This window comes from Haemaphysalis longicornis, unplaced genomic scaffold (assembly GCF_048455015.1).
Source record: "Haemaphysalis longicornis isolate Haplotype H1 unplaced genomic scaffold, Haemaphysalis longicornis Haplotype H1 scaffold_2, whole genome shotgun sequence".
Classification (NCBI taxonomy): domain Eukaryota; kingdom Metazoa; phylum Arthropoda; class Arachnida; order Ixodida; family Ixodidae; genus Haemaphysalis; species Haemaphysalis longicornis.
The window spans coordinates 265,271,243-265,331,689 of NW_027526295.1; the positions used below are offsets into that span (position 1 = coordinate 265,271,243).

At 48.6% G+C, this 60,447-nt stretch overlaps 2 protein-coding genes across 3 annotated transcripts; both read right to left on the reverse strand.

The window, feature by feature from the left end:
* Positions 1-1,003: 1,003 nt before the first annotated feature.
* Positions 1,004-14,828, reverse strand: LOC144170636 (transmembrane protein 164). The gene is made up of 5 exons (XM_077700558.1): positions 14,446-14,828; positions 8,602-8,760; positions 7,907-8,206; positions 7,252-7,474; positions 1,004-4,431 (listed from the first exon to the last, which is right to left on the reverse strand). Exons 1-4 carry the CDS (start codon positions 14,665-14,667, stop codon positions 7,253-7,255), a joined length of 903 nt encoding a protein of 300 aa, XP_077556684.1. The 5' UTR covers positions 14,668-14,828; the 3' UTR covers positions 1,004-4,431; position 7,252.
* Positions 14,829-15,638: 810 nt separating this feature from the next.
* Reck (Reversion-inducing-cysteine-rich protein with kazal motifs) lies at positions 15,639-56,095 on the reverse strand. 2 transcript variants are annotated; one of them, XM_077700556.1, is made up of 15 exons: positions 55,790-56,095; positions 38,804-38,886; positions 36,342-36,420; positions 35,756-35,953; positions 34,021-34,181; positions 32,197-32,343; positions 31,609-31,705; positions 29,885-30,188; positions 28,356-28,474; positions 26,041-26,175; positions 24,443-24,637; positions 23,345-23,440; positions 22,510-22,693; positions 21,124-21,533; positions 15,640-18,419 (listed from the first exon to the last, which is right to left on the reverse strand). In XM_077700556.1, exons 1-15 carry the CDS (start codon positions 55,839-55,841, stop codon positions 17,890-17,892), a joined length of 2,790 nt encoding a protein of 929 aa, XP_077556682.1. In that variant the 5' UTR covers positions 55,842-56,095; the 3' UTR covers positions 15,640-17,889. The 2 variants fall into 2 exon arrangements, with proteins under 2 accessions (XP_077556683.1, XP_077556682.1); XM_077700557.1 differs by lacking the exons at positions 34,021-34,181; positions 35,756-35,953; positions 36,342-36,420; positions 38,804-38,886; positions 55,790-56,095 and adding an exon at positions 33,602-33,997 and having other exon boundaries at positions 15,639-18,419.
* Positions 56,096-60,447: the final 4,352 nt, after the last annotated feature.

Consider the following 60,447-nt stretch of genomic DNA (forward strand, 5'->3'; position numbering starts at 1 on the left):
TCGTGTTATGGCCGTGCTGCATTTAATACAAACGGTTAAACGTTTGTTTACACTTGTTTCGTTTGTCGTAAAATGTCCAAGCACTCCGGCACTCCGCTGGCAGATCAGCCGGCGAGCCGACGCTGAGCAGACGACTCATCTCTTTGCCGGAAGTGCGTGAAAAAGTCGCCCAATAGCAGGATGTCTAGCTCATGACGAACATCTGGGAATCGACGATGTAGACATGTGAAGATGGCGGCGTCCAAAAACACGAAGGAAAGGGTGAGAAAAAAGCGACAAACTTTGCAACAAAAGTGTGAGCTTTCCGCTGCGCGTAAAAGAGTAATACTTGGCACAGATGACGTTGACGACCCAATCTAACGATTGCGCTAGTTCATTTAGTGTGCTCAAAACGCCTTTCAGGGCCCCTTTAAGGGAAAGGTAAAGTGGCTAGGTTGAAACGTGGAAGCATCAGTGCTGAAGGAAGTGGTCTGGAGCTTGGTGAGGCAGGACTCAGTGAATGGCAGATGCAAGACAGCGGCAAGAAGTAAAAGTGAGGCAAACAGTCTGGCGGTTTTGAGCGCACAGAATAAGACGACCACACACACTGCTCCTAATTTCAGTGTCTCCTGAAACTATAATTTGCTGATTGAAATTGACTGACTGATTGAAATTCATTTTATTGGCCCTGTTATTGAGCCTTGGCAATCTTGCTGCGTGGTTATGTCCGAGGTGCCGCGAATTTATGTCCAAACAGGTGCTGCGAATTTAACTTAGGTTACTGACTGAACTTATGACTTGACTAAAACTGGCTGGTTGTAATTGGATGATATAGACTCTTCTGAAAATGCAATAATGTATTACGAGCACAGTAGCACCAATAAAGCATTTGCCAGTATTTAGGGCAAACATGCTCTCCCTGCTTCGATGAAAATCGATTACTTTTAAGCTGAAAGAAAGCCGACCTCAGATACTTCAGCATCACTGCCAATCTGAGCACACAAGCAGAATCACGGAAACAATGTCACTTTTTACAATGTATTTATTGACTAGAAGGCCCTATCATGCAACAGGCGAATGTAACACGCAACACTTGCAGTGGCATCCCATTGTGATTCCTTGTAAAGAGGTCCGTACAAGTTTCCCAAGCTAAAAGAATTCCCACTGTGCATCTTGACCAGCAAGTACGGTGGTGTACACACTTAAGGTGGATGTGGGGATGCGTGCCAAACGGTACTACCAGAGATGCTTGCCGACACTGCCATGAAGCTCTCACAGATTGGCAGTGCACCTGCAGCAAGGCTATCTTGCTATCCCATGCACCATGTCATCAGAGTGCGCCTTCATCACGTACCATGTTGCGCATTGATTGCTGGCGTTTGGTTGATTGCTGTATCAGCAAGTGGCACTCAATTCAGTGCAAGCTCTGTCCATAAACAGCCGTGTCAATCTTGATGCAGTTTCTGCATCAAGATGAATGAAGCTAGCCTACCGGCAGTGACAAATCAACACCACCCTTTCCCCACATTATGCCTAAGCTCCTGTATATTTCACACGCACTCGATAATGCTTTGTACTGTCTGCGTACAACCTTCAACAAACATGGGCATGGCAATGTTAATAAAAGCATATGCTCACACTTAGAATATGGCTGTAGGTGCTGGAACGAGAGCATAAGGGTTCACATGACTGGCACTTAGGACAAAAACACACAAAAAAATCGAGGTTTCATCAAAATGCAACCTCCCCTATTAGTTCTGAGATTGAAGCCAACTTCAGTGTTCAAAATGTGGCACTGCAAAATAATTCAATTCCAAATTTTGTGGTTTTACACGCCGGAGCTACACCTGGTCTATAAAGTGCGCTGCAGTGGAGGTCTCCATGTTAATTTTGACCATGTCTGGATTGCAAACATGTGCCTCAATCTCGACACACAGGCATCTTCAAATTGAATGTGAATTGAATGTGAGAATTGAATGTGGGTCGTTGGGTTTCCCAGCCCAACACCTCAGCCACTCAGCCACTACGGCAGACTCGATTGTCAGGTGTGCAATAGTGGAAACCGTCACTGCAGCGAAAACACGAGTAACAGACGATGCGGAACATTGCAGATAACAAAAACGCTTCGGTGATACGGTGCACACGATCGCAAAACAGCCTCACAACACATGTAGTGCACATGATCAATAGCCTAGCGGCAATGCCGGGAAGTGTTGCGATGAATACAAACTGGTATGTGCTCCCACGTTCACCTTGAGCGTGGTCACCCCTATGCTGTCCCACATGCAGGCACACAGAAAAAAATAATAAAATGGCCATTTGCTCAAGTTTAACGTGACAATACCACCTCCATCTCTAACAGTGCTGGAATGTGTTTCACTGCAAACGATGCATTTTCAGTCAGTTAATTTGTGGTCATTCCCCAAAACAACCTACGTATACAGCACAAATTTTATGGATTATTTACTGTGGCATTTCCCATTCATTAGTGTGTGGGGGAATGTTTTGAATCACAGGGCACTAATAACTTAGCAAATTCAATATACAGTCTACGCTCGTTACAGCGGATCCGGCAACAGTGGACTTCCGGTTACAACAGACCATTTCTGTTGGTTTGTTTGGTCCCCATGCATTTTAAATGGAGTCCACTCCAATCATAACACACCCGGCTAGAGCAGACTATCGGCTACAACAGACTAAATTTCAGGCGCAAAATGTTTCGACTAAATGTTTATAGCGGACGTCTGCGGGGCCGGCACCCGATATGCTTTTTTTTTTGTTTAGTTTGGCAAGAAAACTTTTGTCTGGCAATATTGTTGGCAACTGGGTTGTTGGTGCAGCCAAGCCAAGCCAGTGCCAGTGGCCTTCGTTATTTTTTGTGTGACCAGCGGCATGAGCGGCAAGGTAGTAATTAAGCATAATTAACGCTGTCGAACGTGGGGAAAAACGGGCCGACATCAGCAGAAGTACATACATGCCTGTCTAGGCACACGGTCCACTCGACCGTAAAAAACAAGGCCGCTGCCGATAAATGCGACTCCGGTGAGATAGAACAACAGTACTATCGATCGAATACGCAAAGTGGTCCACTTGGAGTTGAGTCTGCCCTCGTCAGTTCTTTTTTTTATGTAATAAAGGACTTGGGTTCAGTGAAGTTCGGTCTTTATTATTCCCGCGCATGCATCGTTCCTGTTTTGTTCGGTGAAAAAGGTAACAAATGCTTCAAGTAGGGGGTGGTTCCCGTACATTGTGTAATATCTGCCGGTGGCCATGTGCAGTCCAACTGGTCAAACTTTCGATTTCACAGCTGCCAATCAGGTTATTTCATATCAGCTGTTTTAAAGACCAGACTAAAATCATAAAAAATGTGGAAGCTGCCTTGCGGGAATGTCGGGCAGCGATCCACGAATGGTTTCGGGGAATTCTGCCACCTCACAAAGAGATTTAAAAGAGCTTAGCTAATTCTGATTTTTGTAGCTCGTTAATAAATGCTCCTAGTTATATTCCTGCATTATTTTCTCAGCTTATCACGTGTTTTTACATACTTGACCACATGCGCTAGGCCTTTTCCAAGTGCTAGTGCTAAGCTTCAGAAACAGTCTTTAGGCGATCCTTTGCCCTTGTGCGAACACTGTGTAGAGGTGCTGCAGGTGTGCAGAAAGAACAAAGTGTCCATGTATATGCAATACCAGCCAAAGTACCCACTTTTGTGCCCCGGTCGGATACTGCTTGCTTTAACTGCAGCGGAAGTTCTTTTCTGGATTAAGAGGGTCCATTGTAACGGGCGTAGACTGTACTACTAAACATACCACAACAAGTGAATAAAAGTAAAAATAATATCGATCAACTTATTCAGCAACTTCGGTGGACTAAAACTACCACCACTGTAATAGACTAGCACAGCCAGCATTCAATTCTATTCAAGAATTTGCCATGAGCAAACTTTTATATCTACCTAAGAAACAACACAACGAGTATGCACTATGCGCCTTGCTTCCGACCGTGCCACCTGGGCCTACACGTCTCGTTTCGACCAGAACGCAGAGTCCCTTTGACTAACATGCCCCCGTGGCAACTTCTATATATGCGTACGCTGCACTGGCAATAGCTGCATACTTGCCCAAGCTGCCACTATCGTGCTAAGGGCTGCTGTGAGCGAGTGCCTTTCTTCAACAGATGGCACATAATAGCGGTGGTGCAGTAGTTGAGTATGACAGGCCGCCTATAAGGAAGTTTATCGTCTGAGTAGTCGATGCGTCATCTTGAGTAAGTGGCCTGACTAAGGGAGTACCCTCCTTTCTTGCTCTATTTTTCCCCTTCAGCGGGAAAGCAGACGGACAGTGCCAGGTCAGCTCAAGCCGAACCTTGCTGCCGCCAGCGCCAGGGGAGGGCTTGCCGCTGGCCACACTCCCAAGACTAGCTAGTGATCGCAGACTCGCTGACAGCATGCTCCTGCGAAACAGCCACAAGGTTGGCAGGCACGAGGTTAGTAGGCACTTGGCAGGAGGCCGCCGTGTCACTAGGAAAATGTCATTTCTGATAGCGTGGAATCCTGTTTGACAAAGCATGCTGGAGTGACCTGCTTGGCGGTAACCAGGAAAACATCATGCAACTTTACTTCAATCAAAAGGTTGCCGTGGCGAAATGGCATACGCCAAGCTAAGCGAAAACTGCATTTAGTTGAGCCAGATAATTAGGGGAGACACATACTAAATTATGCATGTTTAACAATATTTGGGAAATCTTGGCAAGTTGGTTCATGGTTCACAAAGAGGGGAACAGAATGACCGCTTGGGTTATCGGTAGCAATCACATTAGTCCTGTTTTTCTTTTTTAACTGTCAACAAATATATGTGACACGCCGAAAAATAAAATTTCAGTCGTAAGTCAGGGCTTATAGTTGTCCTTTTTCTTTGTCTTGTGCATCGTCCATTTGCGCTGCTCCCTTGTTTGTTATACCCCTGTCACACGGGCACCTTCAATGGCGATCGAGTCGATCAGGATAGAGCTCAATCCAGATCGGGTGCTGCTACACGGCGGTTTGAATCGCGATCAAGCTTGATTCCGCTCGAACTTAATCCTGGTTTCTCAAGCGCGATCGAGGCTTCTAAGCGCAATCGAACAAAAGCGGCAATACTCTCGTCCGCACTCAGTAATGGCACAGAAGGTGACAACTTCAACTAACGCCACAAATTGTGTCAAATAACTTGAAGCAAAAAGCGCGCGGTAACGTTTACACAGTTACGTATGCCTATGACCACGCGAAGTTACCAGACGCCGGCCGCAAGTACATCGTTAGCGCCACCTGACGTACACGAGTGCCACCGGTGCATCTTCTCAATCGTGATTGAAACGTGCTGAGTAGCAGCAGCAGTGCATCGAGCGCGCTTGAAAACTCGATAGCGATTCACTTCAATCACGACTAAAAGTGCCCGTGTGACAGAGGTATTAAAGGCCAACTGCACTCAAAATTTCGACCGCGCGAAATCACTGTTCCTACATAGTATGACTAAAAAGACCGCGATATACGAAGTATGACGCCTAAAATGTGCGTAATTACGCCGCAAGCGACCAGCAAAAATCGACGATTTTGAAACCGAAACTGGGCAAAACGCGGCCATTGCCTAGCCTGACGGCGGGAGCTGTGCGGACCGGCCGACGCGGCCGGATCGGCCAGCCAGAAGGAGAGTGTGAGCGTGCGCGTGCGGGGGTGTGGGAGGCGCGCGGAAAAGCGAGCGCTTGTCCCGCAAGCACGACACTACTCGTGCACTCCGACAGCAGCACACCGCGCAGGCATGATGTCGCGACAACATTCGAAAAGGAGAGAACCGCACGGTTAGCGAAGCCTCTTCACAGCCATGAAACCCAGGCGCACCGGCGCGAAATACGAGTTTCCTGGATTCTCCCGCTGCGAGGCAGGCCGATCGGCCTGGACGGCTGGCATGTCACTTCCGCTCAATGGCTGTTTGCGCGACACGCCGGCAGGTGCTTTGTCGTCTGCAAGGGCGTTATTTTGAGTGCCTGAAACTGAATAACCACGCATTGCACAGAGCTACCGGTCGCGCCGCAGTAGTTCTCATGGTACCTACTACACATTCTGAAGGCATTTAGCCAGGGTGAAATTTGAGTGCAGTTGGCCTTTAATCTGGGAAACCTGCTGCTTGAAATTTCAACACCTCACAGGTTGAGTGATTGCCCAGTAAATTTTTTAATGTTGCACACACCTGACATTAATTGGCACCTTAGCCAACAGGTGGTGCCTTGGGCCCCGATATTGTACTGGAATCGACAAATGACCCTACGCTGGCACTTTTAATTATTCCCGAAAGAATTTCCACAGCCCAAGTCATTCAAACAATTTTTTTTTGTAATTTATTGTAGGGTTCAAAACCCGCTGACGCAACACAGGCAATGAGGTGTGCCGCAGTGGAGGGCTCCGGAATAATTTTGACCACCTGGGGATCTTTCACATGTGGAGAAATCTTGTACACACGAGCGTTTTTACTTTTCCCCTCCATCAGAATAGCGGCCGCCGCGGCCGGGAATCAAACCCGCGTCCTCATGCTCAGCAGCACAACGCCTCAGCCACTGAGCCACCGCAGCGGGTAAACAAGTTACTATTAATGCGCCATGTTAAATGCCACATACTGCCAAGGAGCTCATTGTACCAGAATTTGCATCGGTCAGTGACAATTGGCACTAGTGTCTTTGATGTCACCCACTTTGGCAGCCCCTAAGTGTTAGCTAGAGAAGGATTGTTGATCCAGGGGGCCACGACTGCTGCAACAATTTTTAACTCCGGGGTTGTACAAATGCAAGCAGCGGAAAACCATTCCGCTGGATCCAGCCAGAAGTGGCATTCCATTCCGTGATAGGTACAAGACAGGCACTCCTGGTGCGATGCAGAAAGTTAATTAAACCGGTTGATATGCCATGCCCCACACCTAAGCTGACTTAAACGACACTAAACCACCCTTGTTTGAGCCAAGGGAACATTTAACTGTCAAGAAAAAAATCACGTGGCTTCCAAAAATTTTTGCACTGCTGGGGTTCAATCCCACACCGTTTGCGCCTAACCTGCGATTCTACCTCTAGGCGGCTACTCAGGATGAACAGCATAGTTCTTTTAGCAGTTGCTCAAAACAACAGCAGGAGTGTTGGATGTGAATCAGTAGGTGGTGCTGGGTGCTTACAGAAAGTGGCGGGCTCGTACCCTCAGGGGAACGGATTCTTGCCAGCCAGAGGCCACCACAGTGGCTCCTCGTCACTCACCCTAGGAGGCGTGCTTGTGGTTGAGGGGCTGCTGCTGCGCTGTGGCATAGCAGATGCGCAGGCGGGTGGCCTGCAGCAGCCACGAGCACAGCAGCGTGTGCGCCTTGCCAGCGACTAGGACCAGCAGGAACTGGTGTGCCAGTGCCCAGAGCCGGTAGTTGGGGCCATAGAATGGGTCGGAGACGGCGGGGCACAGCATGCTGTTCAGGTTCACCTGAGTCACCTGCAGCACGTGGGTACGACAGGGGATTGTTAACACGAGTGACGAGCGAGAACACGGCACGGCCACTGCGGCCCCCCAGTGTGCGCACTAATCCCCAAAGAAATTACGCAAGCTGGTTAAACCAATCCTGGTCAAGTAATAGCACATGACAAACCACAGGCACAGAGCACAGATAAGAGGCACTGCTACGGCACGTGGTGTCTTTCCACAGCAAAATGTCTGAGAAGAGGCTCCCCCCAATTGAGATTTACGACGACCTCTATGTATGTTGCCCAAAGCGAGACAGGCCTGAAGGCACGATTAGAATGGCACCAGTTCCTGCCTGAAGTGCCCAGCGTTTTGCCCCCAAGAGGCAACACTACGACAACTACTGCTGATCCCCCCACCCACCAGCAAAGAAGAGAGGAGAGAGGCCCAAGCACCAGCGCTTACCAGTCCCAGGCCCTGCAGGATGAGGAAGTGGTAGAGGTACTGGAGGGCCAGGCTCAGCACAGCCCAGCTGGGATCGAAGAGGGCCTCGGCGCTGAACACCCCGCCCAGGCGCAGCAGGTAGCACGGCACAGCCAGCATGAGGCCATGCTGTAGCCAGTATACCTCCCGCTCCAGAGGCAGCAGTCGCGTATTCAGCACGGGGAACAGCAACGCCAGCAGTGGGCCGTTCATCCAGTGCACGTGTACCCGGAACAGCGCCGTCAGCAGCCGTGACGTCGGGGGAGCCGCCAGCAGCACAATCTGCCATGTGGCCACCAGCACTTCACTCCACAGCAGCGCCAGGATCTCTTCCAACAAACTCTACAGCCCTTAATTAACTTCCCAGCAAATTCCCTCCACCCTCTGCCGACGTCAAATTTCCGCTCTCAACTCACTTTAAAAAATCAAAATCAAATCAATGTTCACTTACAGCATCTCATACAATGTTGACCACTGCAGAAAAGCTGCTGAACGCAGCTTGACAGTGCCAGGAAGACCAAAAATGACAGTCGCATTGCACACCAAATCATATACAATGCAGCTGTACAATGCTATTGAGCCCATCATGGAATGTCGCACACATGCCAAGCAACGGCGCACAGCACAGGAATGTCTCAAGTGTGTGCAAAGCTGAACCACGCACACTTACAACGTACCTGCAGCATGGTGATGACGTGACAGGGGTTGAGGATGTAGATGACGGTTCGTGTTGAGAACTTGAAGCCCACCTCGATGCCGAATACCATGCACAGCAACACCAGCATGCAGCGCTTTCCCCCCCGGTCCTCCCGCACAACCCGCGGCGCCGGAGGCACCTGCAAGGGAAAGGGATGGGTCGGCAGTGTAAGCAAGGAGTGCACTGAGGGCAACACCAGGGCTTCGAACAAGCTTTACAAACGCCCATGTTGTGACCAGCGCTGCGTTACAGTTACCCTTAAACAAAGCAACACCATATTTTGCTGCCTGTAACATGCTCACCGAGTAAAGAAGATTCAATTTTTTTCACAGTTTGGGGGTTTAATGTGGCAAAGCTACACCTGTTTATTAAGGCATGCCACAGTGGAGGGCTCAAGATTAATTTCTAATTTCAACCACCTGGGATTCTTTAACTCGCACTGAAACCTTGACACACTGGCATTTTTGCTTTTCGCCTCCATCTAAAAAGCGGCCACTGCAGCCAGGATGGAACCCATGTCCTTGGGCTCAGCAGCAACTGTGCTACTGCAGTGGGTGGTGGTGAGGTGATGTGGCCCAGCGTTAGGCATTATGGTGGAACTTTCACTGCACGGCCACAAGCAGGCAAATCCCTGCAGTTGCTAGGGATGAAAAAGAAAAAAAAAATCCTTTTGGAAATCTTTTCTCATTTTTTAAAATGGCGAGGGAGAATTTTTGAGTGGCAACTGCTCCGAAACCTTGAAAACCACAACACTGGTGCTTAGTGGCGAATGAAAGGCAGCTGTCCCAGCACCTTCAACAGCGTTTAGAAAAGTGTACAATATGAGCTCCACAACACACCCTTTAAACAAAGGTAAAAAAAAAATGGTACGTTCGAATTTTGTTTCGATAAAAAAAAAAGGGTGTAAATCAGGCAAACAAGCTTAGAACAGAAACTACGCATTCTGAACTTCAATAGAGCAATGGGGAACTGCTTATTATTACCTTTGAAGTATTTTCGACTGCAAGGGCACTCCATGCTGCACTGCAAATCCAAAGTACCACATTTTTCTCTCCCAACTCACAGCGTGCGTTTACTGAGATGGAGCATGTGGTGGTGTCATCTAACTTGTGCGATGGGCCTAGTGGCTGTTGAACTTGTTCAATCAAAATTGCTGACCATGACTCTACGGTACAAATCATAAAGTGCAACACAATGGGTGATGTCTCTTTCTGCTTCAGATATTCTGCAGTCTGCCAAATAAAACAAAACATGCAAAGAAAAAAAAAAGACAGTTGAAGTCATTTTTGCCTCGCTATTGCCCTCAGCTTTTTTTGCATCATAGGTTGCAACATCAAATGCTGGGCTTTGCAATGATAAAGTTCCCCGACCAATGCACATCTGCAAAAAACGAAGCATGACAAAACAAACAGCCGGCCACAACCGTGGCCTTTATTTTTCTTAGTGTGCTCTAATGACGAGCTTGCGATGGAAGGATGAAGAGTAAGGTGAATGCTTAATTACCATTCAGATGTTTTCAGGGCACATCCTAAAGTGTGCTCTCCAGCACTGAAGGTTGCAGGGAATGTTTTCATGTTGTTGCAAGTTTGTCAGCATCAATAAATCCTCAACAAACTTGATCAACAAGAAAAGCCCCACCTCCTGTTTCTGTTTTTTTCTTACCCTTGAGAAGTGTCTGTTAGGTACTTGTTAATGCAGCAGCAGAAAGCAAGTGCCACATATTCTTGCGTCAAACATTAAACTGCGCAACAAATATATTCTCAAAAAACATTTGCTTGCTGAGGACCTGGGACTGAGGCCTTGATTTCAGAGGGAAAAAAAAAAAATCCTATTAATGAATGTTTTCTCGTTCTCTCTTCTGTCGTAATTTAATATCATTAAAATATGCGTTGCAGTAAAACCAACTTTACAGCAAAAGCCAGCTTTAAAAAGAAGCCAACTTCACTGCTCTGCTAGTGTTCGCGTGGCAACAACATTCCCCTGTTCTCCTACCAATCATATACATACACTTGTTCGCTTTTGGGTAAAACTTGAGTTTACCCGATTCTTACACCCCAAACATGTTCCAGGAGAATCGGTTTAAACCCGATTTCTCCTCGAATGGATGTTTTCAAAGTAGCGACCTTCCCAGTCGTGCACTGATGATCGTTTGTTCTCAACCAGAATTTGTTGGCAGCAAGCCTGACAAACACACCCTCCGAACTCATTGTCATTTGAGTATTGGCATGACTCTACCCCATATTGGCATGACTACCTCAGAGAACAAACTAGAACAGAGGATATCATAGTTGAAATGAAGAAAAAGAAATGGACTTGGGCTGGTCATGTAGTGAGGCGAACTGACAACCGGTGGACAATCAGGGTAACAGGGCGGGTACTAAGAGATGAGGGGTCTAGAAGAAGGGGAAGGTCATGAATCCGATGGAGGGATGAAATAAGGAAATTTGGGGGTGAACTGTGGACCCGAGCAGCGCAGGACAGGAGCAGTTGGAGGTCAATGGGAGAGGCCTTCGTCCTGCAGTGGACCTGAGTAGGCTGATGCTGCTGCTGATGATGATGACTCCTCCACTCGCTACCTAAGGAGGCTGGCAAATGCTGCACTCATTGTTGTGCATCGCTAATGGAAGCTCCGTTGTCGAGGGAACTTTCTCCCAGTTGAGATATGTTCAGCGATCAGACAGGTCTCGAAGACCGACATCTTGAGCATCCAGACGATCATGTATGTGCACAAGGATGAGCGAGAAATCGATGACCATCTTTTTGTGAATACAATGTTCCATTCCTTAGAAGATATCGATGCTCTTTACTTTAATCATTTCTGATTCATTTCCAAAACAAATGCCAAATTTGGAACAGCATTTTCTAGAAAACCCTGAGGTCACACCGAATACCAGCTTGAAATGAACTCCAGTTTTAACGCATTAGAATTAAGAAGCCCATGACAACATCTAAAATAAATTTGGTGTATTAATTGGATATCTGTAGATAAAACCCGGAAAAACCCGAATTTCAGAATGGCCTTACTATAAAACCCGAAAATGAACAACCCTATGTAAACATCGCCTCATTCGTGCGTCCACAACAGACGTTCCTGATCGCTAGTCTGTACATAGGACATAGCATCCCCCCCCCCCTTCCCCTGTACCTGTGTGTGTGCATAACAAACCTCCCTCTGGCTTTTGCTATCATCTTTTGTAATAGCGTATATGGCCAACTGTTTTGTTTATTTTTTACTGTTTGCCATGCAATGATTCAAGCAATCAAATTTTTCACTGTATCCATCTGAAAGCTCTGCAAACCGGCGTGTAATTAGCAATTAGCACTGCCAATGTCATGACGGTCCTGTTCAGCATTATTCCTGTTTTTTTTTTAATGAACACTGATAAACGCACCCTAATCAGGATAAAAGCGCATCGCGAGGTTCATAAGTACAGTAAACAACTGCGCCGACGAGAGAGGCCCACATGTGATGTTGCACCGTGGCCTTGTCTCCACACCGTGGCCTTGTCTCCACATAGTGAACAAAAGGGAGAGAGATAAATTGAGGAATGTATGTGATGGAGGAGGGCCCTATTGGGAAGGGATTCGGTCAGTGAGAGCCTCCATAGTTGTTCTTCTGTGTAAGTCAGTGAGGTGTGGTCCTGTGGGTATTTGAGGCGTGAGAGGCGGTAATGAGTAGTAATTTCATTGTAGCTCAATAGGCTATCTCGGGCTGATCTGGCTCCTTGAGAGGCTACAGAGGTGGGTCACGCCCGGGAGGGGAGCGCTTGAGCTGTCGTGTGTGCCACCTTGTTACCCCCAAGCCCAGTGTGGGCAGGAGTCCAAATCAGCTCAACTTTGGTAGTAGGTGGGTTTTAAAGGAGAAGTTTTAGGGCCCGGGGTGAGATGGTACCCGTAGCATAATTTCTAATGGTTTTCGAATCAGAAAATATGATTGAGGGCGGTGGCCAACTTGCAAAGGCTACTGCGATTGTCGCCCTTTCCACTGTGACTGGTTCTGGCGTGCGGATCGTGAGAGAAGTGAGTGGTGGATTGTTTGGAGCATTAATGACTGCTGTTGCGGATGCATTGCAGCGTCAGTATTCAGCTGCATCGACATACACTGTGTCTGAATGTATCAGGTGCTTTTCTGCAAGCACTTGGGCCTCTGCATCCTGCAGCCCCAGTGTGCATCAGGGTGCATATTTCAAGGGAGGGGGCGGATTTTGATGTTAGCGTGAATTTCCAGTGGGATAGAAGTTTTGGAAGCTGTGATGATGGGTGCTTTAAGTTGGAGGCGTTGAAGCAGATGCTGTCCGGGAAGTGTTTTGGTTAGTCGATTAAGTTGGCCAATATGGTGGGCTTCTATGAGCTCCTGTGCCATGTTGTAGGTATTGGTCGCCTCAAGCCTGGCAGTGGAAGTGCTGGGTGGGAGTTGTAAGGCGACCTTATAGATTTTCCGTATTTCCGTAGCAGAGAATTAATTTTTGCCAGGCCCCCGTAAGTTGGGAGGAGGTGCAGGAGGGTGTAAGTAATGCGGCTGATGATATAAATTCTTGGATTAAACTTAGTCCATCAGCTTCTTTACCGCCGTTATTTTGGGTAGCAACGCATTTAATTAACCCGATGGTTTGAGTGACGTGAGAAGAAAGTTGTTTTATAAAAGTTCTGGAGCGATTTATAGGGAGTCCGTGAATTTTGATTTTTGAGACAATCAGTATGGGGGTTGAATCAGTGTAAATATGGATATTTGGACTACAATGTTGTATTTTCCTTAGGGGTAGAAGCAATAGCTCTGATTTTGCCGGGGAGCATTGGAGGCCAATGAGGGCAGCGTTCTCCCCTACAGCTGTCGCATGGAGGATTTCTTCAATTTCGGCATCACTGCCCCCCTTGGTCCAGAGTGTAATATCATCCGCATAGAGACTATGGTGATGATCAGGTATTCTGTTTATTGCTTGCGGAATTTGAAGTAGGGCTAAGTTAAAGAGTAGTGGTGAAAGCACTGCTCCTTGCGATGTTCCCATTGATGGTAGGCTAAATTCTTTTGTTTCTAGAGGGCCAAGGCGGAGTGTCGCAGTTCGTGAGGTGAGGAAGGCTTTAATGTAGTTGCATGTTGTTATGCTGGGGGAGATGGTAGAAAGGCCCTGTAAAATTGCCTGATGCGTGAATCTATCAAAGGCCTTTGCAAGGTCTAAGGCTACAATTGCAGCTGTGTCGGCCTGTGGTGGTGTGGGTAGGATGTCATGATGAAGTTGAAGATCAATGCCATTAGTTGAGAGCCCAGCACAAAAACCAAACATTGTGGATGGGAGAGAGTTCTTTGAATTACGAGTTTGAAGAGGCGAGAATGTACGATATGCTCTAGAAGTTTCCCTATGCAAGATGTGAGTGATATTGGTCTAAGGTGTTCAATGCTCAAGGGTTTGCCAGGCTTAGGAATTAAAGGGATGTTTGCGTGAGTCCACGTTTGAGGAAGGCAGGGTACCTGCATTCCAATGGTGGTTAAAGAAGTAAGTTAATGTAGCAACAGAGTTGTCCGACGACTGAAGCGCGGTTTAATACGGTACGGCTGTACCTCGCTGAAGCATCGTCTTTTGTTAAATAATTTATTACCCTACTTGGATCTTCTGGGTGTAACCTTTTGCGATGTGATCTGCATTTGATAGTTCCGAGGAGAGCGATCGAGCGCTAACAGAACTTGTCACGTGCTCAATTCAGCAAGCCGGCAATGTGCCTTTCCTGCTAGATTAGTTTTTAGCAATCACCAAGACGCATTGGCGGTGTACGGTATCCCAAGATAAATGCGGAAACCCCGCAGTGCACTACACCCCGTTTTACTCACCTGCACACGCCGGTAGCTCCACACTACCATCGTAGAGGCCCAAAGCACGGCGAGTACAGTCTCCCAAATTCGCCTCACGCCGGGCACGAATTGAGCGCACTCGGGTCCACCGTTGCCGGCTATGCTGTGGTTGACGCCGGCGTAGGCCCACTCGGCCACCGAGAACAGGGACACGGGCGTGCTTGGAGCCCAGGAACACGGCTCTGCTCGGGCGCTCGCCATGCTCCCTGCCCTTTTTACCGCTTCCCGCTTCCTTATTGTGCAGCTCCTACCTCAGTGATCGCTGCTGCTAGCGAGGCCAGGAGAGGCCACCGCGCCACCGGCTGGGCGTTAATCCTGGAATCGCTGCTTCCCATGCATGCAGCCAAGTAGCATAATGTATGGACATATGAGTAGCTAGTGCGCGTTATCAAAAAACTTTAGATTTTGATGATGATGATATTGGCATAGCACCTTTTTGTTGATTTTGGAAATCCCCCTCACACAAAAAGATCAAGCTTTAAAAATGGCTTCAAACAAACAAAAAAGACTTAATTTTGGTTTTTAAAAAAATTATGGTACCGGGGGTTTTCTCAATATCTCTTTTCATCTGACTCCACCTTAGAGATGCCACTTGTAGACAAACCATACATGTTTATTCGCTTGCTACTAATATGAAACAATATGTTTTATTACATAATCTCTAATAGGTGAACAGCTGGTGAACAGCTAGGGTTGTATTCACCATGGAAAAATCCCAACACATATGCCTTCCAAGTTCCACGTAAGCTGAGGGGTTCGTAAGAGCATTATGAGGGTCCTTGATTGTTTGAGGGACTCGGCATTATCAGTCCTCAATGCTTTTGCATAATTGCATTATCTATCCGTCCTGGGCTTTTATAGATAATGAGCTTGCGTATCTGAGCACGTGTATTGACAATGTTTAATATCTCAGTGCATGAATAAATATTGGACGATGATGTACGTACGTAATCTCGCTTTGAAAATGCGAGATCTTTCTCCCTACAGTGTGTTGCGACGATAATTGGAACGCTTTAAAAAAATTTCCTGAGCGATCCGCCGCTCAGTTCACGCTCAAACTTCACACAAAGGTCGCATTTTGTGGTCTATTTTGTTTGACACCGGGAACAACAACGGTACTTACCTGTTTATTCTGAAAATAAATAAAAATGATTTTCGCCTATGGGAAAATGGCGGTGATTTGGACGTGCGAGCCCGAAAACCGGGTTTTCTGATCGTCTGTTAGCTCATTTCTAGGTACATTTTCTGATAGTCTGCTGCACCATTTGGCTCCGTACGTGAATCCCAAACATGCGTTTCACTCTGCAGGTGGTTCCGTCGTTCCAACATCAACTTGCGCTAGCTCGCACGTCCAAATCAGCGGCCATTTTCCCATAGGCGAAAATCGTTTTTATTTATTTTCAGAATAAACATGTAAGTACCGTTGTTGTTCCCGGTGTCAAACAAAATAGACCACAAAATGCGACCTTTCTGTGAAGTTTGAGCGCGAACAGAGCGGCGGATCGCTCAGGAAAAATTTTAAAGTGTTCCAATTATCGTCCCAACACCCTGTACAGTGTCGGTGAGTGGAATAACTGTGTCTGTCTAATGAAGTGCAACTTGACAGTCAGCGGTGGTTTGCGTTCGTACATCATGTGTTTTGCGCTGTTTATGCAAGGTAACGTTCACGAACTCGCCCAACTGTTCATATTACGAGAATTTATAAGCGAAAGCGCCAAGATGCATGCAAGGGCGTGTGCGTAATAGACATTTGAAATGAACGTCAGTGTAATCATTTTGGACTGGCTGCTTCGCGCAAACAGGCGAAATGACGGTGGGTAACATCCCGGAGCCACATTCTGCCATGTGCTGGATGAACCCGACAAGGCTGGTCTGCCCGTGTCTCACGTATCGTTCATGGTGGCAACATCACAGCAGGACACTAATGGCGAACACCAATGGTTGCCTTAGAGTAGCTTTTCGTTCTCCGAAAAGGAAACCTCAAGACTTTCTTGTTTCCGGAGCAAGAAACCTTGCTCCAAGGCGATTGGTGAAGTTGGCCTTGGGTAGTAGGAAAGTGTATAAACTCAGCGATGTATCTCTGTCTTTCGTTTTACTCAGTGTTCCGTTTTCTGTAGCACTTTTACCACCGTGAACGTTTAACTTGCCTAGGTTTCTGCATCGCGACGTGATTGGCTTCGCGATCAAGTAACCCTGCAGCTTGCATCCATGCCATTTTTTGCTCAAAGTCAATCACCTGAGGCCCCACCGGGCGGCAACCTCATGGATCCCGAGTCCCGACCGGCGCTTGCCAGAATTTGCCCCCTGAACTCACGTTCGTTGCGTGCATGATGTGCGTTTGTGCCTCAGTGCATACCAGAATCATTTACTCCTTTGAAATATGTGGCTCAAATCGCGAGTCACGCGCTGCTATATTGCTGTCTTGAATTTGCCCAGTATTGGGCTTATCAACGCACCTATAGGTGGCCGCTACAGCAAAAGGAAGACGTAAACTTTATTTCATGACCAAGTTCAACTGCCTTCTCATATCTAAGTAAGGGGCTTCCTTATTCCAGAAATCTATGGTACTCCGCTTCTTGTCTTTCCGAGGTTACCAGAATAAGTTGGACGTTGGTGTCCCGACTCATCAGCAGGGCCTCCTATTTGTCTTTGGTTGGTGGTGCGTTGAGGCGTCGTGGGTGGGCTCCTCTTGTTAGCCTGTTATGGCAGTGCAGAACGCCTCTTTACACTGGGTGACTGCTATGATTATCGCCGTTTCCACTTCTCTGTCACGCCATGCATGGACATGGTTTCTTCAACGTCATCGACTCGTCAAAACGCGCGAAAATCTTCGTTGAAATGTAAGCCGCCACAAGGACCCGAACAGCACACACACACAACCTGCTCGACACCAGCTGTCCACAGGCATATGCGCCATCAGTCGGTACAGGGCGAAGACGCTGAGCCACGGTCATAGAAGCCGTTACGGCATGGGTCCAATGCCAAAATCCCCCAAAATACCTGTGCCACCAACATATAGTTGAGTCCCTCCAACATGAGGTAATATCTAATACGTTGCTGCACAGCCGTATTTGTTAGCACTGCGAAATGCCCATTGAAATAAAAAGAGCCAAAAATGGCCTTATGTAAAATGTACAAGAAATAATAAACTCCCTTCATTTGTAACCCAGCGCTTGCTTGTGTCATAGGCGAGGGGCACGGGGGGACAACACTGGCATCCTTTGAGCAATTGGCAAGGCTGAATTTGCACCGTGGCAATGCCAGCGTTAGCAGCCATGGTGATTTTCTTTGTATACCCCGGTGTTTCCAGCCTAGACTCACTGAGGTGAGTCAGGTACGGGGGCTTGTTTCTCTCTTCGCCACCTATAAAGCTACGGAAGTATTGTCCTATGAGTGTGTGGCTCGCCTAGCCGCTTTGTGGGGTCAACTGACTTCTCCGCACGCCGAGCTCGTCTGTTCACAGTCAGTCCGACGAGAAGGAGCCAAGCGATGAAGTGGATTCGGCGAGGACCAAGACGCTCCTCCTGCTGCCACACATTGTGTCCCAACTAAGGATCCCGCGAATATGATGAGCGCGAGCAACAGCTGAAGGAGGCAGGCGGAGCACAGGCTGGCAGATCGTTGCGCGGAAGAGGACGCAGAGTCCTCCTCCAGGAGCCCCGCCGAGCCCGTGACCGCCGCCATCGAGAGAAGGCTGAAAAGTGCCGCGCTGCGCCCCCGAACCAGGGCGTCAATGCGCTGGGCTTCGGCGCGGCACAGCGTCCACGATGTCGGTCGTGAGGTCGGCACCACGAGCACCACCAGGAAGCTGGGCAGCGCGGGGTCCAGGTGGCCGAACAGGTCGCACTCGGGGCTGGACAACTCCGCGCGCAGCCACCACAGCAGCTCGGACAGGGGGTACTCTTCGTCGCCTTCCGACCAGGGCCGGCCCAGGGCGAGCCGCAGTCCAGAACCTGCGCGGATTGCGATTCCGCTGAGTTCGCTGGCTCACTGACTGCTTACGAAACAATAAGGCCGATAGAAGTATAACAGTGTACGTATGATTCATTTAGAAGCATTGCATAGGGACATCCTTGAACGTCCCCAACACCTGGTGACCTTAGCCCAGTTTGGCGTTGCCAGTGGCCTGGCGAGCGTGATTTAGTGGGCGTCTACCTCCCTCTCTTCGGTCTTCCCCTTCCTAATAAAAGAATTTATCATCATCATTATGTCCCGCTATGAGATTTTCCGGCTTTCATTGGACTACAGTCAAACCCGATTATAACGAACCCGGATAGAACGAATTACGCTATATATCGAACAAAAGCAAATCTGTTACGAAAATGCATGCAAAGCATATTCCTTAAAACGAAGTTCACATCCGATATATCGAACTCGAGGCGCCTACACCTGCCGCCGAAATGCGTGGTCTCGAAGCGCCGATTGAGGTGCTGATTGGCCATGATTGAGATGTTGAGCCTCGCATAGACCGACGTGACGCCCGACACCTTCCGTAACTATTTCTGAGGCACGGGATTCACGACGAAGCCCATCCAGCCAGCGAGTCCGGACTAAGATGGCATCATCGGTGAACTGCGCGAAGAGCTCGCCAACGTTCCAGATGCTGTGCCGAAAGGAGTGTCCTCAGAGGATTTCCTGAGTGTTGACGACGTTGGCGTCACTGTGAGCCCCTCGAGCGCACACACCGTCGCCGATGTCATGGCAGCTGGTGCTGCTGAAAGCACTGAAGAGACTCAGGATGTAATAACGTAAAGCCGTCCGACGCTTTATGAAGCACTTTTGCAAGCCGATGTTCTCCTCCAATATTGCTTCGATATTGAAGGACACGGACTTCTACTGGTGCAAACGATGTCTCGTGTAGAAAATGCCGCCAAAACGAAAGTGAAAACAGAAATCACCCTTTTCTTGCGAAGTAGGCAGTTAAAGCTTTATTTCATGCAATAAATGGATTGTTTTGTGTAAGGTAATGGCAAACTTTGTGTGTTCGTTTCGCTATTTGGGGATGGCAGGGGGGGGGGGGGGGGGTACCGCGTATTGCGAACTCGTAACGAAAAAGTCGTTATAGACGGGTTCGGCTATCTAGAAATAATGGATATATCGAACTAATCGCGGCGCATATTACACTTCGCTATAACCGGAACTGACTGTAGTAACAGTGCCTTACGGTAGTTGTTTTATTAGGAATGAAGTGTTTGACGCAGTCGATAAGTGACTTATTCTAGAAGAACACTTTAAGTAATGCCTGAACGGTGAATTAAGGCGGTGTGATGGAGAAGCAAGAGAAAACAGATAGCCACAGCGCATTAGATGTGGTCCGAGGGTCTTGTTTCGGTAAGGGATTTCAGAAGCGCCCAGCAACTAGCGCGTCCCATAGGTCGATACAAAAGCCAACGCTACGGTACACCCACAAAATGCGTCGCAACGGCCAATGCAACCGCTCTCAACAAAGTATCCATAGGATACGAATAGGTTGTCAAGGGTAGCGCTACAGCTGCCGCCTCGCTTGAATGTTCCGGTATTCTGCGCAGATTTCTTTACATTTTTTGGAACTACCATATGACAATTACACAAACTACGGCAAGTAGGGCAAATCCGCTATTGACTGAAGCTCGAACTGCGTCGACGGAGCCCGCTATACGAAAACAGACATGAGGGCGGCAGGGGAAACTATCGGTGGGTGGGCATCACTTAGCAAACATATGCCCCCTACCGCTCCAGGGAAAGCGGGGATTAGAGCCGTAGCCGTTATCTCGACAGCAAAATAAGGAGCGAGGAAAAATGGCGGGAACAGTTTTTAATGTTTTAGTGCGCAGGACTTACGCGCCCGTTCACGGCGCCGCGATGCCTCGTAACCGAGCGAACGAATGGGCCAAAGACAGAAGGAAAACGCAGGAGGAAAGTGTGGCGAAAGGGTGAGTGGGAGAGCGGTATGCCCAAGGAGGTTGTATACAACCTCCTTGGGTATGCCGAGGCGGCGCGAGGCGCTCCCCGGCGGTGACGCGCTATGAGATAACCGAGAGAACGAATAGGCCACCGCCGCAGGAAATCGGAGGATGGAAGCTTGCCGAAAGTGTGAGGGGTAGGGCAGTATAACGAGGCCGCGTTACAGAATCCCAGTACGCGCTGCGTGCTGCACGTGCATCAATCCTTTGTCGTATTCCTCGTTGCCTTGCTCATCCGAACCACGTGACACTTGCGCGGGAGGTTCAAACACGATTTAAAACATGCTCGGCGGCGGTGACGCGTTGCGAAATAACGGCAGAGTAGCGCGCACCGCCGTTGCGTTCGCTGATCACCCGATCACTTCCTGAAACGTAGCAGCTATGCGCCATGACCCGAGAAGACTGCAGCTCGCGCTGCTCGCAAATTTTGCATGAGGGAGTATCGTAATCGTCAGCCATTTTTGAGCTTTGGAGATTACGAAAAGTTGGAAAAAAAACTATCCGAAAACCCTTATTTCTTTCAAAAGCTCACATTTCCAAGGCAAATGTAAGGTAAACGTAGAATAATGTTCAGCAAGGCCAAGTCAACAAGACAAAACTCGCCTCTTCATATACAAGCAATCGAACTTCTGGAGGGCGGCATTTTCCTTTGAAACATGCGGTGGTGCTATCATTGTGCACGAGGCAAGGTTATCTCGTCTCCAGCGGTGCTCACCGCAGATGGCGCAGCAGGTCGAGGGCAGGCGTATCAGCGGTACGGGGCACGCTCCGCCCGTCGGCAGAGGACATCGCACTGTGCCGCAATCTTCGGGCCTTCGGCGCAGGCAGGGTCCGCGGTAGTCGACCAGGACACGCTGCGCGCGGGCCGCGCACTCGCTGGCGTGCGTCTCCCCGTCCAGACCACACACGGGGCCCCGGGGCCGGCAGGCCCGCTCGCAGGACCCGCGGTACGCCAAGGAGGACAGGTTGCCTGCGTGTCTCATCAGCGCGCAGAGGCTGGCGTGGTCGCGCTGCTCCGTGTCGCACACGGGACCGCCGCAGTCCACCCCCCGGTCGTCAGTGGAGCTGGGCAGGCACACGTGCTGCTTGCAGGGGCCCAGGCACGGGCGTCGCTGCGCCACACACCTGCGTGCGTCAAGCAGAGACCGGACCTGGAGCGCTATGTTCGAAGAGCAGTATCTTCTGCGACTGCTCAGACCGCTCGTTAGCTTCTGCTCAAGCTACTTGTTACGTATTCAGAACGCGGAGCGGCACACCAGTATTATCTTATGGCTTTACTGTTGTCACGTGACCACAAGGACAGCACGGGAATAAGCCAGGTGCAGGAACGATTGAAATCAGCACTTGAAGATGAAATGTCCCCACTCTTGACCTCTTCCTTTCAGTTTCTTTGTAAAAATGTATTGGTTCAATTGCGGAGCTTGCAATGAGGAGTACTAACGTATTTTCGGGGTGAGGACGTTACAAAGGTCCACTCCGGTTGGCGTGACCGTATGCATTTAGAAGCAATATGGCTATTGTTATCGAAAGGCTCCCGAGGTGACGCCGTAGGGAACAACACTCGGTGATTGTGGGGAGCACCCTTGGTGCTCTCATTCTTCCTTTCATGCTGTTCTCCTTCTCTTTCCGTCTGTTCAGCCACCGCCCACCCACTCATCATGTGAAATTTTGAGACTAGCGGATATTCCTGGTGTCCGGCGAACTATCATCAAGTAAGCACTCAAATGTCCGTCATCATATGTTACGTCATGACTTTGAGAGCTTTCGAAAATGAACACAAATACGGGTCCTTCCAACAAAAAATGAGGCCACTTTTTTGAACCACATGTAGACCTCAGTACTGCCCGGAGCCCGACTCAATCTCGCCATTCGGAGCGGTAGATGTCGCGGTTCCATCCGCAGACACTGCAATTTCGAACTGAGCCTGACGACGCGACCACATGCAGTAAGAAACTGCCGTGGTATGTATCTAACCGCAATGGCAAAACTAATAAGCCAGGTAGGTGCCCAGTGTCCTTGCCCCGCTGTTTTCCATCTCGTTGCGGGATCGAAGCCTCCTCACAGTACCAGTGCACGCTGTATCGTTATACGGTACACTTACGTGGGCGCGTGCACGGGGCACTGTTGGTCGGCGCACGGGTCCACCTGCTGGCAGGTCCCCTTTCGCCACTGGCCATCCACAAGTCCGGCACAGCGGGCGAGGCAGGCGCTGCGGTGGCTGCGCCCGTCATCCCCGCACACGGCCTCTCCCGGAGCCTCCTCGTCGGGAGGGCAGCCGCACGGAACTGCGAGTGCCGCACACCAAGAGTCCCACACGCGGGCTCAGGGCCGGCCACGAAGTTCATATTGCACACTACGACCGTAGTATGCAGCTCTAAATGGCTGGTGATAGCTCTAGTGGATGATCTGAAAACTGGCTGATGCGGACACAGATGCAACGGTGCAGGTGGAGAAAACAAACTGCTCAATACCACCCGAACGGTGATTTCCGCATAAGAAAAATGCGTAACAACATGATTTTTTCCAGTTGTTTTGTTTTATTACTTCAAGCCTCTCCCAAAGAAGACAGTTTGAGAGAAAGAGTGAACAAGCTGCGCCTGCTACCATGGGCTTGTCCCAAACGTGCTTTACGGGCTACAAAAGCTCTCAGAGTACCTGCAAGACACAGGTCTAGACCAGTCACTGTGAATAACTCGCCTTTTCTGCGCGCATCAAGTTCTTGGGCATCATCGCCATCATCTTCATCATGTAATCAACTGGCGTAGCAAGTTAGGCATTTTAGCCCGACTAACATCGCCAAGCTTCATTAAAGACCCCTCTCTCTCTCTCTCTCTTCTTCCAGTGTCTCGAGTTCATTTGGAGCGCCCCAGTCCATGGAAACAAAAATTACACGCTGTTTTGCGGCTAGCTCTGCGAAAGTGGAAGAACGGGCTCACCGCTCAGTGCGCAGTCCTTGACCCTGGAGCAGCTCACTTGTCCCGCCTCGCAGCGGCAGCGCATGCAGCCATGGACCAGGAAGTGGCTACCGGAGGCTGCGTTTGCAAAGACAAGGGACCGGGCCACGACAGCCCTTTCAGATGTATATGCAAAGTTGTGCCCATAGAGTTTATTTGCGAAGGCAGTAAAGAAGTTTTGGGAAAATGTCACCGGCATATTGCATCTTTAACATTTTGGGGTCGATTTGTTGATTCGTGCAATGTTGGAAATGAGTGTAATATAAGGTGGTACGAAAACGTTTCGGGACTGGCTCTGTTTACAAGGAAGGGCTTTACTTATTAGCGTTTGAGCGTTGTCACCCTCAAGCTTCGAGGACGTCTCAACAGCTCTTATCCATTGTGAATTCGAAAGCATTAAAGTCCAGTTGAACACGGCTGAGTGCTCCTTCCAGTTGTGCACTACGAATAATGCTTCCGAGAATTGCTGCCCGCTATGTTTTTGATTTTTGTTCCATTTTTAGAGTTCCTACGTTAGCATCTAGGATGTAGACCGGAACCATTCGGGCGATTATTGCTGGGAGTCGTACTGCCGCACTGGTGACTGTTGCACCACGTGTTTGATGACGTGCCGCTACCGTTGGAAGCCTAACGGCGGCCGCAGCCACTGCCGCACACTTTTCCACGTGGCTCTGCGCATGCCAGCAGCGCAGCCCGCTGTGTTTTAATAATGGGAAACACACGGTTTGGAATGCGCTGTAGTCACCTAAGTTTAGAAGCTATTTCGCTGCTGCAGACGCCGACGGCGTTGGCGCTTTTTCGCTGTATGGGCTTTTCATTGCTTTCGCAATAATAATATCCTTGCACAGCACAACAGCGCTCTCGGCGAGGTATCCTCGAATATCGCTAACGTCCTTCCACGATTCTTGCTGAATCTTCGCAGTGATGTCTTAATGATGGCGTTTAAGCTGGTTCTTCATATTTGGGAAGGATATCCGCTTGCAGGATTAAGAGTAAGTGGAATGCGTGGTTGACAGAAGACCCGCATATACGGGGTGGCGAACACGGCTCGGGGCCGGGTCTCACACGGCCCTCACTCACTGTATGAGCGTCCGGCCACCCAGCAGCGCAGCGGAGCGGGGTCGCGGCAGCCGGTGGGAGCGCAGTCGACCAGGGCGCCCGAGTCCGAGCAGCGGCAGCGCGTCCAGCAGAGGCGGCCGCCCTCGGCACGACGTGGCAGGCGGGCCAGGGAGCCCATGGGCACCAGCGTGCTCGAAGAGGAGCCCACGGGGCAGCCTGCACGCGCATCCCTACTCCGTTAGACAGGCGCTGGAGGGCAACAACAAGATCCCCACACCCTAGAATCAAAGCTGGAGAGTGCCACACTGAATGTGTTGCATGCATGCCGCGTGTTACATGAACGGAAGCGTACGAGAATGGACCTCCGTCGTGTCGAGGTAGCGTGGTAGGCGAGCGTTGGCTCCGTTCCAAAGACGAAGTCAAAGCCAAACTTGTTTTATGGGCGGTGATAGAGAACAACGATGATACGGAAAGAAGCACACTGGCAGGCTTACAACATGACAACTCGAACGGGCAGAGCAACGTCTTCACGATGCCCAGGACGCACTGCCCCCTCGACAGAAAGAGGGCTTATTTGTAGTCTTCAATGCAATGGTCAAAGCAAGCGCCGACACGTTAGAGTCACAAACAAGCAAAATCACTCTCACAGAGTCGAAGAGGCGATGACTCAGACGCCGCTGCAGTCAACAGCCGCTGCGGCTAGACCGTGCATGCTCAAGAGGGTTCTGATCGCGCCGTATTCTCTAAGTCGAGTGAGCGCTGCAGCGTGTACCGACCCATACGGTTCAGTCGTATAAGTGGTTCTCGTCTCACAGCACCGGTGTTTTGCGGGAAAGTACTACGGCACATCGTCGTGTTGTGCACTGTTGAAGCCTGCGCGCGCGACAACACACACCACAGTTTAGTCGTAACACGCGCAATAGTTTGCCTTACAGTGACGTGTGGGATGAAATCTCCTCGCATGAACTTGTGGGTAACGAAACCAAAAGAAAGCCCCTCCTTGGAAGAATCGTTGATGCGGTATCATTAAGAATACAGCGCATAGCGTTCGAAGTATGCATCAGAAAGGTGGTTTAAGTAAACAAGGATGTAGGTGGACAGCTTTATATGCGGGAATGGGTCATGCCTCTGCCAAAAAACAGAAAAAAACGGTACGATTATATAGAGAACGCCCGCAGCTTCCCAGTGCCCCCCACCCCCAACGACGGAAATTACATCTCGCGTGCGCCACTCAGCTGAGGTATAAACGAATATGCTAAGGGAATTACAAAGTGCCCCATTCAGTCCCCGCCGGACAGCTGTTGCACAACTTAGCTTTAGACGTCTAAAACTAGGCAAATGGGGGTGAAATCAAGAGATAATGCACACAGCTAGGGTGCGAGCGCGTTCTTAGCTGTATTCAGTGGGCATGATACTGGAGCTCTGCGTCCACGTGCGGAAACTGCAATCCGTGGCATGCGCCGTATACACAGGTTCCACTATTCCTTCAGATCACCGGCTTGATGGCATATGGAAATGCGCACATACATGACGGCTGTCTCTGACATTTCGAGCCCTCGCTTGAACGAGGTTCCGTCAGTTGCCGGAAAGCGAGAGGCAGAAGCCCAAGCCGCTTATACCTGGCAGGCAGCGGTACAGGCTGCAGGGCAGTCCGGCGGCGCACTGCCGGTTGACGATGCACATGGTGGAGCTTCCGCACGGCCGCGACCGGCACGGCTGCACCGCCGACTCGGCTGTGGACGTGGGATCCGTCTCTGCGCGAAATGGCAGGCGTAAGCGAGTTGATGCAGTAGCCGACTGATTTTTCGGACCTGGAGGGGAACGAAAAATAGTCCGAATAAAAGAGCAGTACGAAAAATCCGTGAGTCATTACTCCTATGGCACAACTGGCGGTTCCTCTCGAAAGTTAGAAATATCCAGCGAATCCGAATTTTCGGAGTCCGAAAAAACGGTCGGCTACTGTAAGTGATATCGACTCACGTGACGCATCTCTCCTGACAGCACACTTCTCGATCGCCCGGTAAAGCGAAAATCTTTTCTGGGGAATCTCATGGTCGCAGTGTACATTGTCGCATGCACTGAGCGCAATGCGAGCAGTGCGCTAGGAGAACTTAGAGGCGAAATTTAAATGTTCCGTTAGAACGACCTGTATGAGGGCTCATGTCGCGTCATCGTTGGAGGACATGCATGTCTAATAACTTCCTCGTCCAGCCAACGGGTCCGAAGAGAGAGGACTGCGTGGCAAGAAATGCATCATATCCAGGCTCAAAGATGACATCAGGCATAGAGGAAGCCACCACTAAAACGTCACAACTACTAAAACAGCATTTAAATTTTCTTCCGTGCTCTCTTTTTTGTCCCCCAAACAATTTTTTTGATGCTCACGACGTCGCCGTTTCGACCCTGGGCTAGCGAGCGTATTTTCTACTTGGGCTAAATAGTGAGAAAATCAATCGCGCGTTATTCCGCCTAAACTAGCCGGGAGTATCGAAGCGTATACCATTCTCGAAGCTGTGGTGTGCGCGGTGGGGGAGATTTACAGATTTATTTAGAGCACCTGGCGACCTTAAGCGTGCACTGAAATCTCCACACATACGAGTCTGCGTGTTCATCATCACCTCAAAACATTTTGAAGAATTCCGAAGTAAGTATTACCGGAGCCGCTCGGCTATACACTGCGGCCCCTTGTGGATGGCTTCACTGCCATACATAAGCGCATTGCTCGAAAACACTTTTTTTTTGGGTCAAAATAACAGGAATTTCGGAGTAGGTATTACCCCAGCCGCTCAACTATACACCGCTCCCCCATGTGTATGGCTTCACTGCCATACATAAACGCATTGCTCAGAAAACACCTCTTTAGAGCAAGATAACAGGAATTCCCAAGTAGGTATTACCGGAGCCGCTCGGCTATACACCGCGCCACCTTGTGTATGGCTTTCCTGCCATACATAAACGCATCGCCCTGGAAACACTTCTTTAGGCCAAAGTAAGCAGTCTGTTACCGAAGTACAAAGCCCCTACGGACGTTTATTAAAGCATTTTATTATGCAACTGAAGTATGACACTAAGTCTTTCGTGACAAACGAATGCTCCCGCCGGGTCACTTATACAAAGGGCTGCCGCTGCTGGACATCAAATTTGCTATCTCTTTCGTGTGCAGTAGCGCAACAGCGGGTTTCTTCCGAAAGCGCGCCGGGGAGCTCGGGCGAAGATGATCCGACCATGACGTAGCGTCGTAGAACTGGCAGTCATTGGCTATGCTGGCTTTTCCACAACACGGGAAGCCTCTGCGGGTGAGCTTCCCGCTGAGTCGCCTTACTGCTGCTGCTCAAGTATTGGCGGCGGGTCAACACACCACACTACAGCCGATTCTTAACAAGACGCACTAAGAGGCCTGTAGCTCTGAGACTTTAATTTGAAATCTTCTGATAAAATAATAGAACATTGTGAATCGGTCAGAGTGTCGTGTAAGTGGAACTTATCGCGGTTCGAAAGCCATCCAGCCCAGAGGTGCATGATTGTGAGTGCTAAAGCGGAATCGGTGCGGCAGTGCCCTAAGGGCGACGTGTATCAGGTTCAACGAATGCCTCAGGGTCTAGCAGTCACTTTGATGCCAGGCACCCACCTAATGTTCGCGTGGCTTTCCTGACCCGATGTTCTTTCTCCAATGTTGGCGCCTTCATATTGCCTTCCCTTTTCCGTTTTCGCAAGTTTCTGGACAGTCGATGGCGACAGTGAAAGGGCGAGACGGATGAAAAGATCGCACAAGGTAAGAGCCGTTGGGATCGTCAACTTCGTTTGGGGAGAGGGGGCACTTGGACAAAGCCGCGGGGCTTCTTCTATCATTGCATCAACATAGTGTCTATCCTGCCCTCAGGCGTCCACATTTGCAGAAAAAGAATATAATACGAGCCGTGAACGCTCTCCTTACGTGCAGCGGCTGCTGTGGAGATGGAAAGGCAGGGCGCCCCGGGTGGTGCCAGGGAGTCGCAGAGCGGTGCCAGCTTGCGGCTGTCCGAGCACTGCGCCGCTAGAGCTAGGCAGTCCGCCCTGCATTGAACAGGGGTCGACCTGTGTGTCTTGAGCAGTTCTCAGCAGTGTGTCGCAAAAAGGCTTATTACCCTGACAGATTGATTTGCCTTCGGGACATAAGAAGAGACGATGTATGCTGGGGAACTCTCAAATGAGTTCGAAATATTCCCAGTCCACTTCTTTTCCGCTTTCACTCACTCACTCACTCACTCACTCACTCACTCACTCACTCACTCACTCACTCACTCACTCACTCACTCACTCACTCACTCACTCACTCACTCACTCACTCACTCACTCACTCACTCACTCACTCACTCACTCACTCACTCACTCACTCACTCACTCACTCACTCACTCACTCACTCACTCACGACATTTCAAGTTCGAGGCACAGTCAGTTCGACAGCATAGTTGACAAGGAAAAAGCTAGGGCCGGTAATAGGTTAAGGCCAAGCGTGCTTTGTGGGCATACGTCTCTGGCTACGCCACCCGTGAGCTGTGAGCCATTCTCACTCTGTCGCAGGAAAGGTTTATCACCCTGAAGTGTAGATCTGGGGCGGTATTCTGGAGTTTTGTCCCTTTTGCGTACCTTTAAAAAGTGTCCCTTTTGGCAAGCCCTGATTGGCTAAAAGCAAACAACCGGAAGTGACGTAACGCAAGCGCGGCAAACCTCACTGCTTCACCGGAAGTACGTCACAATCAAAGGGACGCAAAAGGGACGTTTTCAAAAGGGACAGTTACGAGAATACCACCCCTGATTTCGGTGCAGAAGTAGAGAGGAAGTCTTCAGATTAAAGGGACTTATGATAAACGCTTTGGCTCTTTCCTTCGCGTCTGGGAGCACGGAGCGGCACTGCGTGATTTGCTCGTCGCAGCAGATACGTCTTCCGTTGCTGCTTTGATTTTGTGGCTTTCTTTTTGAAGTGGCTATCGAATGCATTCATTGCTGCAACTAAAGGAGAGCCTGCCAATAGCCGCTACACTGCTGTAATGACGTAATTCCAGCGGTCGCAGAACGCCAAAACCGTGTAAGAGAGAAAAATCTTTTGAGCAATTTTCTAAGTTATGGGATGCACATAGAACAAATTTTTGGCAGAGGTACTTTGCGCGCCCCAAAAATAAGTATTGGACGTGTTGGTTGACTACGTTCTGTAAGCATTTTAGTCTTCAAAATAAGTTGACAAAAGTGTTGCAGGGTCCCTTAAGGTACAAACCACCGATCAGCATCCCGGCTGACCTCCCGAGGAAATGGTTGGGAACGGTGAACGGCCAATGCCAAGCGTGCTTTGTGGGTACACATCGCCAGCGAAGCAACACACAGGACCCGTTCTACAAATGGACCGGGAATGAATGAGAGGATAGCGGAGCAGTTTCATACACGTAAGCGCCCCACGTGGTGTAGGGATTGATATACGGCGTGCGTACCTGCAGAGGGTGCTGGCGTGGTGCTTCGTGTGGCACGGCCTGAGGTGCAGCACGCAGGCGAGCTCCTTCCAGGCGTGCGCGGGGCAGCCGCGCAGAGCCCCGGCCACAGCGTCCGCCTGCAGGTGCTGCTCGCCGGGCAGCGCTGGCGGTCCCCGGCGCATCCAGAGCTGGGCGCTGGCCTGGGCCGCGCGGTCGGCGCTCGCATCGCAGCGTCGGAACAGCGCCCAGGGCTTGCCGACGCCGCTCAGGTGCGAGCAGAAGCCGAACGAGCGGCCGGGGCAGCCCAGCTCGCACGGCTCGTCCACTGCGCTCGACGACGACAGACGCGGGTTCGTCTCTCACGAGATCACTCAGTCACGCTGACGCGTGTTCTCAGACGCGTTGCGAGAACTGCCTGTGGCCTCGCTGAATTAGCAGATAAAAAACTCCCACCTCCCCTCGCGGGAACCCCTGTGTATATGCGACGCATAGGCGGAGCGGCGAAGGGACCGCGTTTTATAGCGCGCATAACGTTGAGGGGACTGCGTAAGCCGGTCCCAGTCGATGACGACGTTGGCGTACTTGTAAAGCGGCGTGGACTCTAGGTGTTTGAGCCAAGCGTGGATGTTGCTTCGCCGGAGAACGGCACACCGGTTATATGCACAGCGCGCCCGAAGGAGAGGAGACCGCGGAAGAGAGAGTACTGCACATGCGCCGGCCCCAGCGCGTCTGCCGCGGTTATGACGCAACACAATCCACTTTAATCCAATCCAATCCAAATCCAATCCAATCCAAGCCAATTCAATCGAATCCAATCCAATGCCCCTCGCGAGAGAGTGTTCGCTATCGGAGAGGAGAGGGGGTGAGCGGCGGAGAGCGCAGCTGGCACGGCGAGGAGAATGGGGGAGGGGCGGACAACGCCGACGACGACGACGCCGGAGGGTCAAGGCGAGTGAATGAGATGCTCTGCATCTAAAAGAAAGCCGTCAGACAATAAACCAAGGAAGGAGTAGGGGCAGCATTGGTAAGTTGTTTTAAAGTTACCTATCTCGAATAAACTCCAGATTAACAGTTAACAATAAACATAATTAGATCGCGGAAATATTAACCTCAAAGGTCAATATTTTCAATCTCAAGAATTAATATTTTTGCTCTAAAGCAAGAAATTTAGAAAATAACTTTAATCGCCGTACTTTATGTAATCGTATCCGAACGCCGGTAAATACGGTGTTTCCAAACCAACATATATGCTTGTGTGCTAAAATCCATATTGTCCTGCTCATTCGTTTCTGACAATACCGGTGCTCTTGCATTTCCTTTTATTTTTCTTTGCGTCGACTTTGTTTAAACACCTGGCACTACCTGCGCTTATAATGGGGTGGCAACATCGACGGCCAACTATATTTAATGATAAACTTGTTCGGAATACTGATAAATTTTTACGAAGCTTTATTTAATTTACCGGCTATAACTGGTGGGCTTCATGCTAATAGACAAGGATAGTAGAATGTCTTTCAAAAACAGTCATTCTGGAATACTTACTCGACAGTCAGCGTTTGAGCTTACCAACGAATGCTGGGTAAATTTAATTAAATGTGAATCCCGGTAGGAACTGTTTCTTTACTGAATGAGTGGCGAGAAGTACAGCAATCCTATATGTAAACACCCCAAAATCGTTGCGGTGGTACCGTCGCCGTCGTGCAGCACACGTGGTATACGTACCATGGTATACGTGGTATACGTACCATCGTCCAGGCACTGGCGAAGAGCCGCCTCGGCGGCCTGGTAGCGGCACTGGCCATGGAACGTCTCCCATGAGGTCTCCCACTCAGAGCCGTACGCCTGCGGAACCGACAGTTATATTTTGTAAAAAAAAAAGCACCATTATTCATAGCCTGTTTGCCAAAACTAACAAAACAACGCTTTGGGATTAAAACCGTGGTTAGTTGTTGCAACGATAAAACTCTTAATCAACTGCATCAGCCGGCCATCTTGGTTTTTGCAGACTGTTGCAAGACAACGCCACGAACTCGGAGTTGCGAATATAGTCGATATAGCATGACTTCGCGGGTTGTATTTTAGAGTGTGAAGGCTGGATAAGTCCTGTTTTCAGGACTCGTGTACGACGCAGTAACTTTTGAAGAGTAGGATTCTTCTAGCCTCTTTGCGACACTTCACCACCGAAGCAACTCTTGCCTGATTCACGAGACCAGCCTTGGTTTAGCTAACAGCGACTACAGACAACTTCCAATCGGCCGCGCCGAACTCGTGAACCAAGAAGGACAATGTTTCTCTTGATCATCTGCCCATGAGAAAGAGAAAGCGACGCCCACCTTCAGGCACATCCTCTGGCACTCTATGGTGGCCGCTCTGAGGCAGCACTGCAGCTTGGCGCCATCTGCCGGCAGCTGCTGGAAGGAGGAGGAAGAGGAGGAGGACGGCCCAGTAGTCCAGCCCAACAGGCACTGCCACAGGCGTTCCTGCGCCAGGGAGGAGGGAACACGGCTCAGCTCGTATACCTTTCCCTGCAATAGCTCGCCACACGGTTGAACCAGCCAGCCGTCATAATGTGCAGCGGAAGACTGCAGAGCCAATTACGTGCTTCTTGCAGGGCCAGTGGTTCTAAATGTATGAACAGGTCAGGACCCCGACGCCAAGGTAAGTTGTTGTAGTAAGAGGGAAAAATGACCTAAATTACGGCCTGTTACGAATCGGCGCGCCGCTGTGCTTCAAGCATCGTGCAGCATTCCTAGCCTCCATTACGTGCGCCTTTCGAGTAGGCGCCTCTGTGTCGGTGACTCAGGCTTGCAGCCAACGGATCCCAGCACGCCACTACATGCCTGGGAAGCCCGGATCCCTGGCCCCTCGCTTTCGGCGTGATTCAAACTTCTGCGGTGGCAGACGAGGCGTGTAGAGACACGTCTGAAGGACGCGGTTGCCGTTGCGGAGACCTCCTCTATCCCCTCTCTCGGACTCAGCGTGCGCCGCTTCTACCGACCACTCACAAACTCTGGAAAGAGTTGTGTGTGTCTGTACTGTTCGGGCCGTGTGAAAAAAACTAGAGGGAACGCTTGTTTGACCGTTAGCGCTTTGAGTATAAATACGACCCCCCAAGCGCTGAAGTTCATTCCTGTTGCAGTAATGAATCAAGGCTGTCAATCTGCTCGAGTCCTGTACTGCAACCTCGCCCGTCGGGGCATTGTTCTTGTATTTCTTCGACTCATCTCCCGCCATGCAGTAAACTAGTTAATTTTGTCTTCGACTCCTTGTCGTCATCTTCAAGGCAGCAACATTGGTTGGCCGCTCGCTTCACCACGCTACCATACGCATGATGGGGGCGACGGAGCTCGGCTCGGGGACACCTTCCCGTATGCAACAACAGGCCGTTTGTCGATGAAAACTCAATAGTATTTATCACGGAAGCTCACTGACCACAACATCGGGAAGGATGGATATATTAACGTAAACTTGAAACTGGCAGTCTTTTTTTATGCTCACCGTTTTTTTTGTGTCTGCGTATGAGAAAGGTGATCTGGAATTCAAACGTTAAATTTCAACATTTTTGAGCAATCCTCGGCAAGCCAGCATGTAGGGGAACTTCAAACAGCCCAATAAGCTGGCAGACAATCCTTTAAAGCTGCTCACTGAGTAAAACCCGCGAGTAGGATTCGGGTGAGGGTGGCCTTAACTCCCGCCGTGACCCGCCAATGGCCTCAATACCGAGGTTTTGATACAAACCCTGGTTGCCCAGTTTGCCACCGCAGCGACGCGATCGTCGACCTCCACCACTTGCTGTGGTCCTGCCTTCCCTTGAGGCCGACGAGACTGCGGCACCCTGCGGCGACGGGCCTCCGCGTAGACGACGCCTCCGCATACGCCGCATGGATACATGGACGCCATCATAGTTCACTGCTTGACTTCATCCGCGTAGCGAACATTTTCATTTTCATCTAATAACCTTTCATCAACTCATACCCCCATATATCTGCCCTGTGGCAAAATAAGCGCTCATAAAAAAACATAAACCACGACTACATAAAAAGCGTAGACATGTGGCCAGTATCATCATTATCATTCCCTTGGCAGCGGCGGCTAACAACGCTGCACGCGTCCTGTCAGCGTCGGAAAACTTGGTCATGTTGGTCGGTGGAACTTACGTGCAGTCCCGGCGCGGCGCATCCGGCGGCCAGCAGCGTGTCCACGGCATCCTCACGCGTCTCCTCCGCGACCACTGCAGCCTCCGAAGGTGCCGCGCGCAGGACGTGCAGGCAGGCGTCGCGGCACGGCCCGCTGGCCGCTTGGCTGCAGCAGTGCACCTCTGCGTTCAAGCGGCAGACCATGCACGAGGGGCGTACACACCGCTGCTCAGTTGCCAAACTCGCTCTCGCCAAGCAAATGGGGTCGCTCCTAGACGACGGCGAGCCACCAATACTAACCTATTAACTCCTGCCACACGGAAAATTTCGGTGTTCATTGAATGCGACGTGGATCGGCCACTTCCTTACAGCCACGCTCAAGGGAAAGTGACCACCAGGTAGGCCTGCCAAGAGTTTGGTCGAATTTATACTCGGTTACTTCTCAAAATACTTGGTGAGCAACAGACCGTTACGATAGCACATGATGTGGCGTAGGTCATTGGTAACTACCAGTTTCTCCATGACGTCATTCCACCTGCTATTCCGATTCTATGTCATTCCATCTGAGGAAATTACGCACCCATCCCACAGCATGCAGTGCGTCCTAATAACCGCGGCATGGTGTCTGCGCGTGCCGCGTGCCACGAAAGTGTCACGTTGCGGCCTGCAGCCCGTTCGGATGATCCTCCTTGACCGTCCATGCAGCTCGCAATTCGGAGAATTTTTGGGGGTGCGAGGCGAATTTTAGGAGGGGGGGGGAAGAGAATAAAAAACCGCTCCTCTCGTTGCGCCAGTTGTGCGGAGGAGGTGATAACCATGCAGGCGTCTGCGGGTACGCGGTTTAACCAGCTTGCGCACAAATCACTTAGCGACACAGTGGTTTTTGGCGCCCTTTAGGCGGTGCAACGGCTGGCTCGAGCTCGCATTTCTGGTGGTCTCAACACGTTTGCAACCTCGCACAAGTGGGATTTAACCTCGCGCAAGTGGAATAATTAAAAAAAAAAAGAAGCCTAGGACCTCTTTCGGGGGGGGGGGGGGAGCGGTCGCCCCGTTCGCTCCCCCCCCCCCCCCCCTTGGACCGCCACTGATTGGACAACACCTTAAAAGCAGGAATTCATGCTGTGCCTGATGAGCGCTCATTAATGAGAACGAAATTTTATACAGCCATTAAGTATATAGTCTCAGCGCTTTCATAAGTTCGTTTAAAACGCACCTCAACTATGTGTCTTTTTCTTAGATAAGTCTTTCCAGCAAAACGCTTGTGTACAGCAATGAAGCCAACTACAAATCGGCTCGGTGTGCAGAGAGAAAACATTTTAATGAGCTCAAATGTGAGAGTGGAACCCTAGTCCGGGAATCCATGCGTTGCCCTCGCCGTCTTGGCCCGTGTCACCAGGAGAGCCTGGTCCTCCGGTTGCCGCTTTCCTTAGGGAACATGAGGACTAGTCGCATTACTCAATAAAAGCTCCAAGGGCCTTCCTACTTAGCTATCAGAGTGCGTGATTGGCGCCTGGAAGAACGCCTTTCCAGCAATAGAAGCATGCGTAGTATTGGAGCCAACATTAAAGGGACTCGTCGAATATAGCAGGTCGGCCTTATCATTTGTTGGACGATTCCCATTTTTGAGTTTCTGCAATTTGTTACTTTAATGTCTTGCCTGCTCCGGCCATTTTCCTTGCAACAGCACATCCGCATATCTCGTTGATGTTCCGTTTAGGCACTCAGTCAACATAGCGGGGGGCTTGCGTAAACTCACTGTGCGTCGTGGAGGCCCGCGAAGCGTTGCGCAGGCACCTGGTCACGTGTGGCTCGGTGCACCGTTCGTCGTCCCTCGGGTGCTCCTGCTGCTGCTGCTGGCGCTGCTCCCTCTGCTGCTGCTGTTCCCGCAGGCCGCTGCACGCACGGCGGCGGCACGCAGCCGTGGTCGCCAGGGGGCAGCAGCTGCCACCCCCTCCTGCGTCACACGGGGCCACGAACGGACGCGTGATCGGGAAAACGTATACTAGACGGCTGTTTTGAGTCGCTTTGCACTGGGTGGAAGTCGCCCGCTGTAGCAAATATGGCCACCACTAGGAAGTTGGTAGTAAGGACCACGGCCAACTTCCGGCATCGTGTGGTAGCTGGTGGAATAAAATCAAAACGTTTTACCTGTGAAATCACTACTAGCCCAACAGCAGGGATTTCGCCAATGTATTAAACCTGTGCACCTCTGCTCAACGTGTCCTCCTAACAGTGCTGTACACTCAAGCGTGCGAAGCCAGAGGACGTCGCTCGTTTTAGTGTCGAACGCAAACTTGTTTCTGCCTACGGAGGAATACTCGTGTACGGGCTAGAATACTCACTGCCCTCAAGGAGACAGCTCTGCAGGTCCAGCTCGTCACTACGCCGGCACCACGGTTCCAAGTCGTCTGCCGACCGTGCCTGGGACGAGAAAGAGCGCGACCGGTCGACAAGGTGGTTACGTAACTGATGCGCGGGCCCCTCGTGTGTTATGCGGGAAAGAAATCGCGAATCACCTGGGAACTTGACAGCGGCTTGGGCTAAAGAATCGCAGAGAAATTTTTCTTGATGGGACACCATCTCTGTTACGTTCTGTCTGGAGCACATGGTAGTGAACTAGATCCTGGGCTGCGCATTGTTCTGTCCTTTCTGGGCTTTGCTGCTCGTCTAGTTCTCACTGTCTTTGTCTTTGAAAGATTTCAATTTTCTTTTTGATCACTTGCCACCCAGCGCCAACCGCGAGGCTATAAATTATCGTAGATAGCTATGGGTTACAGAACACAGGACCATTTATGCAGCGTAACTGCTAGCGTGAGCTGGTATACCAGCTCACGTATATCATCTCTCTCTCTCTCTCTCTCTCTCTCTCTCTCTCTCTCTCTCTCTCTTTCTATATATATATATATATATATATATATATATATATATATATATATATATATATATATATATATATATATATATATATATATATATATATATAGTAAGGAAATGAGGGGCTCGTTGAGGAAATACAGAAAGATAGGTCAGCAGTCTACGACGCCAAAGGAGGCATAGGGGTGTGGTTAGGCTCTTTTCTTTTTTTACTACGGTTAATGAAGTGAACTTTTTTTTTATTTTTAAATATACAGAAGAAAGAAAGAAAAACACGCGCCCAGAGTGGGGACCGAACCCACGCCTTTCGATTACATGTCGAATGCCTTGGTAATTGATAAGGTATATATATATATATATATATATATATATATATATATATATATATATATATATATATATATATATATATATATATATATATATATATATATGTATATATATATATATTTATATATATATATACATACATACATACATACATGCATACATACATACATACATACATTCTTATATTACTGGAATCTCAGGTTGTAACCAAAGTAAAAGACAAAAATATCCCCCAATGTTCCTCACAAAGTCAGCCTTGTAAAGCGACCTTGCAATCTTAGTGCAAAGACAGTTGTTCCGCTTTTGAGACAACGAACTAAGCAGCAGTTACCATGTAACTTTTTTTTCATCGGTGCTTGAGGGACTTATCCCACCTTGCCCATTTCAAGGATCGCCCAATCCACCTTAAATGAGACAAAATGCAGCGAAAATGCTTACTGCTGCAAGGCAAAGCCCGTCTGCCGAGTGGGTTACTTGCAGAATGCTAGGCTGTACGGAGCTCGCCTAGTGGAGAGGCCATCCGCGCGTCTGCTGTTAACTGACGTTTTCAACACCCTGTCTTCTAAACAGGGAAATCGGACCTTGGAACTCCAAGCGCCCAGTGTAGGATCACGCCATGTCCAGTAGAGAACGGTAAAACTTCTCTTTGTATGATTTGCAACAATAAGACAGATATATCAAACAGAAGAAAACTGTCACGGTGCGCATTGCGGAAAAGCTGCAGTTAGAGAGAAAATTTCGCGTATTACCAGCGCCCCAACCTTTTACAAGACATTTTTCGATTACTGGTGCTATATACGCCAAAAATATGGTACAAACCACTGTAACTTTAATTTGTGAAACTCGTTGCAGCCTTATCACCAGCAAGCTTGCCAATTACGCACGCTCAAATTTGGTGTCCCTGTGCTCTCAGGCACACTGGTACGGGCGCTGAAGCCTGGCGCGCATAGTTTTCTTTCCCTGCTGGCTATGAAAACTTGGAGCATGTGCAACACCAGGGCGGCGATACTTCGTCAGTGTTACACTAATTGCAATTACCGATTGCCATACAGCCAACGTAGGCAAAGAGAAATAGATGCAAAGAATCCCGGTGTTTGAGTATGGATGGGCCTGTTGTCCATGGTGCGAAAGAGACTTCGGTTGCTCCGAATTGTACAATCTGCGTGGTAGTTTAATCTGCGAAAAACTGCTTTAAATTTCACGGCTGCATCACCCGAGCGATTCTTGATTTTTCCCGATTGATTTTTAAGTGATTCTTGTGCTTTAATATGATATATTATTTGTAACCTGGGTGACAAATGCAATTGCCGTTGTTATTGCTGGTAAAAATTCAACGTGTTCTTGTTTATTTTATTGGCTGATAGAATTGTATTGATTCAAGAAATCTCTGCTCTAACGAGTGTTTAGAGAGCCTTTTAATGTTTTTAAAATTTACCGTCGACCATGTGTACTGACATGTGTTGTCGGCAATTCTTACATTTTTTTTATTGGGCCCCTTACTAGCCGATGACTATGGGTCCAAACCGTCTTTTGCGTATGTTTTGTAACGACACAAAGAACAATAAATTGAGATGAATTGAACTGAATTGAGGCGACTTACCTGGAGGCAGGCCCTGCGACAGCCCTCGAGGCGTGCTCGCTGGCAGCAGTGCCTCCCGTGCCAGCGCTCCGAAAGCTCCAGCTCTGCGAGAAACGACGGGGAAATGTGTGCACTACGCCAACCCGTGCGCTCGAGCGCTCTGTAAAAATACACGCCAATACAGGGCGTTCTATGTGCACTAATTCTCAGACAATTACTTCGTTCTGGCAAAACAACTGGAGAGTTGGTACTGTCCTTGTCAGGATGGCAAGCCGACGGAGATTTTGTATAACTCATATAACTCATAAAACTCATATAACTCATGTAACTCACATAACTCATAAGACGCCATAGATGCTGCGTTGGGGATGGTACGTTCTGACGTCGCGTGCTGCAGTGTAACGTCAAATATTTTTTTGCAGTTGTCAAATTGTTGTCAAACGCCGCTTAGGACAGGGCTGGCTATACAATATAGACTTGAACAAACAGCCATTGACTTCTCAAAAGGAGGGGGAGGAGGAGGTAGACTTTATTAAAACAAGAACAATACAGATTATGTATTCGGGGGGAACAAGAAAATAAAAAAAAGATTTGCTGTAATGACAGATAGTTTTTACTCCGTTGACAATTCCGAAACAGAACAGAGAAGGGAAGAAACGGAAACTATCTGGTGCAAACTACAAATAAACGGTGTCATAAAGTAATGGAAGTCATACTAAGTACGTTTGTCTATCTATTACACTGTTTAATTCCCTCTTACATTTTCCCGAGACATACAGAAAGCGCTTTTGCCGCACGCAACATGTTATCCTTGTGGCTGAAGATCTCTACGGATCTGCTGCGTGATTCTCCGCTTCGTAATAATCTCGCGGCAGCTTACGTACATGCATCAACTCCTGCTTGAGGAAGTCTTCTGACTCAAATGACTTTCAGGGTGCCTTTTGTTTCTCAAAGGGTTCCAAACATGAACACCGAGCGACAATCCCTCAAAATGGGGTGACGAGTTTCGGCTTGGATGTGTAATATTTTATTACCGGAACCCATAACAGAAAAGCGGATACTAAAGTTGTTCGACATTTAACTGTTGTTTGTCGTTCTCGTACCTAATGGCACCGCTGATCGTTACATAAGTGAGAACAGGGGCGGAATTCTTAGTTTTATTCGTTTCATGTCCGATTGAGCCCTGACTGGCTGAAGCAGACGACTCAGAAGGGACGCAGCACAAGCATGGCGGGGCTTCGGAGCCCTGTACACGCCATTGGTTAGAGGACTCGCAACTGCGACTACGTCACGGTTGAAATACACACGAAATATACATTTTTTGAAATGGGCACAACTAAGAATTCCACCACAGAAAGGGTTAAGGCCTAACGCGATGGCTTACAATGACCGGTGTTTTGGTTTCAACGAATATAATCTAAGCGTTGAGAGATGAGACCCGCGTGCAACGCCCATCTGCTTCGGCTTAACGTGGCCCCGGGCAATTGCACCCTTTGGAGGCGCACGTGCCGCGTTCAGCGAACCAAAAGGAGAGAAGCGGTATCTTGGGCAAAAAGAGCTCCAGCTGCGGCAGCAGCGGCTATTCTTGGAGCAATCGTGGCTGAGGGCGGAAGCCAGCACCCCGGGCGCTGACAGTCGGTCCCATCCGGCCTTAGTGGAAACAAAACAGCCGAGGACGACGCGCAATGCAATAGCGAACTAGGGAAGCCTGCTGTGCAGTCTCCGGAGTCCTTTACTCCGCTGCTTCCCTCCATCCAACGCCCCCACCCCTTACACAAAAGAAAGAAGAAAAGGAAAGAAAGAAAAAAAGGACAGGACGAAAAAAAGAAAGTCCCTTCTTTTTTTTCTGGGGGGTGTTCGGGAGGGGCGTTCCAGTTTATTCATGCGAAATCACTTAGTGGCCCGTTGAGACGAAAAGCTGCAGAGTTGGCGTCGGCGTTGTCTGTAGCAGCAAAGCAGCAGCTAAATTCCCGTTGGTTTGACGCGTCGCTGCTAATCAAGCCCGCTCCGGCCAAAACCAATGCGTACGTGCCTAATAAATAAAATAAAAAAAAAACACACAAAGAAATGCACAGCAGCAACGCAGATGCTTTGTTACGGAACCGGTAAAGCTTGCGGGGTGGTTCACTGGCGCAATGGAGGAGTGTGGGGTCACCGCCAATGCACCGAGTTCATTAGCCTCACTCATCGGCGCAGCAGCCACCAGTGACTACGGCTCTGAGCGAGGAACTACAGTCCTCACTGCCAGCGCTGCCACCGATTCTGCTCCATGGCGGCTCCCACAATACTGGCGTCCCCAGAACGTTCACTAAGGCGTCAACGCTTTCGCACTCACAACTCATAAAAAGGGCTTAGGTGTCTTCCGACTTCTTCCGCTGAAGTTAAAGCCTTCGTGTCGCCGATCGCTAATATCCCTGTGGTCTACGGGACATTAGCGAGACCATTAATTCTTGTTCGAGCTAGGGGGAAATGCAGTCTCCGGATTGAAACGGGGCTCCCGAAACCGTTATTTCTATATTTTTCGTCATGCGAGTCAGTCATTCCGCTATTGCCAGGCTCTCGCCAATGTGGTAAGGAGAAAAGAAATCATACATCGCTGGGCGCGCATCCGTCGCAAAAATAGAAAACATAACTGCAAGGTGCGTCACATGCATGATGCATGCATATTTTGTGCCTCCTGAGTGGCGATAGCCCAGACGAAACACTACGGCTGCCGAGTGTATACAAATAGGCGGACATTGCTATTACGGGCGACGCGGCAGGCCGCTCCTCATAATCTTGCAGCCAGAAAGCGCTCAAACTGCATATCTTGTTGCGTGAGCCTCAGCGCGAGGGCCATACACGTATCCATCCCGACTCTTGACCAGGGCCTAATAACTTGCCGCGCTTTGAAACGTAACGGCTACCTTTGAAATGCCAGACGGGGCTCGAGCGTGATGCATCCCAAGCGAGACCACGTGGTCGGATAGCCAGGAAAGGGATTCAGGAAAGCAGTCTTAATTTGGACGTTAATTGCAACCACAGCTGTTTTCTTAGCTTCGATGCTGGAAGCGTCGCTGGTCAGCTCTTTAAGACGTTTTCACTCCCTGCGTCCCGGCCTGGACCGAGGTAACGACCGAAAATTGCTCATCTCGGCCCGTGTCCGACGGCCACGCGCCGGTGCTCCACACAATGGCTCATGGCTAAATTTGATACCGTCGGTCTCCGCCGCTCCGACGAGGAGGGAGAACAAGCGCGAGCGAAGGATGCCAGCTGCCGCGCCATCCTGGCGCGCGAAGCCTCGGCCACGCGCCAGCGGCCATGACTGCTGGGAAAGGCGTTCGGGGGAAACGTTTTCCGCCTCTGGACAGCCATTACGATTAACACGTCTCCGGCCGGCGCTGAAAAAGAGACCCTGTTTAAAGCACAATTGGGATCTCTCCCTCTCTCCCTCCATCTCTCTCTATTAGCTCGGAGGAAGTGTCGAGTCTTACTCCAACAAAAGCTAAGATGCATTGCCTCTTGTGCTGGAAGCTTATAGTTATTGTGCAGCCGGTTATAATGCAAACTAGCGTTACTGCTGCTAGACATTGAGCGGTTACTGACCTTTGAGTAGTTGTTATCTTTGGGCTACCAGTTTTATTTTTCTTGCCGTGCAATCAGATGTTGATGTGCACGACAATACATCGTTCTGGCAGTGACACAAGTTCGCCGGGGTGGTAGTAGAATCCGGAATTAATCACTGCTCTGTAGGCGTCCAACTCAGTAGCGTATATTGCTTTTCAAAAGGTATAAACACCTGAAGCATATACCACGTCAAGCCAGTTGTATATTCTTGCCACCACTACTTCGGCCTGTGCACTATCGTGCTCCATAGTTCATTTAAAATATAATGTTTTTTTACCTGAAGTGCTTCCTCTCGCTTCTTCATCCTTATTCTACATCCTCTTATTCAGCGATAAAACCATGAAATTTTCTTATACGACAGGATGTACTTATACATGGCCAGCCGATCGCTCATGTACCAAGCAAGCAGGCGAACATGGACCCACGTGTCCCGTACGGCTCGTTTTAACAGCGAAGCTGTGATGTTTAGCAGTTCGTTATTTTGCGTGTCCGCAGTTCAAAATACCAATAAATTGCCGAGCGCGCGCACGTGAGTGCGTGCCTCGCAGCGACCGCCCTACAGTTAAGAAAACCAACGCCGAGCACTCGTGTGTGCGTGCCTCGCAGCGACCGCCCAGCGTCCCCGGCACACGTTGGTCAAGCCAAGCAAACCCACTTAGCGGCATTGGCCAATACTGGCCAGGAAAAAAGAATAATGACTCCAGCGTTCGCCGTAATCACGGCAACACTTGCTCGGAACGAGAAAGGCACGTCATAGCATACGCCCCTCCGAGGTGATTTCAAATGATTATCACTTCAAAAAAAAATGAAGGAAGCTCATACGGAAGCTCGGAAGAAGCAAAGGGGATGCAATCGTGGGCTTAAACGGTCGTGATGGTCGGGAAGGTTGCGTGCAGCTTCGATATACCTTCAAGTCTTGCGTGTTAGTGTGAGCATTCTAAAGTTTTTTAAGACCTATCTACCCCAGTCCATCTCCAAATTTTAGGGCATGCGTGCGTGCGTGCGTGAACCATTTCAGGGCAGGTTCGAAAAGTAAAACATTTTCTTATTATAGGGAACCGCACCCACGACCCACTGCTTCTGTGAGTGAAGAGCGGGAAAAGACTGAGGTAGACAGACAGACAGACAGATCGACCGACCGACAGACAGACAGAATGATGGATGGACGGACGGGCAGGCAGGCAGGCAGATGGATGGATGTAAGGATGGTCGGATAGGTAGAGGGAGAGAGAGAGAGGTATTTATGAAAAGAAGAGGAGGTCGAATTGAGGCACACGCAGTAAGCCTGCCTTTGAAGCGCGCATCGTTTCCACTCGGTCACCGCTCTTGCTATTGAGTGTGGGAGTTTTTGGGTGGTTTTAATGTCTACGAAGCACAAAATAAAAGCGTTGTGGTTTTAAATTTTGCCACAGCAGAAAAAATAACACAAGCCTTTGCTAGACAGATCTGAATGGTCATATGATGTCAAAACTGAAAGCTGACCCTAGCATGCGCCCGTGTACAACCACGAAAGGAAAAAAAGCCTTGAATAAATACTCCAACCGGTCGGTATCCGACGGGTCAAACGAGTATGATGTAAACGAAAGGATAAATCCCTCGTGATCAGGTATGTGCAGGTGTACCTACACATGAACCGTACGTCAACGCAGGGGCTTGGTTAAAAAATGATCTAATATAGCTAATACCTATTGCTGAAAGCAAATTGAAGGCGTTTTGAAATTTCGCTGCTAGCAAGGTTAAAGTTATAAAAAAAATCTTTTTTCAAGGTGCTCTCATAAATGAGGCAGCAACTGCCAGGCGCACAAGTTATTAAGTTTAGTTATGTTTTAAGTTTAGTCGTGAGGATATGAAAGACAAAAGATAGGTTGCTGCCCAAGTAAAAAAAAAAAATGGTTTCAGGAGCTACCGCTCCCTTGTTCGCAGTCCTATGGTTAAACACAATAGTTTGAGAACAATTGAGCAGATAATCCTATTGAGCACAATCCCTTGTTCACGGCTCCCTTGTTTACAACCACATTGTAAACAAGGGAGCCGCAGCGCTCCGGAAACATAATTTTGTTGTTTTTAAAGCAAAGCTAAAGTAATATCGTCGAGTGGTTTCGCCGTCGCGGTAAATTTGACCGTCATTTGAGCACAGCTGCACCGTACTAAAAAAACTGCCAGGTGAACTATAAACATTCACCTCTAAGATTGACCAAGAGGTCCAAAGATGGTATTGGATGGTGGTATGGCGGCTTTTCTAGAAACGAAATCGGATGGGAGCCCAGAGCAGATACAAACAGCCAGCGAGCCACCTCTAGACAACATAAAGAGAGGTGAACTGGTCTAAATCTCGAGAGGACCAGCCTCGCCATCTTAACGGTTGGCCAAAAAAGAATTTAGATTCAAAGGTGGGTTGTCGCTCCACATTGCAATTGATCGCTACTTGTTTCTATTAGCCACTTCGGAAGAGCTCTTGCAGACCATCAGCCACAGGATTTTGAGGATAAGAATACGCGGAAGCGACACTTCAGGTACATGTTCCATGTCCATCTTTATTTTCTCTTCGATAGTCTGAACAAAAAAGGACGAGAACTACAATTTAAAAAAATACCCAGAGTGGAGTAACAGCCTTCTGCACACTGTGCGCAGCGAATTAGGCGTGTGTGAGAAGTTAAAGGTTGTTCTAGGCACGAACCTCAATGTAGTTTTGACAGTTACGAAACAGCCTCGGCGCTTTCCGAGTGTCAAGCCGCAGAATCCTGTCTACTCTAGAAGCGAAGCATGCGTACAACAATAAGCCCTGCAGAAAAAGCGCTTGCAATGTTTTTTTTTATTACAGACGTGGTTCTCAATAATCCGATGTACAATTAAATAAAGTTGCTAATAGTTTAGAAATATCTCGTGAACGCCCGATGTTGCTCAAGTTGGTCACAATTAAAATAATAAGTAATATCTATATAGGCAAACAAAACCCATGAATACTTTTTGTATTGCACATAAAGTGGACATGACTGCTTTACATTAAAGAACAGTAGTGTTCGCTCTGCTGTGATCATGTATTTGACATGATCACAGCAGAACAAACACAACTTTTCTTTTAATTTATTTTTCTTTTAATTTACCGCACTTAATATCAAAGCGCGTTTTCAAAAAAAATTTTGTTTGTTTATGTTGTTTTGCTTTGGATTAACAATTGTGTGAAGCGTTTTTATTTTTTTACAGTGAAGCTAGTAGCATTTCTTATGTCGGGTTTGTTTGTTAGAGTGGTCTGTTGCAGAAAAAATGGAAAAGCGAGAGTAACCCCCATGAAGACGTAAATAAAAATACATTAGCCACCTATGAGCGGGAAGCACTGCAGCAAACGTCGTCTGATGTATATTCTGGTACTCTTGACCCGTAACACCATCTGTTGTCTGCATCCTACTGCTAGCGCTGCAACGCTAGCTAGCGCTGCAACGCATCACGTCACTCGCCGGGCCGAGCTCAACCGACGGCCGCGTTCGCTGGCCGCTGCCCCCACCGTTGCCGGCTTGGCGCATGCGCTCTTCGCAGTTGGTTCGTGCCTGACCACGTGACTCACCGCGTGTATGCGAGCTTGATTGATTGATTGTAGGTTTAACGCGCCGACGCAGCGCTGGCGTTGAGGCGCGCCGTAGTGCAGGGCTCCGGATTAATTTTGACCACCTGGGGATCTTCAACGTGCGCCGAAATCTCGCACACACGGGCGTTCTTGCTTTTCGCCCCCCATCAGAAAAGCGGCCGCCGCGGCTGGGAATCGAACCCGCGACCTCTTGCTCAGCAGCGCAGCGCCTTAGCCACTGAGCCACCTCGGCGGGTTGCGAGCTTGGCCATGAATGAGAGCGAAGCCGGGCCACCTTCTCTGAGCGTTACACGGGGGTCTTTGTGACTTTATAATAAAGTTTTCTACAACTACTACTACTGTTTGAGGCTTTGAGACGGAAGGCTGGTGGCTTTGAACCAGGGTGTCGAACCGGAATTTTTTCGGGTTCGGTTCGGGTTCGGGTTCAAGCCTTTCGGGTTCGGTTCGGGTTCAGTTCCGGCGCACCATTCCGTTCCGGTTCGAACCGGTTCGAACCGGTTCAAACGGGTTCGGAGAAAAAAAAAAGCAGGTGGGTTTTTTTCTGTAAATTTTTTTTTGTGTTCGGTTTTCGTTTCCTTGTCAGCTTTCCTTGTCAAAAACGAAGCCATAATGTAGTTTTTTTGTGTACATGTTTTGTTTTGGCCAAAAATAAGCAATCCTGCAACACTTTTTTCAACTTTGTTCGAAATCTTGAATGATGCAAAAAGTAGTCAACGAACACATCCAGTACTTAGATCAGGGAGTCGGAAAGTCCCTCAGACAAAAAGTACTGCTCGGTCCCCATCAGATAACTTACAAACTTGCTTGAAATATTTTTCTCTCTTCCCCAGTCTTGGCGTTCTTCTACCGCTGGAATGACGTCATTACAGCGATGTAGCGGCTATTTGCCGGCTTTCCTTAAATTGCGACATTAAAATGAAACCACAAAACTGAAGCAGAAACGGAAGGCGTATCTATTGGGACGAGCAAATCCCGCACTGCTCCTCTGTGCTGGCAATAGCTATAACTTTTGCAGTGCTTCCAGAAGCGAAGATAAGAGTGAGAGCGTTGATCTAAAGTGTTGGAGTTCCTTTAACTGTAAAATGTACTGCAAAGTGTTTTCTATAGTAGTTACACGATTACAACTTTAACTGAAGCGAAATGAAAAATTCGCTCGGACACATAAGACTGCGTATTTGTATGAATTTGAAAGCCCTGCTTTTTATGGCCGCAAGTTTGTTTTTTATTGGTTTAGTTTCTTTCATTTTTATAATTTAAATTAATTTATTCTTGGATCATAACCCCGCAGTTGTTTTCTTGAGGAAGAAAATGACGTACGATTACGACACTCGCTAATGCGAAATTTGAGTGCAGCGCGAACTGTAGTCTTCTCGGCGACGGCACATAGATGCTGTGCCTCAGGAAGTGATCGCGTAATCAGCTAATGCACGACGGCGCGCGGCATACTCTGTCGTTATCTCGTAAGGGGTCGCCACTGTGAAGCACGTCTCGCATGGTCACGGAATTACGCCCTCCCCCTTACACTTTCGTCATACTTGCAACCTCAGTTTTCCTGATAGCTCTATCTTCGGTGGCGTCTTCGTTCTCTCGGTCATAACGAGTCCAACGCTGAGGGACTACGCGAAACCACAGGAGCGGGTGCTTAAGGGCTGCGTTCTAACGCATGGCTCTACGTAGCCGCTGTGCAGTCATGTGATCCACTCCCTTCGCCGAAAAGTGACGGGCCGCACATCGTCTCCAAATAATGCATCCGCGCCACAGTCTTCTGGAAGGGAAACAGGTAGCATCCTGACCAGTGGGTAGCACACGGGTGCCTCCGACGCCTCCGCCTCGGTGCATTTTCGCCAGAATCTTCTGGTAATGGGCAGCCTCCGTGCAGACTGCCTATTGCCCCGTCCTACTAAGCAGACGACCCGTTCGTACACAATCGTTTTAATGCGTACCATTCTTTGCCCACAGCAAGGACCGTGTAACCCCCTTCATTTCCACAAAAATACCGATTTCGTGGGAGTTCTACCTGTAATCGCTATAATATAGCGTAAATGGAGATAACTGGTCGCACAAAATTTCTGAAAAACTAAAAAATAAAGAAAAGTAATCAACGAAACTGGCAAACCGCGTGACACCCTGCATTTCCACAATAATGAGGATTTCGGGAAATTTTCAACTGTAATCGTTATTTAGGCTAAATGGAGATAATTATTCGAACAAAATTTATAAATGTAAAGAATAAAAAAATGTAAAATAATTGCGGAAACTGGCGAACCGTGTGCACCCTGCATTTCCACAATAAGGCAGATTTCGCGAGTTACAAATGTAATCGTTATAATAGCGCAAATGGAAATAATTGGTCGAACGAAATTTTGAAAAACCATAAAATAAGAAATATATTAAGCAATTAAGGAAAATGGGAAACCGTATAACTGCCTGCATTTCCACAATAATGGAGATTTCGCGAATATTCCATTTGTAATTATAGCAGCGTCAATTGAGATAATTGGTCGGACAGGTTTTATAAAACCAAAAAATTGGCTGTAAAAACTCACACTGAGGACAAGCGGCATAGCACTGCTACGCATTAGTAGATAATTGTTTGAATTTCTGCAGAAATTTTTTAGTACCCTGGAGTGTCGCCATGGTACAGTATTTTGCGTCTCCACCGCCTCCCCCCTCCGCCCGGGCGTCTCGTGGCGGGCCGCCCCTCGTCCCGAAATCACGCATCATCGCAGGAATCGCCTGCCAGGCAGGCAGCCAGGCAGGCAGGTAGTTTACTGGCGAGCGGGAAGTCTTTTGCGCGCAGGAGAGCCTGAGCGCCCAACATCTTTTTTGGTTCCACCAAATGTCTAGGCACGCGCGCGCGCATGCACCCATGTTTTCGCACAATGAGGCAAATAATTTTGCATTTAAATAAATTGATTGGTCTGCTACGCTTTTCATGTACCCTTTTTTCAACGGCGCTTTAGCTTTAACACAAAGCCATTAGCACTGCTAGAAGTCGAAAACAGTCCCGCGTCGGCGTCAACCTCCGACTGTCAAGCGTGGCTGGTGGCGTTTAAAGCGATTTCCTTCTCCTTATCTTTCATATGCTAACGTACCAGTTAGAAAGAAAGAACGGCTTTAATGACTCATTTGACGTCGTGTACAGGACGGCATTGGATAGGGAACCACCGGAGATAGGAACTTGCTAAATGGCACTTCAGCGACAGGTGAGAGCGGTTGGGCTCTACGAAAGATAATAGCTGAGTGAATTCACAAGCGGCAGTAATTATCCCTCGTAGAGAGAGGGAAAATAAACTTTAAATAAATCGAGGAAAAGTTTCAGACAGGCGTCCTCATTCAAGGGGTAGAGTCGACAGTCGTTTCCATCAAGAGAAACTGATCTTCCACGCCGGAGCTGGCCAAGGCTTTCTCCCAAATCTCTATGAAAACGTGCAGGTTGGGTGGATCAGCCGCCTACTGTGTGTATGAGGTTCCCAAGCTCCCCACAGAAGCGACGAAATGGAGATAATTGTGTCCCGTCAAAGAGGTGAAGACTGGTGATGTGTGGGAAGGTGTTAATCCGCAGTGCACGGAATAATCTTTCCTGTTTGTTCGCTAGCGATTTGTGCGGGAAGGAATACGTTCTACGGGAGAGCCTATAGGGCTAATTAATTTCCTGGTATGTATACAGGATGCATGCGCTCGGGCTCGGCTTCATCAGCGCTCGCTAAGCGGGTCAAATGTCCAACCACGAGGTTGGTGGTCTTGTCTGCCGGCGATGCCAGTATCAGCTGGTGCCCATACAACCCTGGCTGGTCTCGTTGGTGGTCTCTGCTTGTTCATTCGAAGTGTTGTAACATGCAATAGACTGTTGGCAAAGTTGCGCCACGCCTGATAAGAGTCTGTTATTAGACTTTTGGCGGCCCTTTGGCTAAGCGCACGTGCTATCGCCTTTTCCTCAGCTTGGAAGGGGCTGTGTTCGGGGGTTGAGATGCTACACCTGTGGAAGGCTGCAGAACGGTAGCACGAAGAAAGAGAAGGTATCGGAGAATGCTATCGGGTGTCTTTCACATCAAACCAGTTGATCGTTCCTTTTTTTTTTCTTTCAGTTTAGTTGCTTCCTAGTCTTACCTCATATATAAACACATTTTGAGAACCTTTTGGTGAATATAAGACATGCATTAGGCAATTAGTTTTTAACTTAATTGCGAGATGTAAATCTTACGCGAGAAATAACATAAGAGCGTAATACAAAAAAGGCCTTTTATAGCATTCAGGTGGTCGACGCATAACTTCCCGGCTATTTTGTGCGTAACTAAGTTTCCTGATTGGTCGAGAACGAGAACGCTGCAAAATTTACAAATGCCAAGGACCCCAAATCTATCATGTTTGGTCCAACCCTCTAATCCGCCTTAACTGACCCGCTAATTCTTCTAATCCATATTAATCAACACCGCAGTCCAACTAATTCACATTAGTTCATTCACTCATCTCACTAAACCACCCTAGTCTACCCGCTAATCCACGTTAATCGACTTAAAGGGACACTGAAGTGATATGTAAACATTGCGGGATTACTAGCGCAAATTGTAGTCCGGAGTCCCCAGGCCATGTTTCGACCACTCTAGGCGCGTTTACGCGATTTTATTTAGTAGAAAAACTAATTCGAAAACGCTGTCCTCCTCTCTTTACGCTCGCCCATTTTCTGTGGCGTTTTCGTGTGACGTCAGGAGGGGATGAGCTGGCAATTGGCTGCGCCACGGCTGCGCTACTGCACGGCTCCCCGGCCGACAGAGTCAGTCGGCCCAGCGTTTCGTCCGCCGGCCGCCGGCGGGTCGTCGCAATCAAGGAGGTTAAAAAAAATTGCTTGGTCGCAATTCGTTCGCTTAGTTGAAACGAAGCCAGGACACGTTTGTGAATGGAAGAATGTGCCTTTCTTTACTTGGTTTGTTTGTACACTGTATCTAGCTCCAAGTCAAGGTCGCTTCACACAAGCGCTGCACATGCGACGCTTCGCTGACTGGTACGCCAGTAGGAAAATAAAAGGCCTCTTGAAGGCGGGAGAAGAGTCAGCGAAGTCAATATAGGTACTAAGCAAATAAAATCAACTGATATTTTTACCGTACAGCGTAAAACTAGGGCGTGGGAAGCACATTTTTGCGCTGGGCGAACAAGCACAGCGGTCAGCAGCACGACTACGCATCTGCGAACGTATTTCCGTCTACGAAATGCAATTGCTAGACGTGAGCTACTGTGGAAACTCGGGCGACGCTTACTGCACGATCGCAGTACAACAAATAGTCACCTAAGCGGCTTGAAATGCCAAAACTAAATAAAAGTGTAAACCGGTTGTACAATATATACCCTATATTAGCAAGGCATTCGCGTCCCGGTCCGTGGCCTAGCGGTCTGGGGCGTTAGGAATTCACCGCAAATGTTTTGCGAGTCACGAGTTCGAATCCCCGCGGGTACGTGCTTTTTTTTTTGTAAGTTAACTTTTTTGTTTTCCGCCGATGTTTTCTATATTGAGTTCACCTTTTTTTGGGCCGCAACGTTCATGGCTACACGAACTAGTTCACAAAACGCGCGCAGGCTGGCACTGGCGCGCTAGCGAGTTCTCGTTGGCGTGCTGTTGCCATAAGCACCGACTGCTTGCAGGCAGTGGGCACAGGCCAGAATGAACAGACCCTTGGCCTGGTGCGAACACGCTTTTTACGATACAGGCATGAGGGAGGCAAGCTCCAAATATTGGGGAAAAGCGCATGACATTTGGGCGTCTGCGGGTACGCGGAGGGCGTTCATGCACTGCGTAGGTCTCGGCTAGTGAATGCTACGACTACAAGCCGTCCTGGGAGGCTTATCTTGTGCATTTTACAGCCGACAACATGGCAGAAGCGCGGTACGATGATTACTGAGATATTGAGAATGCCCATCCAACAAAGCCATTTGTTATGTTTTACAGAACCGAAACGGAAACCGAAACTTGTGATTGCTAACCTTGGGCATCGTCCAATCACGGCGCCCCTCCTCCCAACGTCACAGCCTTAGTTGGTGCGGCCGCCGCAAACCGCGCATGGTAGTTCTTCTTCTTTCGCGCTTTGTAAAATAATTACCGATTTGTCAACCGGATAAACGATGAAAAGTGTGCTAATTTGAGCCAGTCTACGCAGTGCAAGCAAAAACGAGAGCTTGACAAATTCACTTCAGTGTCCCTTTAAATCCAGGCATCGAAATGCTATCGCATTTACTTTAAAATTGAGCATGAGAAGGCCCCAATTTTTTTTTCGATTCTGATGTTCTCCTATGGCAGAGAGAGAGAGAAAATGACTTTATTGAAGGTTCCTGCGGAGGGTAGGGACCTCGGCCACGCAGGGCCTGCCCTTCCTAGACGAGTATTAGGTCGTCCCCGAAGCAGTGCCTCGCGGGCGTCGGCGCGGTCGGTGCGTGGTGGGTGTTCGGGTGTTGACCCGCCGACCCCCCGACGACGCTTCCCTGCGCTTCTGCCCGTAACCAGAGGACACAATGGCACTGTACAAGAAAAACTGATGATGACGTAGAGAACTGTGAGTGTTTGTGTCTCAGTGCTGTTTTTATATAAGTGCCCACTCAAACTAAAATAAGTGGAAGATACGGATTTATTGTTGATGGTGTCCCTGAAGGCCTTCGCAAGCGGACACGGATGCATTCGAATTAACAACATGAAAACTTCACACGATTTTAAACACACTGCAGATAGAAACCATAAAGAATACCCCATGATATGTTGCCACGGTATATGCGTTCTAACTTAAGTTATTGTAAATGCAAAAAGATAATTTGGGGAGATGGGCTATACCTAAAGCAAACTAATAGTGTATAAGGACTTTACATTAAATTTAGGGTAATAATAAGATGAGAACCTTTTGGGCCTTGGGAACTGCAGAATATGCAAAATATTGCGTGTGCCGTCTGGCGAATGGTAAAAATATTTTCGGATGCAAGGTAGGGTACCGGGATGGAAAACTAGAAATCACAGTTTTGAGGCCCCGGAACCGGTTCGGAACGGTTCCTTCAATTCGTTCCGGTTCGGGTTCAGTTCCAAAATGGCGGAAAAAATACGGTTCCGGTTCAGTTTCGGTTCCGGCCAAAAATTCGGGTTCGGTTCCGGTTTTCGGTTCGGTTCCGGCTCCGGTTCGACACCCTGCTCTGAACCGTAGACGGCAAGCGGCGTCTGACCACCTCGCGGATATCGCCCGGCGAGTCGATTGGCTCAGAAAACGCCGGAATCGGGACCTCAACCGTATAAAATACAAAGGCAGGCTTCGGACGAATATTAGTATAATAATTACACCTAAATAAAAGGTTAACCATAAGAAACCAATACTTAATTAGGCTAAGCCAAGCTTGCTCTTCGCATATTCAGGATTAGCTAAGCTAAGCCGCAGCCATATCTTGACTTGATCAGTGACCTGCATTTCTTCGTTTGTATTACCGTATATATATATATATATATATATATATATATATATATATATATATATATATATATATATATATATATATATATATATATATATATATATATATATATATATATATGCTACCTGACAAGACGGTATGTCGTCCAACTAACGACTACATCGTCGTAAAGATGTCTTAAAATAAATGTAGGGATATAGCGACTGAATTTTTACCTATCACGAGCAACTTGCTTAAACGGCGTCCTTGAAAGTGCGATAATGACATCTGAGCTCATGAAGTAATAAAATTAGACTCGATTTCGGCATCCAAAAATATCCTAATAAGATGCCCCAAAAAATCCGTTATGATATTTTGAAAATTTCGTTCCCAACTAAGTTACATAACTAACACCTGGCCGGCATGTGTTTTTCCAACCAACACAACCTAAGGCGGTTGCACTGGTCTTAAGTACAACATGAGTAATGTTTATACACTATAGTGTGTAAACATTACTCATGTAAATATCTGAAAACAGGTTGGAAGATTCTTCAGGTATGTTAACCCCAACGAAATTCAATTAGTAACATCCGGCTAAAGCATGTTTTTGCAAAAGTAGGAATACATCTTTGGGCGATGATGTTATCGGATAACTTGTTGCGCCCGAAAATTTATCACACCAACATCTACGAACCAATTTCACATTTTATTAATTTAAGCACTAACAGGAATAAGCAACACCAAATCACTAATCCGCGAATATCCTCGAGAATGGCAAATGGTCATGGTTGTTTTTACGTTAAAATGTTACTGTAGAAAAGCTTATGAACCAGAGCTCGGGATTCTTACACTTTCAACGTAAACGAACACCTCCTTGCTTGATCGTGCTTACACAAATTGCTGAATCTCCCTTAAGACCGTAAATTACTGAATTGCTTTTCCCGTCTTCACACTCCTCCTAAAAGTACCTAAATTTCAGTATCTATATAAATTTAATTCCTGACGGAGGTAAATGAGTCAAACATGGTATTTTTTAATCATCTTGGAGTCCAAAGCTTTGTGATTATGCTTAAAAATAGATGAGTGTGTTTCCCGTAGAGTGAAGCATTAAATGGCTGAACTTCCGTAGATATTGTTCCAGCCATGTGCAAGAACACCATGCGGCAAAGCGCATATTTGTCACGAATTCTTAGCGGAAAACCGCTGTAGCCTTTGTTTTGGCAGCACTTTCCCAAAAACAATTTTGTGACTCTTGGCCGTTGACAGGACTCGACCATTACTCCGCATTTCATTAACTTGTCACAATCAGTACCCAGGATGATTGTACTCGTCACAGAATTCCTGCCAGCCCTATTCAAGGAATATGTTCACAGAAAACGGCTGTAACTCTTGTTTTATCGAAACTTTCCAAGCAATAATTATGTCAACTGGACGCTATACGATGGCTCTTTAATTAGGTCGAGTTTCATTTGCTTGTCATATATAATTAGATCACAATAAATAAGTTCGTATCCCGGTTCAAAATAGTGTGTCACATCTCGGTCGTGTGCTAAACAGCTTCGCTGGTCATCCGCCTTCACAGCGTAGAAAGGCTTATGATTTTTTTTTTCAAATTTCCCGCTAAGGACATAAACGAGGTCGTGATTATCGATCTTTTGACATCTGCTATCCTGAAAAGCGCCCGAATTTGTTTCTCGCGCCGAAACGCTACTCGTACAATTGCTTGGAAATTTAATTGAGGATTTTTCCATAAACAACTAGACTTCAATTGGCAGGAACTAATCCCGACTGCTCACAGGGCAACTCGATTTTTATTCTCCCTAGTGGGCTCACCCGCGTCTGTATTGCTTTTGTCACATTGGGTCAATCCAACTGCCTGTACAAATGCTTCTACGATCATATGCTTCATAAAGTACGGGAAAAGCAGGGCAGAAGTGTTAGTTCTGTATAATATCCAGATTTCAAATATTCTTGAAGCTTTAATCTCAATTGGGCGTGCTTAAAGCCGACTGGCTAGACATATCGAGCTGGCCAGGTTTAGCTTACCTGGACACTTGCGTTCCACTAGCATATCACGGACGTCAACCTGACGGCAAATGCATCATTTCACTGCACGATAGAGCTTGCCCAGGGGCTCGCTGCAAACGCACGTATCCCCCGAAGTACCGTTGTAGGTTCACCGGCGTAACACCAGCCAATGAGGCTGTCCATGCCGCGGCTAAATAGCCCAAATTCTCAAAGTGCGCTCGAATACCACGCTCCAAAGCTGCGCGACGGTGTTGGCGACGGGGCTATTCCGAGTCCCTTGGCGGAGGAGACCGGTACGGCACGGCGAGCGCGGCTGCCGTGGCGCGCTCCCGAGCGGAGCCCCCGCTTCCGGAGTGGAGGGAGCAGCAGCTCACCGAGGCCGTTGGCCAGGGCCCAGAAGACGGAGACGAGACCGGCGCTCCACATGGTCGCACACGGTGCGAGCTTCTGACACGCACCGCTGCCTCCTCGGACGCTCTTCGCTCTGCTACTGACGCCCGTGATGCTACTGTAGGCCGCTACCGCCCGTGCGCCCCTCACCCTCCGCACTCTGGTGACGTACGCTGCGCTCCCGGCGGAAGGCAACCGCAACAGCGGCCTAGGCTCTAGAGAAAGTGCGGACTGGTGCAGGGTTCGACCCCCGTCACGCAGCTGCGCAACTGAAGGCCAACGTACACGCACCAACCTTGCTCGAGACATTGTTGTTAGCAGCTTTTGAGGATAGGCATGCCATCTACTGCGCTGCAAGAGTCCAACGAGGCGTTAGCCTCGTTTACGCAGCAACGGAAAGGGCGCAAGGTACGGAAAGAAGTGATTGGGACGTACGCACGCACACACAGGCGCGCATCTCTCTCTCACCAACACACACACACACACACACATACACACACACACACACACACACACACACACATATATATATATATATATATATATATATATATATATATATATATATATATATATATATATATATATATATATATATATTTATATATATATATATATATATATATATATATATATATATATTATATATAGTAAGGAAAATGAGGGGCTCGTTGAGGAAATACACAAAGATAGGGCAGCAGTCTACAACGCCAAAGGAGGCATAGGGGTGGGGAAAGGCGTGGGTTCGGTCCCCACTCTGGGCCCGTGTTTTTCTTTCTTTCTTTCGTCTGTATATTAAAAAAATGTTTACTTCATTAACCGTAGTGAAAAAGAAAAGAGCCTAACCACACCCCTATGCCTCCTTTGGCGTTGTAGACTGCTGCCCTATCTTTGTGTATATATATATATATATATATATATATATATATATATACATATATATATATATATATATATATATATATATATATATATATATATATATATATATATATATATATATATATATATATATATCGAAAACATCATTCGCCGCGAAAACCTTTCAATTAAACCGTTCAATTAGACCAGCGATTCGGAAATGAGGGTCCGTGGACCCCAGGGAATCCGCGAGGTCTTTTCAGGGGTCCGCGAAGCCCTTTCCAGAGGTCGTCCACCTCTCTTCACACCCCATTTATTTCTCCTGTTTGCTAAACCTTGATGGAAACGCACAAAAGGTGGCTTCGCTGCATGACATCTACGTCTAATTTCTCCCCGTAGCCCATCTTTAACGTTGGAATTGTGCACAACCTGTCAGCTATGCAAGAAACCCGAACACACACAGGTTGGGTGACTTTTATTCGCAAGAGCCGAATACGACACGCATCCGTATAAAAATCAGACTCAAACGTCGAGCACTAAACAAGTATGTGGACGACTTTAGGTGCAAGTGCAAATTGTTTGACATTATTGCACGGGTCAGCATAGTTCACCGTGGGTTCCCCAACTACTTTTTCAAGTCCGAAAAGGGGTCCGCGGCGCACTCATGGTCGATAACTGCTGAATTAGACAATGACGCTTTCGCATTCACAACTCGTAAGGAGTGTGCGGGTGTCCTGGAATTTTTTTGATCTGCCATGCGGGGAGTGAATGTTTCATGTGTTTGCTCAAGTGCTGTACTATATCCTCACAAATGGTTTACTTCGTCAAGTTTATTGTTATTCTCTGTGTGGTTAGGTTTTACTCGCGGTAGATGGATTGGAGGCATTGCGCGCCCCTTACATGCTGGTCTGCTGTTAAGCAGTATTATTATTGTTGGAAGAAGTGACCAGTTCGGCGCAGCAGCACGATAAGTTTTTGTAGCGAATTTGCGATACCAACAGCAGTTTAGCCTTTTGTCCCCTTTTCTGCGGCCGCCACAGATTTTCTATTCGCACTCCTAGTTCATTACAAATCATGATGATGATGAAGTGATTGTTGGGGTGGTGGGGGATTTCGCACTGCCACACAGAGCAATTTGGACAATCTGCATGCCAACGCATATGCAGTCTGCAGATTTTCGGGGTACGCATACCTCTGTGATACCGGCCATTCGCCGCGAATATTTTTAAAAGGTACCACTCGGGCGGAGCATTGCCGGCACGCCTCGCAAAGCCATGTCCGCTCGCTTGCTAACAACTCACTCGCTCACAAATGTTATTGGTCAGGCAATGGATGAAGAGTTGATTGCCCAAAATTCGAGTTGCCTGTAGAAAACGTTCCGTGAAAGAGTGTACGGCCGCGAACTTTGCCGTGCGATGGGACCCTGTCAGACTGCTTCCGCTCCTGCCCTCAGCCCCTAAATGTCCCGAAAATAACGCTGCGTAAGCAAAGGGGCGCAGCGTCTCTTCTACCAGCACTTCTGCTGCTCAGGAGAAGAAGAACCGAGGCAGGCTGCGAGGCGTGAAAGAGGAGACCGCTATATTTGTTCGCGGCAGACCGGGCTCGTTATCGGCGCCCCGCATAATCGCCTTCGCGGAAAAGAAGTCCGCCGCCTCGCCGTCGGGGCCGAAGAACGAATCGTGAGGAGTCCCCTTACGTTCCGCATCCTAACTTTCTCAGTTTCTCACTGACAGCCTTGAGAAAAGGCAGGAGGCGCAGTTTTGTCTCTCTGCAAGTTCGGATTTGAGTGCGTATTTATGAGATGGTAATTTGAAACGCGTTCTGCGTGGCCAAATTTTATGTTATACATTGATCTAGCCGAGCGTCTCGGAAACAGAGAAGAAAATGTGGGGTCGGCTTTTTAGGAGCTAACTTACTGCACGCTTTCGGATCGTTTGGTCTGTAGGTTCGTAACCAATATGCAGAGAGAGAGAGAGGGAGAGAGAGAGATAGAGAGTTTTATTGAGCTGACGAGGTCAGCCTGGCAGGCTGCCTGACTTGCTTTTATACACTTGCTTACGGCAATGTGAAGTTGACACACAAGAACGCGGACACACATGTGCTCACACGTTGGGATCAGCCTTGGGTCGAACTACCCAAGCCTCTACGCGTTGCCCCGTAAAGAGGACAAGATGGCTTTCGTTGCGGGTGGCACCATGTCGGATGGCGTTCATGGTCCGAGATGGTCGTCTAACATTCGGGCGTAGGTGCAAAGAAGCCGTCATCGCCAGTCTTCAAAGGGGCCCTGTAACACTGCCGATAGACGGCAGTGTTACAGGCCCTGCAACAAACACTCTTCTCTTCATGTCTGGAAGCATTGCGAAAAATATGATTGCCGCGTGGACCAAGCGGTTTTGCGTGATTTGCTCGTCGCAGCAGATACGTCTTCCAGTTCCTACTTTTATTTTGTTGCAGTTTTCTTAAAAGCAGCTATCAAATACATTCGGTGTTGCAATTGAAAAGAAGCCGGCCAACAGCCGCGATATAGCTAGAGTGCGAGTGACTCCAATCAAGCGCCCGATTAATATTCAGACTAAGAAAGAGGGCAAAATCTTTCGAGCAACTTTCTATATTATTTTAAGTACCTGGCACATATGACATCTGCACTGACGCCCCATTAGCATATGACCGATTTACGTGCGGCATACACCACGTCAATGACCCCAGCTTGACAGTACATGACGCTCTCAACGTAATCAGAAATCGACCCACTCGAAGCAGAACGTAAAGTTACTCTACTGGCCACCACCCTGTTAAGAAAGGATCTGCCTTCCATCAAGAGAAAACACAATCCCTCTAATGTCGTCATATATACTGACAATGCAGAGGCGATCAGCACAATGCACTCTCCAGATCCTCATGACTACATTTCCAATGGAATTAAACTAGCCATCGACAACCTCGCCGGAATAAATGACACCACAATTCTCCCCGGCCACCAGTCCAACCCAGGGAACGAGACGGCACATCGCATGGCATCTGCTTCACTTGGTACCTCCCAGAACTCTCATGCGGCGCCCGCCCCGCTTCCCGAATCTTCTCTCAACAACCCAGTCATTGAGGGCAGTCATTGAGGGCCACCTCAAAGAAACGACTCCAAAGCCAGACCCGCCAGTCCCCGAGGACACCCCGCGAGGCCTCCAGGTCCTTCTACACAAGGCCCATTCCGGCACGGCGGTCCCTCCTGACGTCCGCGAGCGATGGACCTTGTACCGGCGTTTCGGCAGAAAGAGACCAGATGGCTCCACACCTGTTCCCCCTCCTACCCTTCCCTGCCCCCTGTGCAGTGCCAACCGACCCACCATACACCACCATCTCTGGGACTGTGCCGGACTTTCCGAGGAACGCCGTAGGTGTCTGCCTCCTCACGTCACGTCTCTTCAAGAAAGGATAACTCCTTCGAGCGATGTGAAAGATACTTTAATGACACTGTGGGACTTTGCTGGACGTACAGGTCTAGTGAAAATGACCTAAATCAAGTGGTCCGTGTGCGAGGCTAACACGCGTTGTGATCGAAACCCATCCGCCCGCTAGTTTGTTTCCCCTAATCTTCCTCCTCTTCCCCCGCACGAGGCGTTCGACCTATCCATTCTGAATAAATAAATAAATAAAGTCATTCATTTATCTGATGGACATAGGGCCATGGCATTTGGTCGGGATACGTAATGAACCCCTAATAGAAGCAACGGCTATAGCTTGTTCACTGCGTTCTGCAGAAGCATTTCGGATTTTGAAGAAAGTT

Excerpts from the sequence above, each read along its gene's own strand:
- Reck (XM_077700556.1), bottom strand. The coding sequence starts at position 55,841 with ATGTGGAGCGCCGGTCTCGTCTCCGTCTTCTGGGCCCTGGCCAACGGC. Across the intron at positions 23,441-24,442 it reads GGTGGCCGGACGCTCATACA|CCTCCGGTAGCCACTTCCTG; the intron begins GTGAGTGAGGGC and ends TTGCAAACGCAG. Across the intron at positions 21,534-22,509 it reads TGCCCCGTGCACGCGCCCAC|GTGTGTGGCGCAGCGACGCC; the intron begins GTAAGTGTACCG and ends TGACGCACGCAG.
- LOC144170636 (XM_077700558.1), bottom strand. The coding sequence starts at position 14,667 with ATGGCGAGCGCCCGAGCAGAGCCGTGTTCCTGGGCTCCAAGCACGCCC. Across the intron at positions 8,207-8,601 it reads ACGTCATCACCATGCTGCAG|ATTGTGCTGCTGGCGGCTCC; the intron begins GTACGTTGTAAG and ends GCCACATGGCAG. Across the intron at positions 7,475-7,906 it reads TCCTGCAGGGCCTGGGACTG|GTGACTCAGGTGAACCTGAA; the intron begins GTAAGCGCTGGT and ends CACGTGCTGCAG.